This window comes from Nicotiana attenuata, unplaced genomic scaffold, assembly GCF_001879085.1.
Source record: "Nicotiana attenuata strain UT unplaced genomic scaffold, NIATTr2, whole genome shotgun sequence".
NCBI lineage: Eukaryota > Viridiplantae > Streptophyta > Magnoliopsida > Solanales > Solanaceae > Nicotiana > Nicotiana attenuata.
Genome location: NW_017671134.1, coordinates 221,643 through 293,540, shown reverse-complemented (window position 1 = coordinate 293,540; position 71,898 = coordinate 221,643). Strand labels below are relative to the sequence as shown.

General features: G+C 38.2%; 4 protein-coding genes across 6 annotated transcripts; 3 read left to right on the top strand and 1 right to left on the bottom strand.

The window, feature by feature from the left end:
• The first annotated feature begins 20,491 nt into the window (after positions 1-20,491).
• Positions 20,492-24,052, top strand: LOC109206162 (cyclin-B1-2-like). Its single transcript, XM_019368954.1, has 4 exons — positions 20,492-20,737; positions 20,834-20,934; positions 22,319-22,416; positions 23,807-24,052. Exons 1-4 carry the CDS (start codon positions 20,612-20,614, stop codon positions 23,905-23,907), a joined length of 426 nt encoding a protein of 141 aa, XP_019224499.1. The 5' UTR covers positions 20,492-20,611; the 3' UTR covers positions 23,908-24,052.
• Positions 24,053-33,561: 9,509 nt separating this feature from the next.
• LOC109206161 (translation initiation factor eIF-2B subunit delta-like) lies at positions 33,562-39,158 on the top strand. 3 transcript variants are annotated; one of them, XM_019368951.1, is made up of 7 exons: positions 33,562-34,279; positions 34,385-34,507; positions 36,735-37,096; positions 37,476-38,220; positions 38,370-38,466; positions 38,560-38,614; positions 38,729-39,158. In XM_019368951.1, exons 1-7 carry the CDS (start codon positions 33,805-33,807, stop codon positions 38,789-38,791), a joined length of 1,920 nt encoding a protein of 639 aa, XP_019224496.1. In that variant the 5' UTR covers positions 33,562-33,804; the 3' UTR covers positions 38,792-39,158. The 3 variants fall into 3 exon arrangements, with proteins under 3 accessions (XP_019224496.1, XP_019224497.1, XP_019224498.1); XM_019368953.1 differs by lacking the exon at positions 33,562-34,279 and adding an exon at positions 36,040-36,191 and having other exon boundaries at positions 34,421-34,507; XM_019368952.1 differs by lacking the exon at positions 33,562-34,279 and having other exon boundaries at positions 34,420-34,507; positions 36,691-37,096.
• Positions 39,159-42,907: 3,749 nt separating this feature from the next.
• LOC109206160 (protein CROWDED NUCLEI 1-like) lies at positions 42,908-49,914 on the top strand. Its single transcript, XM_019368950.1, has 8 exons — positions 42,908-43,300; positions 44,310-44,519; positions 45,294-45,547; positions 45,698-45,968; positions 46,041-46,124; positions 46,513-48,551; positions 48,818-48,986; positions 49,308-49,914. The coding sequence occupies exons 1-8, from the start codon at positions 43,124-43,126 to the stop codon at positions 49,545-49,547; spliced, it is 3,444 nt and encodes a 1,147-aa protein (XP_019224495.1). The 5' UTR covers positions 42,908-43,123; the 3' UTR covers positions 49,548-49,914.
• A 442-nt stretch (positions 49,915-50,356) lies between these two features.
• Positions 50,357-63,260, bottom strand: LOC109206159 (probable histone acetyltransferase HAC-like 1). The gene is made up of 17 exons (XM_019368949.1): positions 63,165-63,260; positions 61,361-61,578; positions 61,139-61,238; positions 60,656-60,890; positions 60,363-60,581; positions 58,244-59,259; positions 57,172-57,459; positions 56,803-57,081; positions 56,502-56,630; positions 56,029-56,229; positions 55,778-55,920; positions 54,191-54,494; positions 53,090-53,229; positions 51,951-52,029; positions 51,450-51,692; positions 50,983-51,206; positions 50,357-50,900 (listed from the first exon to the last, which is right to left on the bottom strand). Exons 2-17 carry the CDS (start codon positions 61,555-61,557, stop codon positions 50,843-50,845), a joined length of 3,855 nt encoding a protein of 1,284 aa, XP_019224494.1. The 5' UTR covers positions 61,558-61,578; positions 63,165-63,260; the 3' UTR covers positions 50,357-50,842.
• Positions 63,261-71,898: the final 8,638 nt, after the last annotated feature.

The following is a 71,898-nucleotide window of genomic DNA, read 5'->3' as shown; positions in this document are numbered from 1 at the left end:
CGTCCCTTTTCTTGGACACACCCCCGGACTGTAAAGCCTTATTCGTAGCTTTCAAGGCTTCGAAATTTGTAACCATACCACTTTTAATACCTTCTTCAATTCTTTCACCTAATTTGATAATGTCGGAGAACTTGTGGTTCTCAATCATCATCAGCCGTTCATAGTACTGCGGGTCCTGAGCCCGGACATAGAACTTGTTTTTTTGCTCCTCTTCTAAGGTGGGTCTGACCTTAGCAGCTTCGGATCTCCAGCAAGTAGCATACTTACGAAACGTCTCCGTGGGCTTCGTCTTCAAATTCTGGATATAGAACACGTCTGGTGCGTTCTCTGTATTAAACATGAATCTGTCCATAAAGTCAAATGCCATGCCCACCCAGCTTGACCACTTCTTGGGATCTTGGCTGATGTACCAAGATAATGCATCTCCTTTCAAACTCCTCATGAACAGCTTCATGCGGATCCTTTCATCCTTCCTTACTCCAACCAGCTTTTCGTGATATGTCCTCAGATGGAGCCTTGGATCACTCGTACCATCAAACATTTCGAACTTAGGAGGTTTGTACCCCTCAGGTAGTTCGACATCAGGCTGTATGCAAAGGTCCTCATAGTTCAGCCCCTCTATTCCTTTTGCTTCCCTCAATGCCCTGAATCTGGCTGGTCAGTTTCTTAAGTTCCTCGGCCAAGTTCTTGATAAGCAGATCCTTTTCATCAGACTCGGGTGTGCATGAGATAGGTTGGGTGGAGTGTGGCATGGTCTCCACGTAGATAGGATTGTTATGGTGGCCTGGTGTATGGGTGTGGAAATGGTCGTTTGTGGAGTTTTGAGGTTCTGGGATGAGTAGTGGAGTGTTGTTTGGGGTATGGCAGGTGTTACATTGGTTCTTTAGTGGAGCAGCGTGATGATGAGGCACGGGATGATTCTGCTGTTTTGGGATATTTTGAGGAGGTGTAGGGTTTTGAGCGTTGGGGAAATTGATATCTTGGGTTTTGAGGGAAAATGACAGGTTTGCCAGATTTCAAACCTGATCGAGCTCTTCCTGGAATTTCAACAGGTTTGACAAGTTGTGACACATTCTCGTTAGGAACCCGAATACCCTGGCCATCATCTTCCATTTTATTCTTGCCTTTGTTCTTGGGCCCCTGGATCTTGTGAAATAAGATGATGATGCCAGAGTGCACGAACTAACCTTTGGGGAGGGGAATAATAAAAACAAAATAAAACAAAAGGTAATCAAGTCAGTGAGGATTATAAAAAGTATTGCAATATTTAAACACATAGTGTGGGAATGTAAAGCGTGTCCTAATTTGGGAACCTCTTTGTGCCTGAGGTAGGCCTAGCGACAAATAGACTTGGAGAACTTTTAATGCTAAATGCCTCATTTTATTGATAAAAATAGGCGAATCCCAAAACGACACTAAATAAGCAAGAAATAAAAGTCACTAATGGTCATTGGCCTTATTATATTCATAAAGCGAAAAGTAAATTCCTATCTATTTGGTCCCAGAAGGACATTCCCCAGATTCGACATCCTTGGCTCTGTCGAACAGCTTCCCCAATTCGCGAAGTCCCAGCAATAGGTATGCTTTGGCTAGATGTCCACCTTCGGTCCCTTCATCCTTTTGACAGTCTTCAACCCTTTTGAGAAATTTTCCCTCCAGTTCTACTATGTCTCGCTCCAAGTATCCTAGCCTTTTGTTGGCACTGATAGCCATGTCTTTCCATTCCTCAATCAGCTTCTTGTTGGATTCTTGTATCTTGTGATGTGCGCTCTCGCATTCACGGATCCTTTTGCGCAGATGGTTGTACTTGACTTGTGCCTCGGCCTTTTCATCTATAATTTTGTGACCTTGAACGAACCCTGGCTGGCCCAGACCATCCCAATTGTCTTCCAACCAACCAGAATAGAAAGGGGTGCAACCGGCATGATATCTGTCTGGCTCGATGGTGTCTTTCTCCATTACGATCTTGCAGTGCCACATGTGCTGGGCTTGGCACTTGTGGGGACTATCATCATTTTGGAAGTCAGCTCGAAGATGGCTCATCTTGTCGACCCTGGGTATGACTTGCTTCCTAACTGCTTGCCTCATAACTCGAAGAGGGACGTAAGGGTATGTTCCTCTTAGACCAATCAGTATCAGGAAAGGTGCATCTCTGGATCGGGCGATGAACTCCTCTGTCGGAAACCACTCGAACATCCATTGAACCTGCCCTTCAGTCAGATTATCAAAGAGCTCAACCCATTCTTTGGCATTCTCGAGCTGAGAAAACATGTCGGGGATGTAATTCATTCGCTTTGGATGGTGGAAAGCGATGTGGTCATCCCAGGCCCTTCGCTGAATTTCTTGTCGGTATTCGCCCTTTTGGAGATGTTCCATGAGCCAAAGCTGAAGTAGGAGATTGCAGCCTTCGAAGTGTCTCGCTCCTTGTTGGCACTTCTCTAAGGCTCAGTATATGTCTGCGATGATCATGGGTACAATGCTGAATGTCTGCCCACCAATCCCCTCCATTAGGGTCTTGGTTACCATAGCCAGCCTAGTATGGATTCTCCCTTTCTTCATTGGAAACACGATCAGACCCAGGAAGCAAAACATGAAGACGAATATCCTACGATGGATATATCCCAAGGATGTGATGGCAAACTCATCATGGTAGGTACGGTATGATTTGTTGTGACCGTACCTTTCATACAGGTAGTCAAAAGGGATGTACGATTCCTTTAGGCATACCAATTCTGCATTCTTCTTCAAACCCATCATTTTAAGAAACCCTTGCCTGTGCGGTTCTCAGGCATTAGCAAACCTGAGGTTTCCCATGCTAGACCGGCCAATCCTCCTATCTCCTCTAGCAAAGGTGTCATTTTGATGTCCCCAAAGCGGAACACGGCCCTTTCACAATCCCAAAATAAGGTAGCAGCTTCTATTATCATGTTGTTAGGTTGGATCTCCAGGAGGGATGGTAGATTACCCAGATATTTTCTGACGAGGGTTTTGTCACTAGAATATAAATCTTCCTACCAACTTAACAATCTTGGGTGGATATTGGTGACCATGCCGAATCTGGGGACTTCGTGCCTCATATTTCTGCAAGGCAAACAAGGTTAGGCCTTTACCCCCACCAGACTCGACTATTTAACATCAACAATTAGCATGAAGCATTTAGTTCTCCAAATAAATGCACAGAACGTGATGATGTCCGTTTGGGTTTAGGGAAACCCAGTGGACTTTTTGGACAAGGCTATCTTAAAGGATCATTACGTGGACAACATATCGGACCCGGCTAGGTTTGACCATGATGCATGCACAATTTAAACAGAGTAAGGTTTCTATGGGGTTTTAGACTGGTACCCTTGAGCGGACAACTCAAGGGGGAAGGCACGGAATCGTCGACTGCATCGCTGATCGACTAGTTTTACTGCAAATAAGCCTTTCCGAATTTAGGGGGGTAGCGATATAGGAAGGGCACAACCATTCATCAAACGTTGCTATAGTATTTTGTTTCGCACGAGTGGAGTATGATTTTGAGCATGATTATGCAATAATTAAAAGCATGTTGACATGTATTTGCACGTTAAGAAAGCGATAAATACAAGAGTTTTATAATTTAAAGCAGTTATAAAGGAAGGAAACAAGAAAGATATGTCAGTTTTGCTTTTGAAGAAGAAATTAAACACTTAAAGGAATTAAATAAATAATTGCACATAGGGGGGTACAAATTCAAAAAACGGTATGAAATGGTAAAAGCCTAAAGTCCCCAGCAGAGTCGCCATGCTGTCACGCCCTTTTTTTTCTCGCAAAATCGGGTTTCGACGTGACATGTTAGTTGGGACAACTCTTTCCTTTTGGGAAAGGGGGTTTGCATTTTTGAAGAGTCGCCACCTAACGATTTAAGGTGCGTTAGGGCACCTATGGGGTTCATTTATAACTACGTTTGGTAACCAGAGACAGGGTAAGGGCTTGAAATTATCCTAAGGGGAAGGTGTTAGACACCCCTTAGTATCCACTAGTGTGGTTCCCGGCCAAATAGTTTTTTGTGGATTTGTACAATTAGCAAATAAACAAGCATGGCTCAAATAGTAGCGGATTTAAGTTTAAATACACAGGTGTTTGAAAACAATTAATGGAAAGCAAGGTTTTGAAAAGAATTACAATCTAAGCATATTTGGGAATGTAAGGGGGGTATCCTAGGTTTGTTTATAATATAGATCACATCAATGCAATATCCGGTATGACACTCCTCAAAGAGGGGCTACACGTGGTATTAACGCACCGGTCATCATATCCATATCTACCCTTTCCCGCCCTGTGAAGATAATTAAAGCGAGGGTTGGTCTCAACCCCTATTGCATGTTGTTACCCGTCCCTTCCTATTAGTCCCGGAGGAATTTAGGGCTCCTATCCTATAAAAGGGGGGTTCTAGGCAGACCCTCAAGTTTAAAGGTAAAATACTAAAGCGACACATAATAAATAGATAGGACTTCAATTAAAGGGGATCATGAAGACAAATAAAGGCTCAGATATACCTCCACACATAGTACACACAAACAGCATGACTCATACACAATTAAGGTCTAAACTCAGACCCTAAGCATGGTATCTAAGTGATAACAGCAGAGTAGATTTATTACATAACTCAGGGAGGAAGTCCTAATCACGCTTGCCTACTGATTTCAACATGCTGACAGTTAAACACTACTCACAAAGACGGTTCTAGTTTTATTGTTAAAGTTGATTACCTAAGGCTTGCATAGGCGTAAAACAATATGCAGCAGTTACCAGAATTATTTAAAAAAAAGTTTAGAAGTTATTTTACCTAAAGCATGTTGTTCTAAATGTTGCAAAGACATACAGGGATTGTGACCAGTTTCACTTAAACAGGATAATCAAACATGAGACTGTTTTATGTCCTTTTTTTCATGCATCAGAGTTTTAACTAGGTGTGACTGAGCGAGTGTGAACGAGATCCTAAAACAGGATATCTAATATGCACATATGAAAAATGCAGAATGATTTCAGGATATGCAGAATTCCTAAAACATGATTTCTAAATGCCCAAAAAAGTTACAGCATGATTTCAAGATGTGCAGGAGCAACATTCTTATGTTTAATGTCGTTTATCCTAGAAAAAGGATTTCTAAGTGATAATAGAGATGTCAAAATGAAACGCTGAAAGCAGTAAACATGGAACCTAGGAGCATGGTTTCTAATACATGATATGCTTTGCATGTATTGGTCGTAAACTTGAGTTCTAAAGCAGATACATCAGAATATAAACCTAAAGCATGTCTTCTACCCATTAATATTGATAACATGTATAGCTACCCTCCCATTTTCACTATCCAACCCCATATTCGTTTACAAATTATTACAGACCAATATTGAAATGAATTACATAAGGGGAAAAGAAAAATAAGAAGTTACACTATAGAGAGCCTGAAAACAGGCCCAAATTTCCAGAACCTCAAATGCCAAGATTGTTTCATAACCTTTCTCATATCCGGGTGTGTCAGAGTTCCCTAAGGACCTCAAGGGATCCCGGGCAGTGCTCACACCCAGATTTCATAGCCAAGACAGAGTAAGTGCAGTGTGGAAAGGCCAGCTTTCGTGTGTCCAAGTTCAGAGGGAGCTCAAGGGTCCCAAGGCAAGGCTCACACAAAAGGGGCAGAACTTAGTGGTCTAAGAGTAGAGTGAGAATGCTTTGACATAGTTTTGAAAAGATTTAAGCAGGAGAACAGTTTGAAAAAGAGACTTGTTTGAAATAGTTTTGTAAAACAACAGGGGGAGTTGTTCAAATAGGACAGTTTTGAAAAGAGAGTAAAGTAACAAGCAATAGTCCAAACACAGCACCCAAAATAGGTTCACACATAACCAAGGAACATAGGACCAAGGCGGGTTCAACAACCACAAACAGGGGTAGTGGGGTTTGGGGACACATAGGTCATTACAGGAGCATAGCAGTCCTTGTGGGGGTTTATAGGATAAGGGAATAGCTGGTGATATTAACACAGTATGGATTTCAGAAACCATCATACAATCAGACATCTAAAGTGACAAATCAATTTGCAAAGTAAGTGCATATCATAACTGGACAACAAGTAGACAAGTATTCAAAGCAAGATAGAGTCATATTGAAACAGGCTACCAGGGGGGTAGAACTAGCATGCTAGATGAAGCCATTACATGAACATGTCAATTACACATTGAACATCAGCACCCTAGATAAAAACAAGTCAGAGACATGACAAGCTGAAGTAGCAAATGAAACATATTGGCTTTGGAACTTGAATTGAAATCAGGACATAGCGGTAGAGAGACAATAAACACAAAGTGAAGAATAGGAGAGCACGATAGTTAGCTTTGGCTTGTTGTCGGCTAACTTAGAACAATAGCAAGTAATCACAGAAAGAGAGTAGAAAGTTTGAGTATGAGAGAGATTTTGAACCGATGTGTTCGTGTGTTGTGTGTGTTAATGAGAGAGCATATATATAGTTTGAAACTAGGTTGAATAATAAGGTAAGAATCAAAGTCAAGAAGTAATTATGGAACTAGGTATCAATTAGTATAAACTTAGTAGAAGTACTCCCTTAATTAAGGGAGTTTACTTCAAATGGTAAAGACAAATAAGGAAGGAGATCATATGAGACTGGAATACAACATATAAGGAAATAAGCATAGTACAGAGCATGTAATAGAGGCTAGGTTCGACAAATTCTAATTAAGGAAAATGTATAAGAATCAATTTGACAGCATAATCAACCACAAAATAAGGCAAGAAATATTTCAGAGGTTGAAAATCAGTAAGGAAATCATCACAGAGATGAGTGAAAGGTATCAATTACAGGAAATTAGAGATTCAAATAGGAGTAGTAAAGATTAAGGGAATTAACACAAGTTGCTAGAAAATAAACGAAATAATCACAGCATAGGCAAGAAGGAATAAAATCAGAAACCATAGTAAAGTAAAAATCACATAAAGTCAGGAATTCAACTAGAAAGAATAGTACTAATTAGAGGAATTAATACAAATTTATGTTTATAAACAGAATAAACATAGTATAGGCGGAAGAAGCAAAATCAGAGACACTGATGAACAAAATAGGGTATAACCACAGAGAATCATAAGGCTCATGAGAAACAACAACATATACAGATTAAGCGAACATATTATCACAAAACAGACTCAGAATCCAGGATTAAAACCAAAAATTTAGGGTTTTAACATGATAACTCGGATAGGAGGTGAAAACTAAAATAAACGTTTAAACATGGTAAAAAATCATAGAAAAATGCTAAAATCAGAAGGAAAAGCCGTTTTTAAGAGGGGTTAAGAAACCCTAGTTTGAAGACGAAGAGTCTTTTAGAAGAAATCGGAGAAATCCTTAAGAAAACGGTAAATATAACTCAAATAGACTCAGATCTTGTTACAGATCTTAGAAATCAAGAGTCAAAATCAGGGTTTCAGAGAGAGAACCTAGAGATGGAGAGATTCCGGCCTAGAAACCACAGGTTCTAGCCGGAGATGGTAGAATCTTACTCGGATGGTCATGGACGGCCTGAGAATGACATAACCATGGGAGGTGAGTTGAACCGCCTCTGGTTCCTTTGAGGACCTCAAGGCAGCAGTAACCCGGTGTAGGAAGGAGCCATGGGGGTTGGGATGGTGGTGAGACCACCATAGTTACCGGTAAGTCGACGGCCGGTGAGAGCTTTAGGTTTTAGCAGAGAGAATTTGAGAGGTGAGGGGAGAGTGTAACGGCGGAGAGTGATGAGAGAAATGAGGGTTTGGGGGGGTAGTCTTTAGGTCAATTATGGTATGGGGGGATCTGGACCGTTGATTAGAATTGATCAACGGTCCAGATTGGACCAAGGATTGGGTTGGGTAGGATTTAGGTTTGGGCCTGGGTATTGGGCTGATCTAATTGGGGTTTTGGGGTTGGTTTAATTGGGTTATAATTGAAATAAAATGGGGCTATTCGTTAAATACCCAACTAAATTGAATAAAATAATTTATAAATTGGCTAATAATTATACAAAATGAATCTTATGCATAGAAAATAGTTAAAAATGATTAACGATTACTTAGTATTTAAAAATACAAATGCTTAATTTCCGGTAAAAAATATTATAAAATCATATGATTGGGCTATAATTGCAAAGTTATTGCAATTATAGCCAAAAGATGCCAATTTGGCTAATTATGAAATAATTTGGTTTAAATAGGACCATAAATAATAAATTAAATCAAGAGATGCTTTTGGAATCATTTGTAATGCAATTTTGTAATTATTTATTGGGAATAAAAATGCTAGAAAATTATAGAAAAATACCAATTGCTATTAATGCATAATTTTGAAGGTATATATGCAATTTTGAAAATATTTTGGGCAAAAATTGGGTATCAACAGCGAGTATCTATACGTCGGTGTCAAGCATGCCCTTGAGTCTTGTATTGTAATTGTTATGACTCCATTTTGGTTTATTCGTGCTTCATATGAGGATTATCATTATTGTTCCCTTGTCGGGATGCTATTGTTATATTATTGTTCCCTTGCCGGGATGTTATTGTTATATAATTGTTCCCTTGTCGGGATATTGTTGTTATATAATTGTTCCCTTGCCGGGATGTTGTTGTTATATTATTGTTCCCTTGCCGGGATGTTGTTGTTATATTATTGTTCCCTTGCCGGGATTCTTTTATGATTTGTGTTGATATATGAAATGGGAGCGGGTTGCACGCCTGCAACGGTAATCTGTAAAATGGGAGCGGGTTGCACTCCTGCAACGGTAATATATGAAATGGGAGCGGGTTGCACGCCTGCAACGGTACTATATGAGATGAGAGCGGGTTGCACGCCTGCTATGGTACTATATGAAATGGGAGCGGGTTGCACACCTGCAACGGTATTATATGAAATGGGATCGGGTTGCACGCCTGCAACGGTATTACATGTGTACTTGTTCTTCTTATTTCCTTATCTTTTATTGGTAATTGATTTATGGCGTTCCTACATTTTTCTACTGTTAATCTGTTGTTATCTGCTTCTATTTCCGCTGTATATGATTTAACTGCACAGGTTTATTTGGTAGTATGGTCCTAGCCTCGTCACTACTTCGCCGAGGTTAGGCTAGGCACTTACCAGCACATGGGGTCGGTTGTGCTGATACTACACTCTGCACTGTGTGCAGGTACTGATACCGGAGCGTTTGGACCGCAGTGAGGGTGCTGTCTTCAGTCCATTTAGGCGACCCGAGGTAGTTCTGCAAACGTCCGCAGGCCTTGGCATCTCCTCCTATCATTCCCCTTTCTGTTTTTATTTATTCAGAGACAGATTTGTGTATTTCTATTCAGACCTTATTTGTAGTATTGTTAGATAGTCCGTTACTTGTGACACCAAATTCTGGGTAGTATTGTACTTCAGATTATGTAGTAGTGTTTGGTTGAATTATTAAGTTTTTCTCAATAGTAATTCAACCTAGTACGAGAGGAACCGTTGATTCGCACAATTGGTCATCGCGCTTGGTTGAAAAGCCAGTGGCGCGAAGCTACCGTGCGCTGGATTATGACTGAACGCCTCTAAGTCAGAATCCGGGCTAGAAGCGACGCATGCGCCCGCCGTCCGCTTGCCGACCCGCAGTAGGGGCCTCTGGCCCCCAAGGGCACGTGTCGTTGGCTAAGTCATCGCGGCGGAAGAGCCGCGGTGGCCGCCTTGAAGTACAATTTCCATCGAGCGGCGGGTAGAATCCTTTGCAGACGACTTAAATACGCGACGGGGTATTGTAAGTGGCAGAGTGGCCTTGCTGCCACGATCCACTGAGATTCAGCCCTTTGTCGCTCCGATTCGTCCCTCCCCTTCCAAACCAAACAATTTCTAACTTTTCCGAAAAGAGGTTTGCTCCTCCCTTGATGCTATATGATACTAAGTGTTGGAAAATCGAACAACTACTGAAGAACTTGGAACGTATACTATTTGTGTATTGAGCGGCAAGNTGGTTGAATTATTAAGTTTTTCGTCTTCCGCATTTCTGGTTATTTAATTTATTCCGCTGCTTAATCACTTATTATTTTAAATTGTTGAACATGTTTAATAAAAAGGAAGGTAATGATTTTATAATATTTGGCTTGCCTAGCTTCCACGAATAGGCGACATCACGACTCCCGAGGGTGGGAAATTCGGGTCGTGACAAGTTGGTATCAGAGCTTTAGGTTACATAGGTCTCACAATTCATGGACAAGCTTAGTAGAGTCTGAGGGATCGGTATGGAGACGTCTGTATTTATCCCCCAAAGGCTACAGAGTTAGGAAAAACTTCACATCTATTCTTTCCTATCATGCGATTTTGTTCTCTCGCTGCTAAATTGAAACCTCTACTCTTGTTCTTTCGGGAATGGCAAGGTCACGTATCGCTTCTTCAGCCGAGCAGCCGCACAGACCGGTGATGGATAAGCTACGTCTTCGGAGGCTTTGTGGAGGTTGGATAGGTTTCACCAAGCTCTTCACTACTACTCTTGGTGGTACATCTTCTGAGGATCCCTAGGATTATTTAGACAGCTGTAATGAGGTTCTCAGGACCATGGGGATAGTGGAGACCAATGGGGTCGACTTTGCTACTTTTCGCTTATCTGGATCCGCCAAGACTTGGTGGAGGGATTATTGTTTGGCGAGACCAGTTGGGTCACCAACTTTTACATGGGAGCAGTTTTCTCAGCTGTTTTTGGAGAAGTTTCTTCCTATCATTGAGAGAGAGAGAGTTAGGAGGTTTATTGAGGGACTCAATCAGCCTATTCGACTTCAGATGGCTAAGGAGACGGGGAGTGAGATTTCCTTTCAGGATGCGACCAATGTGGCCAGGAGGGTTGAGATGCTTCTATCACAGGGAGGTGGTCAGGGGTCTGACAAGAGGCCTCGTCATTCAGGCAGATTCAGTGGTGCCTCGTCTGAAGGCAGGGATTCTTTTGATAGAGGCTATCCTCCTAGGCCTTTCCAGTCAGCACTTCAGGTTTCTCACGGTGCTTCAGGTGGTCGTGGTTCTCACATGCAGTATTCTGATCAGCAGTCTTACAGTGCATCACCAGCTCCTATCAGTGCACCTCCGCTTCAGAGTTTTTAGGGTCGTCAGCCCCAGCAGCCGAGGGCTTGTTTTACTTGTGGCGACACGAGGCATATTGCTAGATATTGCCCTCGAGCACCGAGCAGTTCTCAGCACCAGGGTTCCCGTGCCATGGTTCATGCACCGAGTGTTCCACCGCCCGCTCAGCCAGCTAGAGGTGGAGGTAGAGGTGCTAGAGGTGGAGGTAGAGGTGCTAGAGGTGGAGGTAGAGGTAGTAGAGGTGGAGATCAGGCCGCTAGAGGTGGAGGTCAGCCAGCAGCAGGCCGTCCCAAAGATGTAGTTCAGAGTGGTGGGGCCCAGCCCCGATGTTATGCTCTTCCAGCCAGGCCCGAGGCTGAGGCTTCCGATGCAGTTATCACAGGTACTATTCTGGTTTGTAGTAGGGATGCTTCAGTGCTATTTTATCCAGGGTCTACATACTCTTATGTGTCATCGTATTTTGCGTCGTATCTGGTCATGCCTAGCGATTCTTTGAGTGCTCATGTTTATGTGTCTACACCGGTGGGTGATTCTATTGTAGTAGATCGTGTTCATCGCTCTTGTGTAGTTGTGATTGGGGGTCTTGAGACCCGAGTAGACTTGTTACTGCTGGACATGGTTGATTTCGATGTCATATTGGGGATGGACTGGTTATCACCTTACCACGCTATCTTGGATTGGCATGCCAAGACTGTGACCTTAGCCTTACCGGGTCTACCTCGTCTTGAGTGGAGAGGGACTCCTGGTCATTCTACCCGTAGCGTTATCTCATATATGAAGGCTCGGCGTATGGTCGAGAAGGGGTGTTTGGCTTATTTAGTATATGTTTGTGATTCTAGTACTGAGGTCCCTTCTATTAATTCTATGCTTGTAATTCGTGAGTTCTCTGAGGTATTTCGTTCAGACCTACCGGGTATGCCACCCGACAGGGATATTGACTTTTGTATTAATCTAGCCCCGGGCACTCAGCCCATTTCTATTCCGCCGTATCGTATGGCCCCGCCTGAGTTGAAAGAGTTGAAGGAGCAGTTGCAAGACTTGCTTGATAAGGGCTTCATTAGGCCCAGTGTCTCGCCTTGGGGTGCGCCGATGTTGTTTGTCAAGAAGAAGGACGGATCGATGAGAATGTGTATAGATACCGGCAATTGAACAAGGTCACAATCAAGAATAAGTATCCACTACCGAGGATTGATGATTTGTTCGACCAGCTTCAGGGTGCCCAAGTGTTTTCAAAGATCGACTTGAGATCTGGTTACCATCAGTTGAGGATTAGGGCATCCGATGTCCCTAAGACAGCTTTTTGCACTCGGTATCGGCATTATGAGTTCTTGGTGATGTCATTCGGATTGACAAATTCCCCAGCAGCTTTCATGGATTTGATGAACCGAGTGTTCAGGCCTTACTTCGATTCATTCGTGATAGTCTTAATTGATGATATTTTTATTTATTCCCGCAGCCAGGAGGAGCATGAGCAGCATCTGAGAGTGGTTCTTCAGACTCTGAGGGATAGTCAGTTGTATGCTAAGTTCTCGAAGTGTGAGTTCTGGTTGAGTTCAGTTGCTTTCTTGGGTCATGTGGTTTCAGCGGAGGGTATTCAGGTAGATCCGAAGAAGATAAAGGTAGTCAAGAACTGGCCTCGACCCACATCAGCGACAGAGATTCGGAGTTTCTTCGGGTTGGCAGGCTATTATCGTCGGTTTGTGGAGGGATTTTTATCTATCGCAGCCCCGATGACCAGGTTGACCCAGAAAGATGCTCAGTTTAGGTGGTCGGACGAGTGTGAGGTGAGCTTTCATAAGCTCAAGACAGCTTTGACTACGGCGCCAGTGTTAGTTTAGATCGCACCCACTCTTAAAAAATAAAATATAAATACTTAAATAACAAAGAAAAATTAAATTAATAAAATAATATAATTTATGCTAGATATTAAAAATTAGCTTACTTGGGTTTCTTATACGTCCCCGAATCAACAAATTGCTCAAAAGCCCAACGCAAAGCAAGATCAGGTTCAACCCCGATGTCAACGGTAAAAGAATGCTTAAGGTTAAAATATTGCTTACGCACTAGTGCTGCAGAACTGCAATCTCCTGAATCAAGTGGCATATATGGAGACTTCTCATATTTTCCAATACGTCCTACTCTTGTGGATTGTTTTGGCACTGGGTCATTTGCCACCTCAACAGCTTTTTGAACAGCAGTTTGTTCAACTATAGCAATCTGAGACTCGCTTGGAATCGGATGATCACCACCATCAAACGTAGGAAAATCTTTCTGACATTCAGCTACACTCTCCAACCGGTCTAGTTAAAAAATTCATAAAAGATATTAAAATAAGTTTACTTGTTGATTGTATAAACATGTGTAATAATTAAGAAAATAAAACATGACTCCAAATATACCATGAAGAACATTGGTATCTCCCTGATTGACTTGGCTTATTATATTCATTTGGGTAGTCTCATGCACATGAATAACATCATTAGTACCGTGGTCATGATTGTTATTAGGAGAACTGATGTCTGCATTATCTTGCTCGTCAACCATTCCATCACTCTGTTACACATTTAGTGAATATAATGATTTCATTAATTATATACATAACAATATGAATGGTTGAAATTTTAAATTTTGAAATAAAATTGTTCTTTTCTAGATTAGAATACCTTTGCATCACTCTTCTCAGAGAATCAGTTATGAAGATTGTTGTTTTCATCAAATAATTTAGCAAAAGAATCCATCACATACTCCTTGAATAAACAAAAATCCTTGCTAAGCTGAACACAAATAGCACAAAAAATAATAAAAGGGTCTTTTTATAAGAAAAAAAGAAAGAAAGAAGATTCACAAAATAATAAATATAAAGAATTCTTACCTTTTCAAAATCATTCTCAACATTCTCATCGGACCTTTGATCGTAATCATGTGCGGGTATATTACCATTAAACACTTTCTCGAATGACTCCATAACAAACGTTTTGAAAGACTCATATTCCCTTCTCAGCTTAACAAAGTTCAAAAGTAAAAAATTTTATTGCTAAAATATTCACTGTATTTCAACAAATATAATTTGAAAACAAACATACCTTTTCAAAGTCAGTTATACTATATTTTCCTCCAAAAAGCTTTGATCATTTGGGGCATTACTATTTATATTTCGTTGTTGCTGCTTGTTGCTCCTTTTCAAAGGTGGCGTTATGTAACCAGATTCATTGACACTAAATTGACAAACATCCTCAGAAATAACACCTTTTCGTGCAGCATATTCAACATTTATGGGCAAATATTATGCACCTAAAAACAAAAAGATAACAATTTATGATGCTAAGTACATGTATATCAAGCATCATAAGTAGAATATTATTATGCATAGAAATGTGAATCATTCTATTTTAGTGGAACTATAAAAATATAACAATTACTTTAGCATAACAGAATACTTTAAAGTACTTAATAATTTAACAATGTTACCTTGTTCCTTGATTCTCCCAACATGTCGTTGCATAATTTGTCAAAGCTAGGCCTTTCTGTAATATTCCAATTTAGTATCCGTGGCAATCGGCTTGCAACATGGGTGGCAATATTAGGGTCTACTTCAGAACAACACTCATAAATCCAAATCTGCAATGCAAGTGGTAAACCCCCAAACCTATGAAACTTATTTACAAATTTAAACTTATTTCGCACAGAACCAATCAAAGCTTCAAATACAATTTTCCCCCATGGAAACTGCTCGTATTCCCCACTCTCTATCAAAAAAAATCTCGATTACTTACAAAGGATCTTTTACTAATTGTGGAAAATAAGAAGGTGTATATGAAGTACAATAACGAAATCTTTAGAGCATCATTATCTGACTGCCATCTTTTTTCTATAAAACAATCAATAAGGTCATCCTTTGATACTCTATCACGATCGGAAAAGTAGGCTTCCTTGAGCCTATTTGATCCACTATAAGTTCCCTCATTATTGACTTCACCAACACACCTTAGACCAGATATAATTGCAAATTCTCTAATCCCAAAACATAGGGTACTATGATTGATCTTGACGTAAAACTCATCCTCACTATCTTGAACCAACTCCCTTGACATTAAGAACCGTATAACTTGATTCTGTACAACAACAGGAGGCAAATCAAGGAAATAGCCAAAACAAGTTCTCCTAAACATTTAAATCTGCTCATCCGTCAATTTCAACTTTAACTCATCAACAACCCCAACATTGGTATGTGAGCTCCAATGAGAACAGGATAATTTTGTATCCAATGTGACATAGAAATCCCATTTCTACATTAAAAAAATATTAATTATACTAAGCCATATATGCAGACAGTGAATATCATTAAATTGTCCTCAACTACACATCTTCAGAAGAATAGTTCTATACATTTTCATCAATCTCACAGCTGATGCATGTTAAAAGAATTAAATATAAAAGAAAATATACTAATACTAAATAAAAAAAAGTTCAAATCAGATAAAATACGGGATCCTAAAGATTGGAAATCATCAAATTTGTGTCTGCACTGAGTCAGAATTTATTTGTTAGTAATCAGACTACTTTTTTTTTTACAAATAATTATTTATTTACTTATTTATTTCGTGTTACCACACCAGTCTATTGTCTCGGTTCCCAAATAGAAGCTACTTTTAACAATGCTCTATAACTACTATGTCACAACACTAGCTCCTCCCAGATTTCTCCCTGTGAAGCTGACATAACAGCATAGTCGAAGAATGAGTAGCATTCTTTTACCACATATATTTAGCATAGAAGCAGTGAGTTGGAGACGATAAATATTTAGCTCAAAGCCATTACCACTTTTACATAGCATCAAGTACAAATAATGAATGCTTATAGCTAGTGTAAATTATAAATCGGATAAAATACATTAAATCAATTGAGATTAAAAATACCTTCACAGGAAGTTTATCACATTGAACTTCCTCCGTGGTAACACGCTTTCTCTTTTTGGGTTTAATAGCAATATTTTGCTGCATAGCAGACGCATTTTTGATTTGCATGTGGTGATTTGCACCCCTTTAACACCGTTTCTTCAAAATCAGATTCATAATCAACATGAAGAGATGAAGATTGGACCACATTTGCTTTAGATTTTGATTTCTTACCAGTTAAATTTTTACCCATCTGTCAACTTGGCAAGAATGTGAATATTATCTTCCAATTTCTACGAAAGGGACTTGATTTAAAAATACAGTTAAGAAAATATTAAGAAAGAGAGTATTAAGCGGATAAAAATGGAGAGATTTGGGGGATTTGAAAATTTTGAAATTTGGGAAAGATATAGAAGAAAAGCGTAAAAGAAGGAGAAAGGGGAGGAGAGAGGGAAAAGCGCTGAAGTTATTTCTGATTTTGAATAACCATAAAGTTGGCTATGCTATACCAATTAAAACACATAAAAATTTAAAGTAGGACTATAGGGTGCCAATATCTAAAACTTGGGCTTTTTTATGCCAATTTTCTCAAGGAATTTTTACATTCCTATGCCATATAGAAAATTATATTACCCTCAATGTTTAAGGTTTGATATAATTACATTTAGTATACCTAATTATTAATTATATACCATTAGTGGTTTTTAAGGATATTAATTACACTCCTAATTTAATGGTACCGTATATTCCTTCTAATACCACTCCCCCCACGTTTCTCTCTCCAATTCCTACACCTTCACCCACGTTTCCCTCCCACACCCACGATTTCTGTATCAAAATCCCATTATTTCTTCCATAGCCAAGGCTTTGAATTCGAATTTGGGTTTTCAAAAGACATTGTTTGTTTTGATTGGATGTTGTTGCAAAGAATTGAGAATTCTCTCTACGTCTCTCTCTATCTCGCAATCCCAAATTTCAGTAATATAAGAGGAAAGGAAAAGAGAACAGCAATTCCACCATTGACAACCATTAAAAAGCTTTGAAGCTTTGAATTCTAATTTGGGTTTTCAAAAATTATTATTTGTTTGGATTGGGTGTTGTTGTAAATAATTGGGAATATGGTTTGGAGTTTATATCTCAATTTTGAGAGGTTTTGGTGAAGATTAGACTTGGTTTTGGCTGAATTTCAGATTGAAACTCGAAGAAGAAGAAGAAGAAGATATGACATACATTATATTGCAGAAATTGTAGATAAATTGTAGAAAAATTGTAGACTGTTGTTTATTTATTTCTGAGCTTTGTGTTTTTGTGTTAAAAGTTTTGATGGGAGCTTGTTATTCCACTTCGTCTGTTTTGGAGCTAACTTGTGCAGAGGAGAAGATGTTTTTTAAGTTATATATATTGCTATACCTTTAAATTCAAGAAAGTATGATTGTATTGTATTTAAAGAGGCGTGAATTTGTAGAATAGGTTGAATGTGAGGAATGAGTCAAATAAGACTCACAATGGCTTGTTTTCTACATTTAATCTACAACAAAACTACATATTATTTGAAAAATTAATATAAAAATACAGAATTTCAATGTTTCTACAAATTATCTACAAAATTTCTTAGGAAGATCTATCCGTTCATCATGTTTTTTGGATTCCATATTTAGCATAGCAGTTTCGTAAATAGTAACAAGAGCATATAGGAGAATCACAGAAATTGTAGCATAATCAGGATTTTCGACATAATACAAATAATCTACAATTTATCGACAAAATATCTACAAACTGGGTGTACATTGAATTTTAATATCCCAATTCCCATTCAATTGTAGCATAATTGGGATTTTCGACATAATTGCATATTTTGCAGAAGATTTGTAGAAGTTTAGTCGTTTTTGATTTGTGAAAACAGAAAATAAAGCATCTACAATCAGAATACAAATAATCTACAATTTATCTACAAAATATCTACAAACTGGGTACATTAAATTTTAATATCCCAATTCCCATTCAATTGTAGCATAATTGAAATTTTTGACATAATTGCGTTTTTTCAGAAGATTTGTAGAAGTTTTAGTCGTTTTTTATTTGTGAAAATAGAAAATAAAGCATCTACAATCAGAATCCAAATAATCTATAATTCATCTACAAAATATCTACAAACTGGGTACATATTTGGACTCGACATGCTTCCCCTGAAATGTATGTTCCACATTTTTGATACATATTTTTGTTCAAAACAGTACTAAATCATCCACTTAAATACAATTTTTATACAATGTTGTTCAACTTTCATACAATAGATAAATGAATAAAAGAAAAATAAAGGCGAAATACATAAATGGCCCCTTCAAGTTGTCCACAACGGTCATTTGAACACCTCAACAGACCTATTTATCAAGTAGACACCTCAAATTATTTTTCAGTGTATCACTTAAACCCTTCAGAGTGACATGGCAAAATGTGTGTTCTACACTCGCCTTGCAGCAAGTGAAGCCTTTCAAAATTATGTTTATTTCTTTTTCTTTTTTTAATTTAACTGGTGGAGCCCACATTTCCTCACTCTTTCTTCTCCAAATCATCCGACCTTCTGCCCAAACAAACCCATCTGCAATTCTGAATTAGATGGTCCAATTCCTCTTGAATTAGGGAACTTGAAATTGTTGAACACACTTTTTCTGCATATTAATCTTCTCTCAGGTCAAATTCCTAAAGAATTAGGCAACCTCACTGCCTTAGTCAATCTTGATCTTTCAGCCAATGCACTTACAGGAGAAATCTCATTTGAGCTCATTAATCTTCAGCAGCTAAGGCTTTTCAACCTTTTCATGAATAAATTACATGGTTCTATACCGGATTTCATCGCTGATTTTTCCGAGCTGAAGATTCTTGGTCTTTGGATGAACAACTTCATCGGTATAATCCCCGAGAAGCTAGGCCAAAATGGGATGCTCCAAGAGCTGGATTTGTCATCAAACAAGCTCACTGGTACAATTCCTAAAGACTTGTGTGCCTCAAAACAACTTAGAATCTTGATTTTACTCAAGAATTTCCTCTTTGGTCCAATTCTGCCCAAACAAACCCGCCGGTGGACATCTCCAGTTCTTTCAAACTGTACCACCGGCCCCACCCAATATTCGACGGCTCCGTAGAACCAGAGATCGCCGACGATGCATCGCCGATGATACTATTTGTTTTCTAAAATCAGATTATAAAATTGTGATATCAAACTTAAATTTCTATTGTAGAGGTAAAAATATCAAACTTAATATCAAACTTACATTTCTTAAAAATATTTCCGGCGATCTCCATTCTTTTCGGCAAACCAAACTAGGGTAGGTTTTGGGAAGACGGGAGGTCGATGAGAGAGGAGAAAAAAAGAAAGAGAAATAAATTAGAAAAAGAAAGAACTGATCTTTAAATTTATTTTGTTTTTTTTGGTTAATTTGTGTTAAGTTTTAATTACAAATTACATGTGTAATTCATTGATTGGCTCATTTGGCAAGTGTAACTCACGTATCTGGTATGCTGTACCGGGGTGTCTATTTGATTTACTTAATATACACTTGAGGTGTCTACTTGATAAATAGGTCTATTGAGGTGTTCAAATGACCGTTGTGGACAACTTGGATGGGCCATTTATGTATTTCGCCAAAATAAATAAACAACAATCTATAATTTTTCTACAATTTTTGCAATATAATGTATGTCACGTCTTCTTCTTCTTCTTCTTCTTCTTCTTCTTCTTCTTCTTCTTCTTCTTCGAGTTTCAATCTGAAATTCAGTCAAAACCAAGTCTAATCTTCACCAAAATCCCTCGAAATTGAGATATAAACTCCAAACCATATTCCCAATTATTTTCAACAACACCCAATCCAAACAAATAATGATTTTTGAAAATCCAAATTTGAATTCAAAGCTTTTTAATGGCTGTCAATGGTGGAATTGTTGCTCTCTTCTGCAAAAAATGCAATTATGAATGTGCTTGATTATGTCGAAATGCGCAAATCTTCTGCAAATTCGCATAAAACAGATTGTATACAAATCTTCTCTGTTATTCAACAAATTCGCATAAAACAGAGTGTATCACGCAGATTCGCATACAGAGTGTATCGCAAAAACGGAGTATGGAAAATTTGAAACGAAGCCGACGATAATTATGAATGTGCGTGATTTGCGTTGTGGAAGATTTGGAAGAATATTTAATTCCCCAATTTTAGTGCGCCTAAATGAGGAATCCTACAGCTACAATGATTCCTTATTGAATGCATTGTCTTTATTTTATAAAAATACTATTAGCACGAAGGGTAATATGCAAATTATGAACATATTTGATAATATAATTTCCTATATGGTATAGGAATGAAAATTTCCCTTTTCTCAATAGGTTGTTATACCATAGCCATTTTCCCAAATCCTTAACATTATTGAAACAAGGCCTTAAAAGTCCCCAAAATCCAGGGGCCCATTTACACTTTGGAGTTCATGTGAGGCCCCATCTACACCATAGGTCCATAACAAGAAGAGGCCCGGCTACAAAATTCATAAACCCAGTTCTGCCCCTTCTTTTCTTGTTCAGAAAGATTTGTTTCCTTTGAAATACTTTTACAGAGCCAGAAGAAGAAAAAGAAGAAGAGAGCAATGGAAGCTTCAAAGACAATAGCACACGAAATCGGGGGAGTGAGAAATGATGCGTTCCGATTCGGTCTTCAGGGTGTTAAAAGCGACATCGTCGGATCTCATCCTCTTGAGTCTGCCTATCACTCTGTATTATCCTTTCTCCGCACTATTCGATTCTTTTGCCTTTACATATGTTTCCTCTGTTTGATAGTCTGATTATTTAATTTCCTTTTTTGGGAGCAGACGAAGGTTAGGCAGGAGGAGATGAAGAGGAAGGTACTTGCTAACACTTACGGGTCGGCTTTACCTATGAAGTTAGAGCTCGATCGCCAAATTCTTTCCAGGTCGGCGTTTCTTACTTGTTTAATTTTTTAATGGATTATTAGACTCTAGCTGTAGTATTGTTTTTGTGTAAATCCTCTGGTAAATGAAGGCTTATGAGTTGCAGAAGCACCCTTTTTTTGTGCTCGCTAGGGTTTTATTCTTATTTTCGGTTTTAATATTATAGAAGTCGAAATGGACTTGAATAGATGCTAATTTATTTCGGATATAGGTGTAGTTGATTGATTGATTTTCTAATAAAGTTCTCGACTTTTTGTTTAATCAACAACTACTATGCCTCAATCACAACTTTTTTGTTTAGATTGGGTAAATTTAATGGGCTTTTCTTGCTCATGGCTTGTGACTCATTTTTCCTTTTCTTCTTTAGATTTCAGGTCTTCGTCCAACTAAACTGAAACCCCTTGTTAATTTGATTTAAGTTATACTTAGTTAGGAGCCCTCTCCCTTTGTATAGGTAGGGAAGGCTGTCTGAGTTGAGTGAGAGTGAGCTGGGTGCGCTCCTACAAGCGTTAGTTTTCCATTCATACTTCTAGCTGATATCATATTCCTTATGTTTCTGATGCTTATATCAGCTTCAAGCCCTCCCCAAGATGAATATAAGAGGCATGCCTTGTTTATTTTATCCACATTTTGTAGAGGTGTAGTGCATCCATTATTGTGAATATGCACTAAAGTTTTATCACTTTTATGTTGGTAAAATTAAAATGTCAAGTACCGTACATAACTATTATCAAGCGCACACACCCCCCCCCCCCTCCCCCGAGTTACTCTAGTATCCCCACTTTGCGCCCCTGGCCTGCAATCCTCTCCTTCACACAATCATGTCTAGCGTCCTTGTCAATCTTAAGACCTTTCACAACTTCCAAAAAGATATAGGATTGATCTTGATTGAGAATGCGAGAATTTGGTCAAATTGTATTCAGCATTCACACAGTGTGAGAGGGAGGTTCGTATTCTCAAATTAAAGGGTATGTCGATTAGTAGCCAAACTGGAAGAGGGTAAGTAGTTCAACCAAAACAAATCCCATTAGTTTTGATTAACGGGAATGTTGACAAAATGATGGTAAAATCAAGGGCTAAAAGTGGGAACATCCCCTGTTAGAATTGCAATTGAAAACTTACATCATTTCGAAGGCTTTGACAAAGGCCTTCAATTTCATCTTGCAAGTACCATTTCTGAGAATAAGATTTCTTTTAGATTAGATAAAGAATGCTCACCAGCAGGGTTTCTATGTAAAATTCCTATATTTTTTGTGCCAACTGTTCAAACTTACTCGCTTTCTGGGTTTCAGAACATTTATACTCATGCAGGGGGGAATCTGTTTGACAGCAGGAGTTTTAGGTCTTTCTTTATTCTGAATCTCTTTTCCCTTCTAAAATTTGCAGATTTCAGAGGCCACCGGGTGCAATACCATCTTCAATGGTGGGGTTAGAAGCCCTAACAGGAGGTTTGGAAGATTTTGCTTTTGAGGACTACCTGAATGGTATCAAAATCTAATGCTACGCTTTCTGGTTATGGTTTTGCTGCTTTTTATTAAATAAAAAAGTAAAATCACTGCTTGTTGACTGTTCTTTTCATTGGGAGATGCCTTTAGTTGATATGCCTTTCATCTGGTTGCCGCTGACCTATAACACTGGAGTCGTTAAAAAATAAATTCATAAGACACTGGAGCAAAATTGCTTATTGATACAACTCTAAGGTCTAGTAAAAATGTTTCAGCTTATTTGGGCAAGTTTAAGAAACCGGCATTAGATGATGGATATACTCCCTTTGCTTCATTTTATATGACAGTTTTTTTTTTTTTTTTGATTTGCATCGGGTGTCCGGGTCTCTAAGAGCCCCGACTAATCCCCGGGGTGCACAGGCCCTCGGCTAGGAGTTTCCCGCAAGTGCACCACGGTTAATTCAGGTTTTACCCAGTCCGATGGCCCTCAGAAATTGTTTGCACCCACTGGGTTTCGAACTTGAAACCTTGAAAGGGAGCAAACCCCAAGGCTCAAGTCTATTGCCACCAGGCCAACCCCTGAGGGTTAATTTTATATGACAGTTTTTGAATATATTTTAGTAAAGAAAAACCTTTGGCACGTGAGTAAATACATATAACATTCTGAAATTACCTTCAAATAATGTGGTCTTTAACATGCAGTATCATTTCCATAAGAGTATGTCATTAGGAGCAACATTAGAGTGTTAAGGAGTTAGAAAGGTGTCAATCTTCTCAAATCGGACCAAAAAGGAAAGAGAGTCATGTAAAATTGAATAGATGGAGTAGTAATTCTCTTTGTAATTGTCTTTGGAACATATGTAGAAATTTGTTGTCATTATTCTTGGAATTAATCCAAGGTAAGACTTGCTTCTCTGGTACTTTTCCATCCGAATTTTTGGTGAAGTAGAAACTAGACAATCTGCTCAGCCTGATTAGACCCTGATCTGCTGCTTAAGTCATATTACGTGTTTCAGATTGGATGAAAGTTGATTTCATTGTACATAATGTGTGAACTTGTGTCAAATATTCCATCCCACTTGCTGGAACTTGTTGATGCTAAACGTACAGGAGATTATTTCCATTGGTTTAATTTAGTTCGTCAGTGCATAAGACTACCAGTTTCCTCTAGCCGTCTAAGGCCTTAGCTTTAGTTCTGGGTTGTTATTTTCCTTATGTTTCTTGTGCCAATTGAGTACCGGCAGTAAGGTTCTGCTTCTATTTAGCTTTGTGTGGAATTCATGGAGATACTTCGAGATGTTGGTGAGGGAAGGGTGCTGTTGGATACCATCAGTTGGTCTCGACTTTGAGTGTGTTTTAAGTAAAAGTCTGTATGAATAGATATACTTGAGATATTAACTTAATACGTGTTTCTTAATGCTTCTTACAGATCCCAAGGATTCTGAAAGTTTTCGTCCAGTTGATACGCATCATGGCATGGAAGTGCGCCTTGGGCTTTCTAGGGGACCTGTGTGTCCCAGCTTCATTTGAATCATTCGCAATTAATTGAGAATCTGTAATTGATAATGCTGCTGCTGTGTACTTCTCATCTTCCTTAAAACATTGTGTCATTGGGTATTTTAATATAGTTGGATTTTGGAAACAAACAATTGCTGATTCTTTTTTTGTTTCCCTATCGTTATTCTTCTTCCTTCTTTCTTCTTGCTTTTATTTCCTTCTCGTTATCTGTTTCAATGCGAACAAGATTTCACATTCGTATACATGAATTCTCATATGCTTGTCTTCTACTAACGGGGCAACCGGTACTAGCTTCAACTCCACCTCTTTCCTTTGTGATAGGAAAACTGAGGATTGATCCAATCTTCTCCCTGTAATCTAATAGTATTAAGCAGTTTAGGGATCAGGGTAGAATAGATCTGTTCTGCCTCCGGACCTTAAAAAATCAGTCCTCAAAAGTTTTTCAAACTCGGCTCTTCTTGCAGTCCAAATTATGACATGTCTAGTCTGATTTGATCTAACAGATCTCACGAATTTGTCCTGTTGTTATTTCACACCTAATTCAAAAGTGCACGTACTATATGAGCTTATGTTTTGTTTTATCTATCACTTTACTTTCTCCTTTTTTGAGGTGAGGTTTGCCTAATGTGTCATGTATATTCCTTTTGTCAGAAATTTCTCATCTTACAAAATTGTCAAGCCTACTCCTTGCCCCGTCCTCGTTAGCTCTTCCACAATCGTGGATGTGCAATTGTGCATTCAACTTGATTCTATTACAGTGGTGATGAAAATTTTCGGGGGCTAAGGTACAATTGGTCTAAGTTGTAGTTTAGGTTCTACTCCATTCGCAACATTCGTACCGGAGTACAATGGTGTGAATGTGGAAGTTAAATTCTGGTGTGAATGTGGAAGTTAAATTCTGCATTGTTATAATCAATCGGTTCTTCAATATAAAAATGCCTGAGAATCACAACCTATCTGAGAAGAAGTATGTCAATCCCTCTAAACCATGACATCATGTCAGAAGGTAAATACTTACATGCATCCGATGTTTATATCAACCCATCTAACACATATTTTAATATACCTATCAACACATATTTTAATATACGTGTTGCTACTAAACATGGCCGGCACTAATGTTATCACATGTAAGGCTTGTGCCTTTGGCCCCAAAATTTAGGGGCCCTGTTTTTAGAAATAATAGGTTTATAGGTATTTTGAAAAATTATATTTAGTACTTGTATAGGTCTAAATTTGGAGACTTCGCGGTAACGGATAAGTAAGACAAAAGACGGGGTCGACCATGATATAACGACTAAAAGTCGTTCTCACAAAGGCTGGTGTGAAAAGCGTGCAGCCAAGATGAGAGGATAACGGTAGTATACGTTCAGAAATGGACAGAAAGAATATTCTTTTGGATATTCTTTATGCTGTACTTTTTTAGGGTTTTTTGGGAATATCCCTTATAAATAGGAAGAGGCACAGAACAAAGGGGGATCTTCTGAACCCTGAGAAAGAAAAACATATTGTAAAGGTTGACAAAAGAGAATATCAAAAAGTTGGTTGACTATTGAAGCACATGTTGTTCTATCTTTATCCATAAATCCAAAGATTCCATATCCATATTAACTCCTCACTCTTCCATATCGCAGGCAGAGAAAAGGATCATCCCAATCATATAATAATTGAGTGAAAGATCCTTTCTCATTACATTTATTGTCGTTATTTATATTTATTCTATGTTTATGCCATCATATTTATTGTCAATCATAGTGTGTTAAATCCGTTATTTAATGCTCTTGAGCACCACTCATTTCGCAAGTGCTCTATTTCATTTGGTCTAGAATTTATTAAGTTCAACTGAGATTCACTCTTTAATTCATCATAAATTGGTTTAGCATTTATTAGCTCAAACAATTTGGCGCTGTTTGTGGGGAGGTTTTAGTTGAAATTTTAGTTCCTTCTAGATCATAAAAAAGACAGCCATCTCTTCCTCTCTTGCACAAACTAACGATGGCAGGAAAAGGAGAGGCAAGACAGAGAGCCATAGCAGGTGTCACTTCCAACATTTTGAACACCATCAACGAGGATGACAAGGAAAACAACGAGACTGTGACACCAGACGCTACGCTCAGGCGGAGTGACTCACCCCCTCCTCATGAAAGTGTAACCGCTTCACGCGAGAGAGGAGCGTCAACATCCACAGTCGAGGAAGCACCGCCAGCAGTGAGAAAATTATTGGAAGAATGGCTGACGAGTACCTTGAACAACATACTCGACAAGCCCATTCAAAGGGAGAATAGAAACACCGCGCAAGCAAATGTCACAACGTTCACTGGCGAACAGTCCACCCCTCAAACAGGTAACACTTACACCACTGTTGATGCAGGTAATGACGCACTGACAGCCATTTTAAAGAAAATGGAAGAAATAGAAAACGAAAATAAGGCACTTCGCGACCAGATCAGGGAGCATCAGAAAAGGGTCGACAAAATATCGGGCGCCCCAATCTACCAAAGAGAGACGTTGGCCGGTTCGTCGAACAACCGTACAGCGAGGAAGCAGCTCCACATGCCATTCCCAAAACCTTCAAAATGCCACCATACTTGAAGATATGCAATGGTGCTACAGACCCCGAAGATCACATCATCCATTACGTCACGGCGGTGAAGGGCAACGACCTTTCGAAGGAGCAAGTACCATCAGTGTTACTGAAAAAATTTAGCAAAACCCTAACGGGGGGAGCCTTAACTTGGTATTCACAACTGCTGGCACGGTCAGTAGCAACGTTTGAAGAAATGGACGACAAGTTCGTCACCGCCCATGCCGGGGCTAAAAAGGCGGAGGCCAGGGTGAATGATATATTCGTCGTCAAGAAATGGCGAGGGACTCAGGGACTTCCTCGCCCGGTTTAACAGGGTGAGAATGAGCCTACCGAATGTATTAGAAGGGATGACAGTAGCAGCTTTCCAGAACGGGCTGAACAGGAACGGGTCAAGAGCAACCAGAAAGTTACTAAGTAGACTCATGAAATACCCTCCCAGCACTTGGGAAGAAATCCACAATGCCTACTGCGCCGAGGTGAGAGCCGACGAAGACGGCCTTAACGGCCCGACGCAATGGTTGACATCAGTTCAAACGGAGTTGAGAAAGGATCGTCGTAACGACGGTCGAAGAGATCAGTCAGGCCCCCATCCCAACCGAGAAAGACATCAACCCTACATCAGAACATCCGTCTCACCGTCTCCTCGACATGCGGAAGGGTCGTCCATGCCACATACAGGGACTCAGCGAAACGAAAGAGGTATGCCTCCACTCTTATCTGCTCACAATTTTTGTGTTTCCCCCTAAGCAATAGTGTACGCACTAGAGAAGCGTGGCACGAAGGTAAAGTGGCCACAAAAGATGAAGTCCGACGCGAGTACCCGGAAGTCGAACGTCCTCTGTGAATTTCATTAGGAGCGAGGACATAATACCGAGGAATGCATAGCTCTACGGCAAGAGGTAGAAAACATGCTAAACCAAGGGCACCTGAGGGAGCTGATGAGCGACCGCGGACAAGCCAACTTTGGCCGCGGACGCGAACAACACCAGGGCCCTCCATAGCCACCATCCCCTGCCCGCACCATCCAAATAATCATCGGCGGAGGTGATGAAGTAGAGATCAACCATGTGAAGTTCACCACCACACACAAACTGAAGCGGTCGATCACCCACGAACGGTACGACGACCTCGGAGACAATATTATCTTCGATAAGTCAGATACCAACGGTTTGGCTTTCCCTCATTTCGATGCTCTTGTTATTACTTTACGTATTTCAAATACTGATGTGAAAAGAATAATGGTAGACGACGGAAGCGGCGCGTGTATTATCCACCCTCGAGTTCTCGCACAAATGAGACTCGAAGAAAAGATAGTACCGCGTTGCATAACACTAACAGGTTTTAACAATGCAGTTGAGCGAACCTCTGGGGAGATAACGCTACCCGTTCTGGCCGAAGGCGTCACCTTCGAAACAACGTTCCATGTCATGAACCAAGACACGGCTTACAATGCCATCATAGGGCGGCCCTGGATACACGCCATGAGGGCCATCCCATCAAGCTTGTATCAAGTAATCAAGTTCCCTACTCCATGGGGAATATTCAGCATCCGAGGCGAGCAACGCACCGCCCAAGAATGCTATCGTATCGCCCAGGATTGCACGTACACTCAACGGCTAAAGGGAACAGACCCAGAAGCATAGCAAATACCAAAGTCGGGGATGGAATTCGACACACCAACAGATGTTATCAGGGACCCCGACATCGTGGAAGCCGCTGGGTCGACGGTAGAGGACCTCGATCCCGTCCAATTGGATAGCACCGATAGCAACAAAAAGGCCTACATCGAACATAAACTTTCAGAACCAGGTAAATTTCATAAGTTTTTAATTGACAATGCCGATTTGTTCGCCTTCTCCCGTGCAGATATGCCAGGTATCCCGAAAGGCGTTGCCACACACAAGTTGAACGTCAACCCGCTCTACCCACCAGTGCGGCAAAAAAGGAGAAAATTCAACGTCGCGATCAACCAGGCCGTCAGTGATGAAATGGATAAGCTACTCGCCAACGGTTCCATCCGAGAATCAAAATATCCCCAATGGGTCGCCAATGTGGTCATGGTAAAAAAGAAAAACGGGAAATGGCGGATGTCCGTGGATTTCACAGACCTAAACAAGGCCTGCCCAAAGGACTCCTTCCCATTGCCTCATATCGACCAGCTCATCGACACAACCGCAGGACATGAATTGTTAAGTTTCTTGGATGCCTACTCAGGTTACAACCAAATCCTCATGGAGGAGGAGGACCAAGAAAAAACTACTTTCATCACCCATCAGGGGACGTACTGTTACAGAGTCATGCCATTGGGGTTAAAAAACGCAGGGGCAACGTATCAGAGGTTGGTCACCAGGATGTTCAAGGGTCAAATTCATAAAACAATAAAAGTTTACATCGACGACATGTTGGTCAAATCAAAAAGGAAAGAAGACCACATCGACCACTTGAAAGAAGCCTTCAGTATATTAAGACGGTACGGCATGAAATTGAACCCCGAAAAATGTGCCTTCGGTGTAACCTCGGGCAAATTTCTCGGTTTCTTAGAGTCACAAAGAGGCATCGAAGTCAACCCAAATCAAATCAAAGTCATCGAAGGGATACCTGAAGTGTTAACCAACAAGAAACAGGTGTAAAAATTGACTGGGTGGATAGCCGCCCTATCGAGGTTCATCTCACGGTCATCCGACAGGTGCCACAAATTCTTCAACATGTTGAAAAAAGATAACGGGCTCCAGTGGAATTCAGAATGCATCGAGGCCTTGAGAGAACTAAAGGCATACTTGTCTTCGCCCCCACTGCTCGCCAAAGAAGAACCGGGCGAACGCCTCCTAATATACTTGGCCGTCTCAAAAGTCGCAATGAGCGCAGTGTTGGTCCACGAAAACAAAGGTATGCAATCTCCAATTTATTACATTAGCAGAACCCTGGTCGACTCCGAAACGAGGTACCCCTACCTCGAGAAATTGGCCTTAGCATTGGTTATAGTTTCACGAAAGCTTAGACTCTTTTTCAATGCTATCCCATATCGGTGGTAACGACCTTCCCCCTGCGGAGCATCCTACATAAACTCGAATTGTCGGGAAGATTGGCCAAGTGGGCCATAGAATTAAGCAAGCATGATATAACATATCAGCCACGAACAGCTATAAAATCACATGCACTCGCCGATTTCATCGCCGAATTCAGTGCCAAAATAATGCCCGAGGTCAAGCAGGAGGCTTCTCGTACCTCTCTCAGGCAACCCGACCTATGGGTCCTATACACCGACGGCGCATCCAACGCGTCGGGATCTGGACTGGTACTCGTACTCGAGGTCCCGACAAGCAAAGTCATCTGCCAGTCCATACGGTGCCCCGATATGACTAACAATGAGGCCAAGTATGAGGCCATAATTGCAGGACTAAAGATGGCTCTCAAATATGGAGCACGACGAGTCGTTCTCATATGCGACTCACAGCTCGTCATCAACCAAGTCACAGGGACTTTCCAAATCAAGGAACAAAGGCTACAAAAGTACCAGGCAGAAATTCATAAACTACTACCAAATTCGATAAATGTCAACTCGACCAGATACCTCGAGCACAAAACACCAAGGCAGATGGCCTCGCCAAATTAGCAGCAGCCACCAAAAATATTGCTATGGAAAACGTGGTCACCCTCCTCCACTCGTCAATAGACCAACTTGAGGTACACTCTATAAATTTGACTTGGGACTGGTGCAACCGCATCATGACATACTTCCAGGAGGAAGTACTCCCACAAGACAAAAAGGAAGCTAAAAAGCTTCGAATGCAGACGACCAGGTACAACATTATAAATCACAACCTATACAAGAGAACGTTTGGGGGGCCCTTGGCGAAATGCTTAGGGTCGAATCAAACAAGGCGCGTGCTCGAAGAAGTACACGAAGGCCACTGCGGTGCCCATACAGGAAACCGAGCCCTCGTCAGATGCCTCATTCGGGCAGGTTATTATTGGCCCACTATGAAAAAGGAAGCCGCAGATTACGTCAAGAGGTGCGAACAGTGCCAAAAGTACGCACCTATGATACATCAAGCGGGCAAACACCTCCACTCTGTCACTTCGCCATGGCCGTTCATCAAATGGGGAATGGACATCGTCGGATCCCTCCTAGCGGAACGAGGTAAGATATGTTCTCTTTTGGTTTTAACTGACTACTTTTCCAAATGGGTGGAAGCAGGTGCATTCACCCAAATACGCAAACAGGAAGTCATCACATTCATAAGGAGGAACATCATATGCACCTTCGGCATCCCTAAAGAAATCAACTGTGACAATGGGCCCCAATTCACCGGAAAAAATACCATCGAGTTTTTTGAAAAATGGCACATCAAGCGAATACTCTCCACGCCATATCATCTCGCCAGTAACGGTCAGGCCGAATCCTCCAACAAAACAATATTGAACATCTTAAAGAAAAAGCTCGAGGACGCCAAAGGGCTATGGCCAGAATTGCTACCAGAGGTACTATGGGCCTACCACACCACGCCAAAAATGAGCACAGGCGAAATGCCGTCCTCAGGGCAATAACTTCCTCTTTTCGACACTAGTGGTGATGGTCTTCTCGAGTTCCATTCTTCGCCTCTTTCTCGATGGAGACTCCTCCCCATTAGACGACTCATCTACAAGATAATAGGTAGGTCGGGAAGAGATCTCATCCAGTACGGCAGCGTTCTGAGGAGAGTCCCTAGCTGACAGAGTTTGAGTATGGCCTCCACAGACGGACTCAGTCAAAGTAAATTGCATCCCTGCCGATGCAATAGCCTGGCGAAATGCCGGCACTGGAGCTTTCTTTTTTGAAGTCCGTCGACCTGCCACCATAAGGGGGTCGCATCAACGAACAATGGTAAAACAACAAAAAACTAAAACAAAAGTAACACTTACCAGACGAGACCTTCGGCACAAAACGTTTGTAGAAGATCGCCCAATCTCGAATACCCACCTTGTGAGGTAACACGCGAGCCACCCAGTCTTCAATGCCAACAACGAGAAAGGGCGCACGCCTCTCAGCTAAAAAAACACAAGAAACCACAAATGAATGAAAATGAAGGGACGGAAAGAAGACGACAAGCGTATGCAAACAACACCTACGATTATGGTTCCACTCCTCGAGAAATCAAGCAGGGTCCGATACTAAGTGTTCGGTTTTGATAAAGAAGTACTTGTGCCAAAACCTCTGATTCGTCCTATCGTCCATTCCAACTATCAGCCCTCTGGTCCCGCGATGTCGCAGATGTATCATGGTGCCTCTGTAAAAACTCGATGAAAACAAGTGTAATAGGTGGCGGATGTCGACCTCACAACCGGACAATTCTGCGTACTTTGTGAGCATTAGGAAAGCTTTATACAAATACGGGGATAGCTGTGCCGGGCAGACAGCCATTAAAAAGCTTTGAATTCGAATTTGGGTTTTCAAAACCAATATTTGTTTGGATTGGGTGTTGTTGCAAACAATTGGAAATATGGTTTGGAGTTTATATCTCAACTTTGCGGGTGTTTTGGTGAAGATTAGACTTGATTTTGGCTGATTTTTAGATTGAAACTCGAAGAAGAAGAAGAAGAAGAAGAAGAAGAAGAAGAAGACGACATGATATACATTATATTTACGAAATTGTAGTAAAATTATAAAAAAATTGTATTATGTTGTGTGTGTATATATATATATATATATATATATATATATATATATATTGTATGAAAGTTGAACAATATTGTATAAAAATTATATTTTAGTTGTATGATATTATAGTTGTATATAACTGAGTAGAAATAATGTATGAAAACTGTAGATAATTTGTAAATAAGTTGTAGATAAGTTGTATAATATATAATTAGTTGTATGAAATTTGTTTTTACTATGTATAAATCAGATACAAAATATACAAAAGAATATTGTATAAATTTTGTATAAAATTTGTATTGAAGTTGTATTCAACTAGGTAAAAATAATGTGCGAAAATTGTAGATAAATAGATAATATATATCCGTGCATTGGTAGCTTTATCTGATACTAATACTTTGCTGCTTGGAAGTCTTCTAATTAGAATATTATCTTTTGCGCAGAGTTGGTGGCCATGAGAACTTTTTTCACTGCAATAGATGTGGTGCGTATTACAATTTCCTATTATTTTAACTTGAGGCTCCATGGAAATTTTCTTCTCTGTTTCTCTTATATTTGTTATATTTTTCTTTGATTTTTCGTCATTTGCTAAAAGCACGAAGCTATATGTGATTCTCTAACTACGGGACTCCATTGGATCTTATCCTTTACGCTGTTCTTCCATTCATTCCTAATTATTGACTTGTCCTGTGGGAATGAGGAAAGAATTACTAGTGATTGGAATCATGGGGCAGTACACATACAAAGATCCTATTCACCATTGTCGCTCAAACAACCAACAACCCAAAAATCAAAATAAATTCAACCAAAAAAACAAAGAAAAACAGTTACATGCATTTGCCTTCAAAACACATCATCATCAAAAATAATGTGAGTATTTTATCAGTGAAATAGTTTAAAATAATGGAAGATCTGGAGAGAAAGAGGAGAGAGGAGAAAAAAAAAGGAAAATGGTGTAACTAAATCCCTTGATTGAAGGCACAAATAGTGGATTTGAGAGCCTTTTAAGGTGGATTGTATATATTTTGTAAACAAAACTTGTTTATGTCGGGTAATTAACTAAACATGAACATTAAATATAATAAAATTTCAAATAGTGTATAGGAATGAAAAAGTCCCTAATGTATATACAAGCAAGGTTTTATCGAATCAAACCACAGACAAAATAACACTTGGAAGATACTTACGTTTGGGTTGTCATACTTTGTTCAGCAACAAGTAATTATTACCCTTATAACAAGTAAATATAATTTCCTTATTACACGAACAAGCAATTTGAAGCCTAAGTAGATTTTAACATGTAATTAGGACATTGAAGTACTCCCAATAGTTTTACACCAAGTCATGATAATGGCGAGAAGTACATAGCGAGAAGTACAACGGGGCTAGAAACTAGAAAGAGGGACGTGTGAGTAGATATTGTAAAAATAGTTCGTGTCTACACAGCATCCACCATTAAAAATAAAAAAGGAAAAAGTTAACCAGTCGTAAAACTATAGCCGTTTTTTTACACTCCCAGCTGAAGCAGCACTGTAAAACTAACGCACCTGAAACCCCATCTCTGATTCTATCCCCTCAACTAAAACCCTAGATTTCTCCCTCCCATGGCCTTTGTTTAATCCTACCTCCTTCTTCTCCCATCCATTCCAATCAAATCCCAGTTTCCGTACCATTTCTATCTCCCATGGACTCTCGCCGAGTTCCTCGAACCGTAAGCGACCCTAAGGTTCGTCAAGTCGGGTTCTTCGCTCCACCCGACCGTTCCCAATCGGGTCCTAACATCCAATTTTCCTCTTCTCCTCCCGTTTCCGATCTATCCCCTTCTGGTAACTCTCTTTCCCCCGTTATGATCCCTCCTCCACGTCATCTCTCCGCCGACTTATCCCTACCCCGGCCCCCTCAGGCACCGTTATCCCCACTGCGTCGTGATTCTATCCCCGTCGGCAGCTACAATCCGTCTGAATTCTCTTCTCCTACTACCACGGACTTCCCCGCTGATGATTCATCCTCTCCTGGCTGGCATCGCAGGGGTAGTTCTGGAAAATTTGCTACTTCTCTTCCCTCCGCAGGATTTGAAATGCCTGCCGCCAAGCAGAACAGCTTTACGGTCTCTAGATTGACTACTGTCTCCAAGGCTAACGTGCCTTTAGGAGTAACAGGTGTTTCTCTCTCTTCCCTTTTCTATGTCAATATTAGTACTCTACCTTTTTGTCGATATTAGTACCTTTTTCATATTGATAAAATTATCTGTGTTTTGTATTTAGATAAGGATGGGGAAGTGCAGAAAGAACGAACTGCTAGTTCAAAACCATTGAAAGAGAAAACAACCAAGGCCGAGAGGCGTGCTCTTCAGGAAGCTCAAAGAGCTGCAAAAGCTGCTGCTAAAGGTTTATTTTTTATTTCGTGATTAGGTTTCATGGCATCTTTATTCTATATGTTTTTTTTCGTAACGAAATTAGCTATTAGTACAAGTTATGATACTATTATCTAATCAAAAGAAAGGTGGATTATGGTGTCGTTATTTGTCTTAGAACTGAATAAGGAATGGTTATATTTCGTGTGGAGGCTCATTGTTTGAGCTAGGGGATCATAGTCCTTTGTTAATATATTGTTTCTTTTGCATGCTAGCACATGTTAAAATTAGAGCTAATTGGTTTAAAGAAATATTGCTGCTTATATCCTTAGAGAGGATGCATTTGATTAACCTTTTGTTAATCAATTTTTTTTTCTTTCAATCGTATTTAATGTGAGTTATACTTTTGGAACATCTTAAGGTTTTGGAAAATCAAGAGCTCTGCTCATTTGGTGGCATTTGGCTGAGAAGTATTTAAAGCACATCTATAAGTCTTGCAGATTATAGACAAAGCCCTGCAAATCTTGATTTCTTCCTTATGTTATGTTTGTTTATGGGGGTAAAGGTAAGTTCTACAGAGTGGTGGTTAGATCAACTTGCTATATGGGCCGTAGTGTTGGCCAGTTAAAAATTTCCATGTCCATAAGATGAAAGTAGCGAATGAGAATGCTAAGATGGATGTGTGGACATCCAAAGAGATATAACCAGGAATGAAGATATTTAGGCCAAGGTAGAAATGTTATTTGTGGTGGACAAGATGTGGAAAGTTGGGCTAAGATGGTTCGGGCATGGTGGGTTTGAGGAGAGGTAGAGGTAGGCCGAAGAAGTATTGGGGAGAGGTGATTAGGCAAGGCATAGCTCATCTCCAACTTACCAAGGACATGACCTGTGATAGGAGAGTAAGGAGGTCAAGGATTAGGGTAGAAGGTTAGTAGGTGGTCGAGAGTCTTTCCTACCCATACCCGTAGTGTTATTACTATTCTTTCCTTTTTTCTTAGATTTCGAGTACTTCCTGATGTTACCTCTGCTTCGGTGTATTATTAGATTGCTGTTGTTTCTGCATGTTTCTCTTCTTTATTCTTGCATCTCTTGTTCTAAATTGCAGCCGAGGGTCTATCGGAAACATCCTCTCTACCTGCACAAGGTAGGATAAGGTCTGCGTACACAATACCCTCCCCAGACCCCACTTGTGAGATTACACTGGGTATGTTGTTGTTTGTTTGTTTGGGAGGGGGGGAGGAGGGGATTAAAATGGCTGTAACAACTAAATGTCATCCTGTTGCGTAGATATTGTCCATTCTCCACTTTGTCTCAACTTGCAGTTTAGTGCCAGCAAGCTGGCTTGTTTAGGTATCGTTTGTTGCTGGACGCTTGGAATGCCAGATATGTATACCTTAAAATGAATGTGAAGACAGTATCTATTTAGTAGGGCTTCCATCTTAATATTTTATGGATCCACAGTTTGAGGAATGTGTTCTTCCTATGTAGTTGCAGACATGTGAAACTTGTTTGCCTCATGTGATTCGTTGTTGTAATATTATCTGATATGTCATTTTTTTGTGGAAGAAACTCTTTTGGTGGAGTGTGGCAGTTACAGAGAGATGTCGGGGAGCTGACCTCCTTGCTGTGGATTCTGCATTGGTACTTTAGGAGTTGATGGGAGATTTCTCTGCTTAAATTGGACATATCATAGCTCATGCTTACTCAGCTTGCTTTGGGTAGGTAGTACGGTGGTTTCTGTGGTAGGGGAATGAATAGATCAACTTCTGAATGGATAAACAGAGACTTAAATGCATTAAAGAAAGAGAAAACAGAGACTTAAAGGCATTAAAGAAAAGGAAAAATCTAGTTTACATGTGGGTCTTCGATATTTTCTTTCCATGTAAGTAGAGAATCTTTGACTTCATGTTAGTGGTTGAGGGAGATCGTACCCGTACCAGTTTGTTGCAGTATGGCATTTCTATGCGCTGCTTTCCACAATTCAGATGTTCTATGACATCCAAACTCTCTTTTGGCATTTCTATGTCCTTTCCTCTGCCACACATCATCGCTTGTTAGGATTAATTTTACAGAATTTCTTATCTTATTTGGACTTGATTCTTTAAATTCAAAAGGCATTCTTTATTTGGAATGTGTTGTGCATAAAAAATATTACTGCAGGGCAAATGCTTTTGCTTTGTTCTTTGATTCAGATTATGTCTTGTATCCTTTCTACAGAATCGTAAAACTTATGTTGGGTTGTCCTGATGATTATATGCCAGCTGACGGAACTAAGACCGCCACTGCTGCTTCTGGAGAACTTAAATCATCATTAAACCCAGTAAAGATAGCCAAGGGCACTTCACAAAAGAAAGAAAGCCCTCCTATTGCAGCTACTGAAAAAAAGGGCAGTGATCGTGCAACAGATAAAGATAGGAAAAAAGATGTTCCTCATCCACGGATGCAATTTGATGATAAGAGTCGTGTGGAAAAGGCGAAGAAGCGCTCAGTAGTAAAGCAAACTGAAGCCAAAAACAGGGTTGAACTTTTTAGGCATTTGCCTCAATATGAACATGGAACAAGACTTCCCGAGCTTGAATCAAGATTCTTCCAACTAGATCCAGTTCATCCTGCTGTTTTTAAGGTATACCCTGACTGTGTTACCTTTCTTTTCCATTTCATTTTATTTTAGTTTTTCTATTTAGGGTTGAGGAAGGACATTTAACCACACTGCCACTGTAATGTTGCTTTCATTTAACCTGTAGAGGTTTCCAACCCCCCAAACTCACCACCCCCTTAAAAGAAGGGTATCAGGGTGAATTATGGCCGCTTTGACCATCTTTGTTAAATGTGGGAAATGTAATAAGAACTGTGTGGCATCACGACTCCTGAAGAATCAAGGAAAGCTGCAAATCCTTTTTTTTTTTTTTGCCACGCGGGTATATGATTGACTAGGAGCTAATATCCTGTTAATACTTTAAAACTTCTTGCATTGAAATCTTGGATTTTCTACTTGGTATTAGGTTGGGCTGAGATATTTGGCTGGAGATATATCTGGTGGGAATGCCCGCTGTATTGCTATGCTTCAAGCTTTTCAAGAGTCCATCAAAGACTACTCAACACCCCCAGAGAAAGCTCTTATAAGAGACTTGACTGCAAAAGTTAATTGTTATGTTTCATTTTTGATCGAGTGCAGGCCCCTCTCAATCAGCATGGGGAATGCTATTAGGTTTCTTAAAACTAGGATTGCCAAACTGCCTTTGACTTTGTCAGAATCAGAAGCTAAAGCCACTCTTCTGACAGATATTGATCGTTTCATTAGTGAAAAGATAATACTTGCAGACAAGGTGATAGTCAAGCATGCAGTAACTAAAATAAGGGATGGTGATGTTCTTCTCACATATGGATCATCCTCTGCTGTTGAAATGATTTTGTTACATGCTCATGAGCTTGGCAAGGATTTCCGTGTCGTAGTAGTAGACGCACGTCCAAAGCTTGAAGGGCGATTACTGCTTCGTCGGTTGGTCGGGAAGGGTGTTAAGTGTACATACACTCATATAAATGCCATTTCTTATATCATGCATGAAGTTACTAGAGTACTTTTAGGTGCTTCATCAGTTTTGTCCAATGGAACTGTTTATTCAAGGGTTGGAACTGCAAGCGTTGCTATGGTTGCTAATTCATTCCGGGTACCTGTCTTGATATGTTGTGAAGCGTATAAATTTCATGAAAGGGTTCAACTTGACTCAATTTGCTCTAATGAACTTGGTATGTGTCACCCCTCAACCCCCCAGCAGACGGTGCACTAGAGGTTTTAATTGTTTTTATGCTGATTGCTTCCTTCAGGGGGTGGTCATACCTGAAGTAGTATCTGATGGTACCCTGTTTCTTACTAGCTCAGCCTTGTGTCTGTACAGGTGATCCAGAAGCTATAGCTAAGGTTCCTGGTAGAATGGAAATTAACCACTTGGATGGTTGGTCTAACAGTGATAATTTACAACTGCTGAATCTGATGTAAGTATGACTATATCAGATATATGATATTCGGGTTTTATTGGCTAATCAGTCAAGTTTCTGGAACTTACTTCTTATTTTCAACCCTTACAGTTACGATGCAACACCTTCAGACTATGTATCAATGATAATCACAGATTATGGCATGGTAAGTCATCAATACTCGTGTTTATATCATTTCCTCCCTGGAGATTTCCTGAGGTAAATTAGCTGAACAAGCATGATATTGAGTATAACTTCGAGTTCATCTCAACGTATGCAGATCCCTCCTACAAGTGTTCCTGTTATTGTTCGAGAGTATCGCAGAGAATATTTGTGGACATGAAAGGAGCACAACTGGGAGCTACAAATCTCATAGTTGCCTCGAGAAAAGCAAAGGGAGACCTATGCGCCAGTTTTGCACCCCCCTTGCTAGCCTGCATCTCAAAGATATTGATAGGGACATGGATTTGAGACCTCTACCTTCGCTTAACATCTGTTAATTTCTCCTTGGTTCATTTTTGGGATAAGGATTTTGAGTTATATGCCTCAGGTTTTGGGTTCTCTATTTTTAGCTGACCCTAAGAAGAGCGCGATTTCTCCGCCTCTCAGGGCAATTTTGGGAATGTAATCTCTCGACAGAAACAGATTTGCAAAATTGTGATCAGATTTTCATATGAATAACAGTTCATGAAGCCAGACACCTTCCTCCCCTCCTGGGCCCAGAATCATGTTTCTTTTTGGTGTATTTTAGTTTTTAATTTTCTTGTCAACGAAAAGCATGTCGGTGGTAAGGCGAGCTTACATGGCATGTGGGCACAACTTTTCTATTAGTCTATCAGGATGTTTAATACTCCATTTATTTTTCTGATAGAAAAGGAGGAACTAATTATACTTGTTCATTAATGGCTTTTTTATACACCTTCGTTATAGATATATGAACGCTTCTGAGAGCCAGTATCTCCATGAGAAGAAAAGATTGTTGCGACCGGATTGACCCAATTCAATCTTTGTTGAGGTTATGTTTTAGGAAATCAAGGGGCCAGAAACAATATCAGGGAGCGCTAGAAAATTTAGACGTGACCTTCAATACCAAAACTAGACATTTCGTGACATTAGTCTCAACGGCCGATAAAGATAATCAGCTGCATTATAGAAGATGAACGTTAGATTCGTCTCTTTGGAAGGTTACAGTCGGACAAACTGGTAGAACCACACAAAAAGAATAAAGGAAATATCTATCGAAATTAGTCTCTAGTAAATAGCAGCAACAACAACAACGATCCAGTAAGATCCCACAAGTGGGGTCTGGGGAGGGTAGTGTGTACGCAGACCTTACCTCTATCCCGAGGGGTAGAGAGGTTGTTTCCGATAGACCCTCGGCTCAAGAAGACGATTTCTCTAGTAAATAGGTGATCAAAATAAAGAAAAGTTAAGTAAGTAGGAGATCGAGGTATGGAATCAGTGATACTTTGTTCAATAAACATGAAAAAAAAACAAAATATATTTCTCCAACGAGCAGTTCATAACTTTATAGGTAAGCCAGTGCAATTTTAGTCTCTCTTCTACAATGCAGATGATCTTTTTTCGAATGATCAAGGTGGTCATGAAAGTCCCTAAAATTTCAGACGTTGCAATATGATAGTAACATTATAGCCACACAACACCAAATGATTTTCAGCTAAAATTGTATAAAGCGAATTACACAAGTGTGTCGATACTAATAAATCTAGAGACAAAAACGAACGCTTGTTTCTTTCTCTAATTGTCACAATGCCTCCATTATTTCTTTTTCTTTTCTTTCCTCATCCCCCAATGAGATTTCATTTACAAAATGTTGATCGTTCATTTTTTAAAGATTTTTCCCTTGATTCGTACGACGTTAAGAATCCAAAGTATTCCGTGAGAGCCTGTATGAATAAGACTAGGGGTGTACATGGATCGGGTTGGTTCGGTTTCTATCAAAACCAAACCAAACCAATTATATCGGTTTGGATTGGTTCGATTTTGTCGGGTTTTTTGGGTTTTTTTGTTATATGAATATTATTTCAATCTTACGTTATTAAAATTATAGATAAAGCTTTGATAAGTGAATATATGTTTAGTAAATATGAAAAAAATTGACAAACATATTATCTATTAAAATATTCTAATGGGAGAAATTTTTTAGTAACACGTGATAGTTATTTTCTTAGTCGTCTAACAATAATTTTTCGTTAATTTACGCTTTCAAGGTTAATACATGAGAGGATACCAAATATTTCTACATTTTCTAAAGAAAAATCACTACAAAGTCTTAAAAATATAAATAAAATTTATATATTTATATGTCGGTTTGGTTCGGATTTTTTTACTCAATACCAAACCAAGTCAAACCAAACCTAGTCGGGTTTTTTAATCGATTTGGTTTGGTTTTCGGTTTAGTACGATTTTCCGGTTCGGTTTTAACACCCCTAAACAAGACTACAAGAGTGCAAATATCTTATTCACTTGGCTCAAGGCTAAGCAAGTTAGCATCATCAGGAAATTAATCATCCCAAGGAGACGCATTAAATAATCTGCCGTAATTTCTAAGCAAGATAATTAATTTTATGGTCGACACGGTCTCCTAGGAACAAAATTGTTGGCAGGAATATGCTTTTATATTCTGAGCAGATAAAATTGAATAAGGATGAAGTAAGCACAAATATTGGCAGTTAGCTGCCAAAGTATCAGTAATTTTCTTGACTTTTAATATTCGAAGTTATACCAACAATTATTTTCATTACTTATAACTGTAGTGATTGTTTTTATAAATAATAAAAAAACTTTTCATCCCTTACCTCCATTGTTGAATGATTTTCCCCCTATACTTTTTGTTATTAGGGTCATTTAGTTCACGAACTAGCAGTAATGATTATAAGTTTATACATGGAGTCTTACGCGTGATAATGTGTGGGAATTGGTATTAACGTGGACAGTAGAGTTATAATGTACGAAATATAATAACATATTAATTAATTGTTACACATAAATTGACTACTTTAAAGACATTTTCGTCATTGAATACTCAATAATCTTATCCAGGTATTGGCGATACACCAACTTTTAGTGCACATCTACACTCGTAAAATGATACATAAGTTTAGAGTTTATTACTGAACTAACTGAAGCAGGGTTTAGTGTTGGTACTAATTATTACTAATGTTAATAACTAATACTATTAGTTATGAGAATTTTAAGCAAGAATTATTTTTTAATGCAGCTAAGGCCTATGAGCGAAGAGAAAGAGTTAACTATTTGGGTTTTGAGTCGTCAACAATTTCCAAAATTTGACCATAAATGGATAATGCCTCGACACCGTGGCATTCCAAAGCAGCATATTCGCCCTTAGACGCCAAGTTCTTCTTCAGTTGTCAAAAAGCCCCTGGATAGCTCTATTTACTCCTTCACCTCCTCTAAGCCAACTCCTCACAAAAGTAGGGGTGTTCACGGTTCGGTTTGGTCGGTTTTTTATTAAAACTAAAACCAAACTAATTTAATCGGTTTTTAAAATTTTAAAACCAAAATCAAACCAAATTAAATACAAACCATCGGTTTGATTGTTGTTGGTTTGGTTCGGTTTGGTTCGGTTTTTCAGTTCTTAGTAAACTAATGATAAGTCGATAATATTAAAACAATGCTAGACAACAATCTGAAAATAATTTGCCAAATTTATGATTTTTATATATTTCTTTGAGAACTGAAAGTTTATTTACATGTTTATATGAAAAGAATGAACAAAAAACAAACTATAAGGTTGCTTTTTAAAGCTTTAGCCATTGTTGTCTTGCAATTTGAATGTGCTTTCTTTACTCTTGTGGTGGCTTTTTTTTTACCTCTTCTATTAGGCAAAAGTATGTGCGGGGGTTAGAGAATTAGAGTCTATTAATGAAAAGAAAATTGGTCGAATCCTATTGTTTTGGGCTTAGGCAATCTTTTAAGATATAGTAGGATAAACCAAAATTCAAAATAACAATTAAAATTATTAACAAAAAGATATTATATTGTATATAAATAATTATTAAATTTTGTATATAATTAATCGGTTTGGTTCGGTTTATTTTTCGGTTTTTTAAAATAGAACCAAAACCAAACCAAATATTATCGATTTTTAAAATTTAAAACCAAAACCAATCCAAATCAAAAAAAAATATTGGTTTATTTAATCGGTTTGGTTCGGTTTTCGGTTTGGATCGGTTTCCGTCAAACCGTGAACACCCCTACCTCACAGCGCTCTTAACTGCCATTTGAGGGTAATACCGTCACTACACAAAACGCAAAACTCATTTTCGAAACTCATTTTAAGGGCTTCAAATTCCATAAAAGCCCCCGCTAACCATAATAAATACCGGAGAACCAAGGTTATAATTGTAAAAGAACGTAGCTAAATCACTGTCGGGCCTGGTACATATATATATTGAAAAAACAAAAATTAGGAGGTAAATTATGAAAAAGCGAGGGGGCCGGAGGAGCCCGTTGTAAGTTGGGAATTTTCCGGCGAGGGTTACAAATTCCGATATCAAATTGACGGTTATAATCAATCGTTAAAGCCACTACTCTTTTTTTTTTCTAATCATTCTTGTTGCAGCTTAAGTTATAAATCTGCGATCTGTAAATTATTGAGTTCTGGGGTGGTCTTTTTCGTAGAATCTTCTAGATGTCTACACCGAAGAAATTTTGGACCGGCTGGTCGCTGTCACCGAGGAGCGAACCGGCTGACAAGGGCAAAGGCGTTGCCTTCGCGGGTACTGCTCAGAAAAGTTTGACGAGCCAAGATTATGGAAACATGGATCAGGAAGCACAAATTGGAGAGGTCTCCAAGCTTGAAAATGAGGTTAGCCAACTTAACCCCTCGTGTATTCCATAGTCTTTTTAATGAACTGTGACTTTTGGCTGTAAAAAAGAACTGTGAATTTGGAAATTCTGCGACTTTTGGCCTGCTACTGGGATAGTACATTAGTATTAGTAGAGCTGAAAGGTTCACTGTAGAGCATCAGATCATCATATGGGAAGACTATAATCATCCATCATAATTGCATAGTGATGTCTCTCGCTGAATATGGGTGGTTTAGGGACACCATTATTACAAAACTAGCAAGTTTGCAGCTTTAGAGCTGGATGAAGAGGGTATATCTTCTTGGGTTTCAATGCCTGGTGCTATGTAATTGTTTCCCTTGGATAGAGAGGCTGCTTCACTTTGATAACAGAGAGATTGTTTCACTTGTATGTACACGTTACAAAATGGTACAATATCAATTGCCATGTATGTATGCAGATCAAAACCAACCTAACAATTATTCCGTCTAATGCTTTGTGGCCATCATCTGGTTGAGACTTGAGAATGCTGTTTAAGTGGTAAATTTTACTTTTAGTGGGAAGAGGATAGCAAAACAAATTCTAAAGAATCAGTTTGATAGAAATTATACAACAATATAGAAGCTGTGACAGTGTAAACTGTGTTTGCTTTAATCCAAATTCCGAGTGCAGAAACTTTTTGCTTAGGTTTAATTTAAAAGAATATAGATCAACTTTCTGAAGCTGGAAGCATCTTTTCTATTGATTGTTACCCTAACTTGCCTGCTCCCCTCAGCCCGCATAACCTGCCAAAATGAGAATAAAATTAGAAGCTGTGGTTGGGGCCATAGACAAAAGATAAAAACTGCAAATGCTCACAAAAGTATGCCAAATCCACTTGTAGGGTAGAAGGAAGAGTTATTGCTTCTTCTCTTTTGGATGTTTACGTTAGATTCTCATAATATATCAGCTGCACAGTATACCTACTGAGAATGTTCAATTACGTCTGCAAAGTTGTTTACTGCAATACTGCTGCATATCTTCTGCAGCTTTTTTCCTACCAATACAATATGGGCCTTCTACTGATCGAAAAGAAGGATTGGTCTTCTAAATTTGAAGAAATTAAGCAAGCCTTAGAAGAAGCAAATGATGCTTATAGAAGAGAACAAGCAGCTCATTCAATTGCTATATCTGAAGTGGAGAAACGGGAAGAGAATTTAAGGAAGGCACTGGGAGTCGAGAAGCAATGTGTGCTGGAGGTACAAGATCTACTTCTTTATTATTACTCAAAAAAGTTCTACTTCTTTATTAAGCATTCATAGGTTTTAACATTCATTGTTCTCTGAAGAAGTCAGCCATGTAAACTTGGTTCTTACTATGTTTGTTGCTCTGGGGTATTTCATCAGGTTTGCCTGAAAACCTAAGAACTAGTACCAGACTGACTCTCAACTTCTAAATTGTAAAAATAAATTTGGGGAAATGACTTTTTTTTCCTTTAGGCAAGGATGTATATTGCTCGTCATGCATTGCATCTCATGTGCTATGTACATCGCTAGTATTTCCGCTAAGGACAAAGTAATAGTGATTTAGTGGCATAGGTATTAAAAAATAATGATCTATAGCATGCATTATAATTTACGTTTTGGGATCCTTGTCAGAAGTAATAATAGTAATGATTGTAATTATGAGCTGACATATCCTGCACTTTGCTTAGAGCTAACAGGTGTTTATATGGGATGTTATCTCGCAATTTCTTACCTGTTATATCAACTTCTAAGCGGATGATCATGTGCATTTTAATCCTTGCTGGGACTTCTTTTGCGAGTTGGGGTAATCCCTGCAAGTAACAAAATATTTAACACTCCAGGTTGAATGCGTGTCAATGGCTTGTAGTGGTAGTGGCTGATTTTTTGATAACTCATGCACTTTGTATATTGAACTTGCGCAATTCTCCTATTTGAATGTGAAAAACTCTGGACTTCATTTTAGTAATGTTCTTTGGTGACTAACATCGTAATTGTTGGTGGGTGCAGCTCGAGAAGGAATTGCGTGAGATGCGCTCGGAGTTTGCAGAGACAAAATATATAGCTGATGCAAAATTGGCGGAGGCAAATGCATTGGCTGCTAGTGTTGAAGAGAAATCATTGGAGGTAGAAGCAAAGTTGCGTGCAGCGGATGCTAAGCTTGCTGAGGTGAACCAAAAGAGTTCTGCAGTAGAGAGGAAACTTAATGAAGTTGAGGCTCAAGAACATGCGCTTCGAAGAGAACGGTCATCTTTCAATGCAGAGTATGCTATTGGCTCCCAGTGATTCTTTCTTATCCCATATTTCTCTTCTAATTTGTTCCCATTCAAATTCACAGGCTGAATTGGTTAGAGTTATGACGACCGCATTTAATTCTTGCTTGATAGTGACATTGTTTACTCTTGTTGTCTCAGGCGTGAAGCTTTTGGGACTTATATATCCAGACAAAGAGAAGACTTGCAGGAATGGGAAAGAAAACTACAGGCTGGAGAGGAGAGATTGGCTGATGGCCAAAGATTGCTTAACCAAAGAGAGCAGCGAGCCAATGACACTGATAGAATTTTGATGCAAAAGCAGAATGACCTTGAAGATGACCAGAGGAAAATTGACGCAGCTAACTCAGTTTTGAGGAAGAAAGAAGATGATATGAGCAGCCGGATAGCAAACCTTACTCATAAGGAGAAGGTAAGTTTTCTTTGAGTTCTTCAATTCCCTAGCTGAGGTTATATTTACCATAAAGTTTTCCACTTGATACAGGAACTCGAGGATGTGAGAAAGAGCCTGGAGATAAAAGAGAGGGAGTTGCTCGATCTACAGGAAAAGTTGAACTTGAAAGAGAGAGTGAGTACCTGTTCTTTTTTCCCCTGGGTTTGTCTAGTGCAGATGATTGAAATTAATGACCTTATTGATGAAAGAGATGGCCTCTGTTGTCTTGAGTTCATTTTAGTTTGGAAATTATTTATGACCACGAAGCCATTAATCCAAGAAATTTCACCAGTCATTATCTTGTTTTTGTTGAAAACTTTCCATTGTGAACCCATTCCAATTCTTTGAGTTGCCCTTTAAAGCTTCCTTCTGCTTTACGTTTTCTGTGGTTCAGTTTTCTGTTTTCCCTCCCTCTTCTACCTTCAGAGTCTTTTGAGGAAGAGAGTAACTTGAAAAGAAAAATTATCTAAGTTACTATTAAGCTATGATATTTTCTTAGGCTTGCTCTTCTAATTGTAAACAGGAGGGAATTCAAAATCTAATGGATGAACATCGAAGTATCCTGCATTCTAAGGAAGAAGAGTTTGAGTTGGAATTGAGGCAAAGGCGGGCATCACATGATGAGGAACTAAAAGGTAAGGTGCTTGAACTGGAAACGAAGAAAGCTGAAGTTGATCACATGGAAGAAAAGATTAAGAAACGAGAACAAGCCGTTGAAAAGAAGCTGGAGAAAGTCAAGGAGAAGGAGAAGGATCATGAGTTGAAGTTAAAATCATTGAAGGAAAGGGAGAGGTCTTTGAAAACCGAGGAGAAAATTTTGGAAACTGAAAGGAAGCAGATAGTTTCTGAGAAGGAGAATTTGCTAGCTCTGAAGGCTGAGCTTGAGAATATAAGAGCTGACATAGAAAAGCAACAGGTCAAGATCAGTGAGGAAACAGAACAACTTAGAGTAACTGAAGATGAGAGAATGGAACATGCTCGCCTACAGTCAGAACTGAAGCAGGAGATAGACAAGTGTAGACTCCTCCAAGAAAATCTGTTGAAGGAAGCTGAGGATTTGAAGCAGGAAAAAGAAAGATTTGAGAAAGAATGGGAAGAACTGGATGAGAAAAGATCTGAGATCAAGATAGACTTGCAGGAACTTAATGAACAGAGAAAGAATTTCGAAAAACTGAAGCGCACTGAAGAGGAAATGATAAGCAAGGAGAAGCTGGAAAGAGAAAATTATGTTCAGAGGGAGTTGGAAGCCCTTAGACTGGCAAGAGAAACATTTGAAGCTACCATGGATCATGAGAAGTCAATATTAGCAGAGCAAACTCGAAGTGAAAAAAGCCAAATGCTTCATGCCTTTGAACGGCAAAAAAGAGAACTTGAAAGTGATATGCAGAGGAAGCAGGAGGAAAAGGAGTCTGCACTGCATGTACGGGAGAAACTCTTTGAGGAAGAGAGGCAGAGGGAGCTCAGCAATATTGAGTATTTGAAGGAAGTCGCCCATAGAGAAATGGAAGAGATGAAATTAGAAAGAGTCAGTCTGGAGAAAGAAAAACAGGAAATTTCTGCTAACAAGGGACTTCTTGAAGTACAACAGTTAGAGTTGAAGAAGGATATTGATGTGCTTGTTGGCTTAAGCAGGAAGTTGAAGGATCAGAGATTAGCTTTTATTAAGGAAAGGGACAAGTTTATTGCTTTTGTCAAGCAACAGAAAAGCTGCAGCTCATGCGGAGAAGGAATTCGTGTGATTGAGTTTTCTGACCTTCAAGCTCTCGCTGAAGCTGAGAGTTTTGAGGCCCCTCCTCTGCCAAGTGTCGTGCAGGGATATCTAAACGATGTTCAAAGAGGATCTTTGGAAAGGACTAGTGATGAGCTGTCCCCTGGTGCTCTTAATACAGGATCAATGGTTTCTGGTGGAACCATGTCCTGGCTTCGAAAATGCACATCTAAGATTCTCAAATTCTCACCTAGCAAAAAGATTGAAAATGCCTCTTCTCATTGTCTGGTTGATGGATCTTCTGCATCAGAGAAGTGTGCGGACATATCACCAAATAAACTGTCAAACGAAGGAAATCACACGGATCTGGCTGTTTCCATGAATGTTCTTGATGATGAGAGGCTTCAACAAGGTGATGGCATTAGAGAGGTGGAAGTTGACCAAGGCACTGTAGAAGACTCTCATCATGCCAGCGTGAAAATTGGTCAGCGCAGACCTGTGAAGAAAGGACGTGGTAGAAGTAGTAAAACAGCAAAAGCTACAGATACAAGAACAGTTCTTGAAAAAGTTCCTAAAGAGGGTGAGAATATGCACGCCAATGGAAGTTTGGAGACCTCAGTTAATATGAACGAGGAGAGCCAAAGAGAATCAGGTATCTCGGGTGGAGCACAGAGAAATTCCAGAAAGCGTAGTCACATGCAGACATCACAAGAAATGGCTAGTGAGATCGATGGCAATAATAGTGAAGGACAGTCGAATAGTGTAGCCAGCAGTCGCAGGAAGAGGAGACAACAGGTTGCCCCTGGTGTGCAGGCTCATGCTGAAAGAAGATACAATCTCCGCCGACCTAGGAGGTAAGTTGTTGGAGTGCCTTTTTAATTGCTGAACTGGATAGACTAGTTCTACTGCATAGCTAAAATGAGTTGCAATGTAAATAGGGCCTTAAAACATTGTGGAACTTGTCTTAAGAATTACATGAAAATTGTTTTGCCCTCCATTCCCCCTAAAAATATATAGTATATGCTATCCAAGGACTAGGAGCCACTGCTTTCACATGCTCCAGAGACGATATTGTTTAGACAATTCGTGGTGGTTGACTTGCCCTTTCTTTTATTCACAGTGCTGCACCAGCAACAGTCAATGGATCTTTGTCAGACCCAATTTCAAAATCTCAGGAAGAGATTTGGAACTCTAACGCTTCCCGGGCGACTCTTCTGGTTGACAACGGTGAAGATCATGGAAAAGATAGAAATTTTGCTGCTGTTCATCCCACGGTAGCCGTGAGCCCTGTTAGTACTCTCCGTGCTCTCTCTTATCTGTGATGCACAATTTCTCACAATTGCGCACACATTCTCAAACTTCTTGGAAATGTTTCTGAAGTTCTTTATAATTACTCAAGTTGCTTTATGTGGTATGCACACATCATATTCTCTTTTATCCTTGGCACACCTACTTCCACTGGATTTACTACAATTTTATGTTTGAAATCACTATTGTCCCCAAATGCATAGGTGTAGCTGTTAGTAGACGGGTAGTTTCATCCGTGATATATTTGTGATATATGTTTTTCGTAACCAGCTGCTATTAACCTTCATTATATTTTTCTCCAGTTGAATGATACAGTAGACAATAAGGAAGGCAGTGCTAACATAGCAACTGAGCTGGTAGATGATACAGGTTTGAGCGAAGAGGTAAATGAAACACCAAAACAGCCTTCAGCTTATGATGTGAATGGAGATGGGGATGGGTGGGATGACAGTGACGGTGATGAGGTTGATGAGGAGGAAGAGATTGAACATGCCGGTGAAGTCTCTATAGGGAAGAAGCTTTGGACTTTCATCACGACATAGTGGAAATCCAAATGACTGTAGTTTGGTCGCACTTTTGAGGATAGCTTTCGTGGCATCTTGACTAGTATTTTGTTTCTTTTGCTACTTGTAGAGTAGTTTAATGCTTTCACGGTAATGTGCAGTGTTGTGTATCCTTCTCAAAATGTAGTCGGTAGGAATCAGTTTAGGGTTGGAATTTGATTGTTTAAATGATGGTCCAAGTCGGGGTGCATTCATATTGGTTTAACGATTTTTAGTATCCATATGCTGATATGCATGATGTCCCTAAGTTAACCATTACAGCTGTAACAATTGAGTGCGCTTCCCTGTATCTATACCATTGAAATTCAAATACTTACTAAATAAGTGGATAGTTTTCTTCTGTCTATTTGATTTGCAATCTCTTTGTTGTTTTATACATTGTAGTACCCAAGTATGCGTTACATTATAGTTCTTAGTTCTCACTTCTTTCCAAATGAGCGGGGGAAGCCTGCTTGCAGTGTCAAATATGTACGCCGAGTTGCCAACCTGCATCCTTTTTTTTTGTTGTTGAGAAATGGCGAAAGTGCGTCAATTTGATGCAGTGCATTTATGGGCAAATGATTCTGCATCTAGTGAAGCATCCGAATTACATGTAGAATTGTTCACTGATTTAAGAATATATGTAACTAATGAATTCCTGATGCACGTTGACTAATGCATGTAATACCAGCTTTTCTAAAAGTGGACCCAATAACTTGCTCTTTCAAGTGGGGATACACGATAGATAAACATTTTTTTTACCAAAATGGGGGTCAAAATAGAAGGGTAAAGAAGTCTTTCCCCAATGTCTGGCCAAGAGAGATACAATCTACTTAGGATCTGAATTATATTATCAACAGGAATTGTGCCACCAGAATGAAAGCTTGAACGACATCTAGTGACGCACCGATGTAACTACGCTTCAACTAAATTAACAACTTGTGCTGTGCTTATCTACAAAGACAACTACACTTAAGACTAACTTAACTCTTTGTACTATATTCATCTACAGAAATTTCTGTATCTCCCATATAAGGGGTTATCTTGTGAGGCAAACTAAGTCCTAAACCATGTTACTCAACTACAATGGCAATTCTATGTACATTTCATGCTAACATATGTACTAGGATCTTGAGAAGGATTTGTGGCAATCTTCACAAAACTTGGCCACGGCTGATGAGCTGGTGTCACTGTACATCAAGTCAACGTTGTCAATTACTGAGATGACTATACACTTGTGATCTTGTGATGAATATACACTAGGATGATCATGGCAATGTAATTTCATGTAGATGCTAATCCCTTCCACCTCTCTGAAGCGATGAATTCCTTGCTACGTGCTTTCTAATGTCCCTGCATTATATTTGATGAAAGCAGAGTTACATCTATTATGAAGCAAGAAATTTGAGGAGCAAAAATTCAGGACTTAACATACATGCAACGAGGAACTAGGCAACTGAAATCCTGACATGTCTGTGAATGCCAATGCAGTAGCGACCAGGTTTTTAAACAAAGTTCGCAACCCCCTGGAACTCTAAGATTGCACCGACTTGCATGTTGAAAAAGTTTTCTAATTTTGAGGCATCCAGAGTACGAGCAGGGATTACTTGGGGTTGCACGGCATTGTGATGCATGCACCAGTACGCCCATTAATTTGACCTGCAGCGCCAAATATCTTGTTAGATGAATTGAGCACAGCTGATCAGATTATTTCCATATTACAGCTAAAACTGTTGCATTTTATCCCAAAACTTAAGATTCAGAACATATAATTTAAGTAGACCTCCAAACATTTTAAGAGTAAGGTAAATAAGCAGACACTAGACACCTAAAATCACTTGATAACATGGTAGAACTAACTTGGCAGTTCTGTTTGTGATCACACAAATAAGCAATGCGCACCTGCAGCAGTTTTTGCCCCTCGAATTGCTCACCTCCAATGCCAGAGTCAGTTTCGGACAAGTGAATCTTCTTGTGGAGATGATACAATATCATCATCGATGAATGCTTAGCACGACGGAGTGTGTCAAACTGATAGTGATTTTGCTGGCAGAAGCTCAAAAAAGAATGCCTATTCTCGAAAAGATCATTATCTATAATGGTATCTCGGTCCTCCGTATTAGCAGGTATATCGTCCACCACAACCTAGAAACAGTAATTTTGGAGAAAGGTTTCATGGTCAGAATGGTAGTGAGGTCAAAGTTATTCAACATGCCATCCAATAAAATAAAGTGAACATGAGAAAAAAAGATTTATTGTTCCAAAAATTCGTGAATTTATTCTCCTATTCCCCAACTCTCGTTCTATTCTATTGTGTATTAGTCTTCTCTACTTTCCGGACATTTTTTTTCAGATCCATCCCACAAAGTGGTTGAAGAATTTTTAAGGAAAAAGAGAGTTCACCTCAGAAAGTAAATGCTTTTCTCCATTAATGGAAGTGTGTGTTTTCTGCTCACCAAAGTTTTCCTTCAAAGCAAGACACCTACAATATGAAGAACACAAAATTTAAATTACAAAATATATGCAATATTAGTATTATATTTCTCGCGGAAACAACCACCATTTCTACAACAAAGATACAAGTTCACCGTTATTACAAGTCTGTTTTACCGAGAGGGAGAAAGGTCAAGAGAGCAAATACGATAAGTTAAAGGTAGTGAATTAGACTACTTCGGATGTCATGAGAACCAAGAGCAGAGGGGATTGTACTGCTGACAGGAAAATTCCCTTGGTTTTAAGTAATACAAGGTTCATCTAAATTGTGATATAATTGCGCAACTTTGCAGCTAGTAGATTAGCCCATTGAAAAAAAGATAAAACTGGAGTGTCATAGAAACTGATAGTACATTGCATCTCATGAATGAAGATAACATATATTCCATATTTTCATTTTACAATAAAAACATGCTAAAAACATAGGTACAAAGACCTAATATCTCTTTCCATTTTCTTTTCAATGAAAAAAGATTAAACAATATGTACCAAGTCAATTATCAGTCAATATTTAGAGGAGAATTTCAATTAGCACATACAAAGAAAAGTTCATTCTACACAAGGATGACTTGCAAATCTGTAGTTATCACTAAATTTCAAACCCATAGCTCCACTAGGCACACTCAATCGATAGAAAAGATACATTTACCGTATGATATACTAATATCATGCAGGATGAATACACAAGGTAAGATACCCCAAAGAACTCTACTTCCAAAGACACCTATTATTGACTGGAGGAAGGGTGTAAAGAGCTGAAAGGCTCATATACCTTGTTTAAAAGGAGGTGTAGGGGGCGACGTGAAAGTGGAGAAATTTTTTTTGGACTTAAAATCAGATATTAACCTCCCTTTGTAAGAAAAGGAAGAAGTTTTATCTTCCTTTCTAGTTGTCCTAAGCAGCATAATATGAGTATTAACATACCCTTAGGATGATGTAAAATATCAATCAGCCCTCATCTTTCCCCGAACTAAACATAGTTTAAAAGAAACCTCTTCAAAGAATAAAGAGACAGTGATGGGGAGAAAGAAAAGAGGTGGAAGTATCACCTTTCGCATAGATGGAAGTTTCTGCACTGGTAACAAAACCATCGACTTCCGGATAATATTGCGTCATGGCAGTTTGTGCACACAACATGCAAGTTTACAATGATGAAATCTTCTTTCACAGGTAAGATAGTTTGTCCCAGCTGTCAATTCAAATAAATAGAAATATTCGAGTTAATGATATGTTCCGCTATTTGAAAGCACCTGGGGTTTTCAGCTGAATGCCAACACACGCAGAGAGATACAAACACACAGACACACCCGCTCACACATGTATATCACATTTATCTTAGCATGTCTCATCAATCACCTAGTGTGAAAGTTAAGACATTACGTATACCAGGCATAAGGATGTAAAATATAACTCTAATCTAAAGTCAAATTTTCAGTTTGTTGTCTACAAATCCAGACAATGAGATCGATTTTATTAACGCCACCAATCATTCTAGATATTAAAAGTTGTGTTTTCTGTAACTGCAAAATTGTAAGATGTTCATCAGATTCTGCAACCATCCCAGATGAAACTTAAGGTTTTTCCTAATGCTCCGTCCCATTTTATTTCGACTAGATACGAAATTTAAGATGTCAATTTGACTTGTCCATCAGATTTATAGCATTGGAAAAAAATATTAAAGTAATGATTAAAATGTTAGTTCGATAAAGAAATTAAGTAAACCTGAAAATTGTTAAAGTTATACAGAAAAATATTTTCATTTGAATGGGTCAACATTTTTAGCAGAACCTTTCAAACATTTTGGGATGTCCCAAATGGAAAGAGCACCATATAAATTGAGAATGGAGAGAGTAGTATATAAGTACTTTTAGAAAAAAAGATATTCTAAGAAAGAAGAAAGTTCATAAAACCTCCATGTGCTTTCTTCTTTCTTTGCATATTCTTGAATGTTCATCTCTTTTTTCTTTTTATACTTACTTTTTCCATCTTCTTCAGCCCGATGTTTTGTAGTCTTCAACAGTAATAAGAATTTCTTACCTACTGCAACCTATTTCTTTCTATTAAACTTACTTCGAACTAGTATCAAAAGAAGGGGAAAGTTCTTTCGGGTGAAGTATACAAACTGAGGACATAAATCAATGAAACTATACCTTTTGCATCACCAGAATGTCTTTAGTTGCATCAGCAGAAAGATTGTTATATCCAATTGCTTTTAGCGCCCTCTTTGTCATTAGCTTGTTCACTTTATTTGGTGAATCACCTCTGCTCTCTTTGTCAATATTCCTAATTAAATCTTCTGCAGCACCTGACCAATAGTCTCCGTCGAAATATGGCAAATGAGCCGCACTTATCCTGGCATTATTCCTTGCACTCGGAACAAAAAAGTGGTCATATAAATTAGTATAGTTCACCACGATATCCTCTTCAGATGCTTTCCTTAACATTGACCTATACCTGCAGCCCAAAAAACAGAATCCATTCAATTCCAATAAACATACTATACGGCTAAAGAGACTTTTTTTTAACCCCTCCCAAATTAGGATGATCTATAGTGTTTCCACACTTCCCCTCCAGCGTAACTCGAACCCAGGACCTAACGGTCATAGGTGGAGGTGCTTTTACCAACTGAGCAAGCCTCACTTGTCCTTGAAACCTCTTTGGTGAGTATTGAAAGCTTGGAGCTAATATTCTCTTAGTAAGTGGAAAAAGATTGATCAGATTAGAAGGAAATTTAAGCAAAAGATGAAGAAAGAGAACAACTTTTACTCGAATGGGAAAAGGTGACTCCCAGTAGAAGTGGGGCTAGGCGCAAGAGAACGCGACGGTGCCAATAAAGCAGTAAAGCACTATCTTGGAAGGGATTGTGGAGTTGGAAGAAAATCATAGTAGACAAACTAGTCGAAAGGAGAGGTGGTTTACTCAACAGGTCACAACTTTCTAAGAAGCCACTTTCTAGAGAGACATCAGGATTAAATGGATTTAAGGGCATATTTGATTCTGCATGATATTGGGACAAACTCGAAGAAAAGAGAGTAAGTGGCAAAGCTTCAAAATTATGCCTTCATGCCCCGATATGAAAAGTTTGGAGGTAGTGAAACAAAAGAGCTTTGAAGGAATGAAGAGAACCTGCTTCCCTATTTAGAGAGAGTTGTTAGATTTTGTACATTTTTGGAGTTGACAGGACATTCCCACTAATATGGATATGCTATGAGCTTCCGGATTAGAAGGGTATCTTCATAAGTCTTACGACAAAATTGACTGGCAGGTTAAATGGCACGGAGAAGAGAATTCAATAGCTTGTTATTTAGTACGAATCAGTGAAATGACAGAATCCATAAAGATCATTCAACAGGCTTTGGAACGAATTCCAGGAGGACCTAACTAGAATCTAGAAATCCAACGTTTTGACATATTAGAAGTTCATGAATGGAATGATTTTGTATATCGTTTTATTAGTTAAAAATTTTCTCGAACTTCTGAATTGTTGAGGCAAAACTTTGTGTGCTAGTAGACGAACTTCAAAGCTGGATTTACTTTTTAAAGCCTTGAAATCAGGAAATTGATATACGTAAGAACTTGTTCCTTTTTGCTTTCAAAATTACAAAGAACAGTGCCCATATGTTCATGCCATATCGAACTAAACCAAAGCATGAGAATGTCGATAAATGCAACAAAAAGGGGGGCCAGGAATGATGAGGAAACAGAATTGGAGAGGAGCGACAGAGAGACACGCATACCACCGCCGAAGTTGGTCTGGTTTTGGTATTTTCTGAGATTCTGGATGGCAATACAAGATGTAGTCTTCACTTTTTACAGGTGGGCAAGCCCATATATAGCATGTTGTAAAACCTCGCTTTTTGCAGTAATCCAGGTATCCAATCTGATGTGATAACCAAGAGAAAGCAAATATCTAATTACTCCAGTGATTCAACCGATAAAATTAAGAATCTATATTAACTATAAAAGAAGGGTTCAATTTTGCACTTGCCAGTATTTCATGGTATACAAACGTACGTAGAGCTTCCCCTTTCACAGTTTCTTTCTCAGGTCTAAAGTACTTGATAGAATCAAGATATGATATATAGACACAGCGTTTATTCGGAGGAGCACATTCTGATCCAAACTCCTGGACATACATCCCGAAGAGGCAAACATCTGCTCCTTCGATATTCTGAAACAGTAGAATCACCTATTTGGGCATTATGTCAGATTCACCTCCAAAAAATTATACAGTAATTTCTACAAGTATGCAGGACAAAAGAAAATGGTGTGGACCACAAAAAGTGTCAAGGGGTTTCATACTCCACAAATTCATAAACCAGGAAGTGTTATTGCAAATATCAAGCTAACATAAAACTTTAGAGTACAATCAGACCAAACGATTTGAATGGAGTTTATAGCTTCGAGAGGGGAAACCTTACATTCATATCAAGAAAGAATGCTGAAGTTCACTTTTCTCACCTTTGATTTGTACTGGAACTCCATTGGATAATTTTCATTGTGAAAGAGATCCAAAAATTGCTGCTTCACTTTCAACTTTTTGTTAGTAGACAATACCACTCTGACAACTAGATCTGTTGCACCAAGTACCTGACAATAGGTAAGTAAATATTAGAAAAGTGCTAGTTTTGTATGTTTTCCGCTTCACTTAAGATGGTTAATAATTGAAGTAGCTCGTAAGGATAAAATAACACCTTAATGAATCGTTGGACTTGTAAGTTTGTTGGAAACAAACTACATCCAGCCTATTTAAGTGGCTTACCTCATCTGCATCTTGTCCTGACAATTTTGCTCTCTCATCCCTCTCTAGCTTGAGGCGCCTGAACAATCTGTGCTCAATGTGATCACTGAGCATAGTCCTTGGAAGATCTTGGGCTCCAAGAGTCGCACGTAAAGGCACACGCACACGCTCTCCTGCTTCTATCTCCTCTAAGCAGCAAAATGGACATATGTACTTTGCTTGTCCTTCCAGATCTTTTTTAGCATTGTAGAGAGCACATATTTGATGCTGCCAGCACTCGCATTTATCACATTGTACCCACTACAAATGAACCAATGAGATAAAATTAAACAAAAATAGAAAATCAAGTACTAACACTTGAAACAGAAAGATGTACTAAACTAAACTAACCGATTCTTCATTTTGCTCACTATTTTTTGCCTTTTGAAACTTCTGTTTGCTAATTGATAGTCCTCGGGATGAGACATTATCGCCACGAGACTTCCTAAAGCATCTTGTACAAAAGCAATGTCGTGCACCGGCTTTGTCCACAGTCCAATAATATACCAAGTTGCGCTTGATACGAGCACAACAAGATGAGCAATATATAGGTACGGGGACAAAAACAAACCTATCTGTGCCACATAACTGGCATATATTTTCACAGACAGAATGTAGTTTCATATTCCCAGTTGATCCCTACACAAAAATGTAAGAGAAAACTGGTTATCAAGCTAATTACAAGCCAATCCTAAGTACAAGAAGTGCCTTCACCGAAACACTCGCATATACCTTGATCCTAATGCATGAACCAGTAAGTTTCAAAAGAACTAATTATGTTTCTGCAAGCTCCAAAAAGTGTGTAATCTTTTAAATCCCCTTCCCCCAAACTGACCAAAATAGTAGCAGTATCCCTATTTCTAAATCTTTTCTTTCTTCAAAGATATTTGTCTCGCTAAGGAAGACTTCTCCATTAATTTAATAGTATATAACCAAAACCAGAACAAATTTTCATTGTATGATTTGCATTTAATAAGAAATGCCTTTGGGTTATGCTCCTTTCACTTAGCTAACTCTGCAGTATGTGCTAGTGCAAGTTTGGAAAATTACAGTCCGAGGAAGTTCGTGAAATCACTTAAGTATAAACGTGAGACCCTGCTATCTAACCTTCTTGACATATCTCTATCAATCTGCTTTACCATTTAACAAAAAAAACAATAGTAATAGGTACTCCTAATTCATTACTGATACCTTATAACAGGCACAATAAGAGCAACAGGTATGAAAGAGAACAGGCCATTATACATAAATTCTACCATTAAGTATCAAATCAAATTAACAAGCAGAAGAAAATTCTAAAATTTTCTACCCAACAGTCAGACCAGCTCAAACTATAACCTAGGATTTTATTGCTCAAAGCGTTCCTTCATTTGATCTAGAGAAAAACACTGAACAAATATGGAGGTCAGTTTATATTTCATACCTGATTATACTGACTGAGGCTGTAGATATGATTGTTCAACTGCTCAACCGTGAAAAAGTCCGTCAATGAAACACTCAGCCTCTTGGAGTCTTCTGTACTTGACCTCATTCCCATCTGGCAATTAACTTTCGGTTCAATCAAATCGCTTCGTGTTGCTGAAGTGGTCTGGTTATACTTAGATGTTTGTTGTATCTCCTCTCGTTGATCATCAGAGGGCTGTACAGGAAGAAAATACGAGCCATCTAAGCTTATTTTGGGAGAATTGTCAATCTCACTATTTTCAGTTCCACTGGTGCATGTATGCTCTATCTTCTGCAGTTCAGAACCATTGCTGAGCTCTGTAGAGGAAAAATAATAACCATTGTCAACCCGCATCATGTCGACACTGGGAAGATTACAGGATCCACCAGCTATATTCAGATCCTTCACACAGCTTGCGATTTTGTTACTGATATTTGTCTTACTCCTTTTGCTGCAAGTAGGACCTTCAGAGTACTGTCCTAACGATAAATGTCCAGCAACAGGCGACTGCTGATTGCTAGAACCAGCATCAGCATTGAAAGGTCCAAAATGAAGCACAGGGAAATTTTCCACCCTCTTTCGCTTTGATGGAGGTAAAGTAGCTTCATTGATATAAGAGCTATAGTCATTACATTCCTCATCACAGCCAAATCCATTTGAAAAACCATTGTGAAGTTGATGAAAATCTTGTTGCTGAATACTAGGTAATTGCTCTGGGAAAAGCTGGAATAAATTGGGTAAACTTGACCTTTGTCTTGATACATTACTTATAGAAGCATCTTGCTCCACCAAGCACCCATGTGATCTCAGATTAGGCAGCTGATAAGATATTGCAGTTGGCAAAGTGTTGTCTTCAGAAAACGGCTTAATGTCCGGTTCTGAAGTCCAACGATTCAGACGAGACAAACTTTGTCCATGCGATGCAGGAACATTCTCATGATAAATATTCTGACTACTTTCCAAATATCCTCCATAATTTCTGAGATTGAATTCAACTGACCAAATCAAGCAAAAAAAGCAAGTGTTAATAAGTGACTATGCAAAAAAGGAAAAGAAAAAGTAAAAGTCATAGAGAATGTAAGATTAAATCTCTGAACTAGAGCACATCACTAAATTACATGGCGGATTCGACTCAGCATAGCGCACTCGCAAGCGACCTGATCTAACTAACTAGAATTTGATTCAGCTTGGTGTTTCCCTGGATCAAACTGAGCTTAAATCATGCTTGAGAAGAGAGTTCAAGATGCACCCAGCCCCAACAGTACTTCAGTTTTTCTTTCAAATTTATAATATTTACAAGTGCTATAACAATTAGTCAACACCTATGTTCTTATAGTACTAGATTCCCATTGTAAATGAAAACGTTGGCACCTGTATTTCGCCATTTTCTTGGTTTCTTGAGTATAAAGATTGGTAATGAAGGATAGAAAATTGTCATCTTGCAACCTCAAATTCTACTTGGCTTAAAGTTCTAGGTGTCATGGTTTGCAGGTAAAAGATGATAAGTACATGCAACTACCTCTAACAACCAATACCGTTCTAGGATTTCTCCCAAAAAATTACTCCCCCCGTCCCATTTTATGTGGCATCATTTGACCTGGCAGAGCTATTAAAGTGAGGGCTGACAATTTATTGGATTATAATTAAAGTAGGTCCAAAGTTGAAGATAAAGTTATAACTGATAAATGGTAGATTTTTTGATAAGTAATAGCTGATAAATATTAACTTTCAATGGTATAAAATGGTCTAATCTAAAGAATTTAACCTTTTAACAAAGACGAAGTTTTGATAGTATGAAAAGTGGGTTCTAAATACATCTTTTTCAGTGACGATATATCGAAAAATACTGAAGAGTGTAGAGATTGGAAAAGAGAACAGAGTTCTGGACATACTAAAGTGGAAAGCAGTAAAAAGTAAATGGAAAAGACGGCAGTAACACTAAGAGAATGAGAACAGCAACAAAAGGGTATAGACCTTTCAGAAAATGATAAATTCAAGAGGTTACCACCGCAACCATTTATCCATATTAGCAATTTCTAAAAGAAGATTTAGGAATTAATACATTCCAAGAGTTGATCATAAGAAATAGAAATCTTACCCCCATCAGAATACTGAGGCTTAATTGAACTTTTCGATATTGATTCAGAGATACTCAGCAAACTGCTATCAGAATACATTAGTCCATCTTCATAAGGCTCCTTATTGGCATTCCATTCTCCATCAGAGGATACAGTAACAGATGAGAACGGTTCAGGAGAATCAACAATCTCTTCGGGAACATGTGACACACTGACTGGGGACTTATTAGCTGAGGATCCTGTATTAAAAGTAATACTTTAGAATTTAAAGCTACTTGCAGTTTCAAAACCACAAAAGTTTGTAAAAAGTCACCTGTTTGGAGCATGCTGTAATTCATGCAAGAAGCCGCTGAGAGATCATGCTGTGCAGATTGCAAATTTGAGCTGCAAAGAAGAGGTGAATCACCCAGGTCTATTGAATGGGAAATGGGTGTCAAGTTGAACGAAAGAAAATCCTTTGCTTCATCCTGCCATGCTTGTTGATAATAAGCTTCTTGCTGGATTAGGTTTTGATATTCACGTGAAAGTATCTCCTTCCACACATGATCCTGCTGTTATAACTCAAAACAATGAGCTCATCTCTATAAAGAAGTTCTCAGACTAAAAATTAAACATCAGTCAACCAACCAAAGTGAACTCTTAGCTGCTGATGGAAAATTCATTCAGAAAGCATTGGAATATGAACAGATCCTCATTTAAATTGTTTTATTAAAAAATACCAACTTAAGAATCATGTGACAAGGGAATTTGACATTCTTCTCGGGCTAAAATATAAATAACGACCAAAGAAACAGACCTTACAAACAGCATCTACTGAAGGCTGATTTCTCAAGTCAGCCAAATTGTTGACCATCTGCTTGCCCATGTCCAAATTCTTTTTACACATAAAACTCTTGCTGCAAAAGAAAATTGTGTTCCAACGTCGGAAAATTAAGCAAGCATATCATTCAGATAAAATAGTACGTCCTAGTTTTGAGAAATCTATCCCTGGAAAGACATAAAAATATTCAGAACTTACATTCTATTTCCAATAAATCCATTCACAGGAGCCCTGCTTCGGTCATTGGTCCACGCGACCTGATCATCATCTTGCTTCTCACAGGAATGTTGTCGTGAATCAGTGTTACTAAGCGGCAGGATATCTGATGCTTCCTGGAACAAGTAGGTTCCTCCAGAATTAGATGGTATCCAAACGTTGACTCCGTTCAAATTCATCTCGCTTTCTACACATTCCTCCTGCAATGAAAATTGAAAAGCCAACAAAATTTAGGGGCTTCTACATGTACTAGCTGCCACAAATGTGTTTCTAGTTACTTGCAGAAGTGATACGGACGCTCATGTGAGTTAAAAATTTTTGGTTCAGATGCTGTGGCAACAGCAGATTCAAGAAAGAAAGAGATCTCCTCAACATTCTTTTTTGTAGAGCATTATTCCATAAAACTATTATATACATATAAATACATACACAGGGGCGTATTTACTTGGAAAATTATGATGCATGTGCACCCATTGTCTCTCCGCCAAACTAGGTATGCTATGTACATATTTTCTAGAATTGATCTAATATTATCTGCTGGTGGACGTGCTCCAAAGAGGTTGATTGGTGGACTTGGTTGAATGTTAAGTTATTTACCTAAAGGAACAAGGATCAATTCCCACTTAATACTTTTTTTCCTCCTTTCCTTAATGGTGCACCCATAGCAGGGGTGGAGCCAGGATTTCTAGCTTATGGGTTCGGGATTCTAATCGTTTTAAGTTACTGGGTTCTAAATTAATAATTTATATATATTCAATGGATTTTTTAAGACAAATACAGGGTTTGAACCAAAGCTATTGGGTACGGCCGAACCCGCTGGCGACACTCTAGCTGCGGATCCAAGATTTAAATCTTATGAGTTCAACTTTTAAAGTTTTTAGCATTGAACTCATTAGATTTTTCAAGTTATGGGTTCATATCTACTATTTTTGTAATTTTAATGAATTTTTCCGCTTCAGAAGTTATGGGTTCATTTGAACCCGATGATACTACACTACATCCTCCACTGCCCATAGCATATATATATATATTCACTCTTCTTCTTTTTCGTTTAGGGTTGGAGAAGGGGAAGGCAAGCTTGTTTTCATTGGCAAACATCCTATATATGGTTTTCACTGGAAGTACTCTCTCTTGTTTAAATAGTCATCCCCTCACCATCCTGAGAAAGGGGGTTGTGGCAATCACGCGAAATTCTCTTCGACAACTATGGTGAGATTGCCTTAAACAGTCTCCATAAAATAAAAGATTCATGGACTAACAAAGACTAATTGTTACAAAAAGAGATTAATTACAGGTAGAACTTCCCAACTTACAACTTCAATGTTATTTATCTACACAACTTGAGCAGTGCAAGTAATTAGTAGCATCCATTACATTATACAACTAATTGCCAAGATAAGTTATTCAAGCAAAGAAAGATTAAAGAGGCAGAAAACCGCCTTTCAAAAAATCACAAAATCTAATAATCAATCCTATTATGTGATTGCGCTGCTGATCAACGTTGCATGCCACTGCATAATCCAACAAAGGTTTTTGTAATTAATTGACTCTTACTAGTCACATGCAAATTATTCTACCATCAAAATTCAAGCTATTAACACATGTGAAGCAAATAAGAACGTAAATTGACATATAAAGTTACAGAAGAAACTATGATATCCAAACACAGCATTAGAATTTAATTCACAAAAATTAGTGCTTTACCATCATAATTGTTACAGATTGAATAAGGTTTTTGGTATTAATTAGAGAGAAGGAAAATATATAGAATGAAAGAGGAACTTACAATTTGATTCCTTCGTAGAAAAAAAGAAGGTTTGTTCGCGGTAGATAAAAGGGAGGGTAATAGCGCGGCAAGGAGTATTGGCAAAGAATTTGAGGCCGAAACGGATACGGATTCGAATTTGGGTAGTATTCGGATTTCAGTTATTTAGCTGATCAGATTACTCCTTCTGAGGCCACTATTTATTTTGTACCCTATTTTTAAAGTTTTGCAAATATAACACTTTTGCTTCACACGGAAGAATACAAAAAAAATTAACTCAAATAGCTGCCCACCTGACCACTTAAATTAAAAATAATTTATGAAAGTATAATATATGCATAATTTATATGTTATATGTGTACTACTATCTATGAACGTGCGTTGCATGTTAATAATGGCTTGTGGTGATTTAAACATTTATTTATATGAAGAAATAATACAATTTTCATGAGAGAAATTTTATGTATAATAATACAACAATCATCCAGATGCCGAAAAATATTATTACATTAGCATAATACATGAATTTAAAATAAAAGGGCATCATCAAAACTTACACAAATGATCAATTTTGTCATGTTAGTTAAATAATTATGTATTATAGTTTAAACGTAATTAATATGATGGTATCTTAACGAACACTTCTTTGTGGGTAATTTTATTTTGTGTATGTTTCCTCCTAATGCTTTGGTTACTCCGCATTAACCGAATCTCTTGTTGTCGATCTTGATATCCCTCTTGAATGTGCAACATACAGTTGTTCGTGCAAGAAAATATATTGCAATAAATATAGTCCAATATTTAGGGTCCTTGTGCTTTATTTATTATATTTGCAAAACATAAACATACTAAAAATTATTTTCACACAAATTTAAGATATTCTTTAGTTTCGGAAGACGAAAGTAGAATTCAGGGATAAGAATATACTTAGAAGCATATTGACCAGTATAATAATTTTTGCATGTATGATGTTATTCTCAAAACTTCTATATACCATTTGTGTGCTATTAATAAAGCTATTCGGCATATCTAAGTCTTTTAGTAGCATGACAAGCATATTTTTCTTCAAAGTCAACCTATATACAATGGAAGATCAATTTTAACTTAGTATATTATATATGCGGTGACACTAACATATGTAAGAAATAATAAACTTGACAACAAATATGTGTGGTAGAAGGCCATTCGGTATAAAAATTTGCAATCAACCTTTTATTTAGTTGATCAACATATTCATCTCTGCTAGCTAAGATCTCTTTTTAATTGTAGCATGCGATTTGCACAAATTACGTTTTAATCTAATGATAGAAATATTTCTCTTATTAAATGCACTATATTACCAGTGAGATTGATAACCAAGTGTTCAGGAAGAACCAAATCATCTTTTATTAGGTGCTCTTCTCATTTCCAATACAAAACAAGAAGACACTGAATACTGGATCTGTTCCTACTGTCACGACTCATTTCCACAATAGGTCATGATGGCGCCCAACACCATTTGCCGCGCAAGCCAACGCGGAAATATAAATAAGTTCTCATTTTACCTTTACCAACTAATTGCAGCAATTTCTTAAATTAAGGTAAAACAAGTAATAACCGGTAAGGTACCAAAATAATTATACAAATCTCAAAAGAATAGTCTACTAATCTGTGTGCCAAGACCTGGTGTCACAAGTTGTGGGCAACTAGTAGAATATATAAAAGAACAATCCTATCCTACTGTCCGAAATAGAATAGACAGCAAAAATAAATAAAGAAAAACTCCATCAAGCTGCTGAACGGCACAGGAAGGGAGCAGCTCACCATGGAAGTCTCGGAATAGTCTCAGAGATATGCACCAGACTGATAGCCAGATGTGCATGCCTCAGATCCTGTACAATTAAGTACAGAAGTGTAGTATGAGTACATAAACAATATGTACCCAGTGAGTATCCTGTCTAATCTCGAAGAAGTAGAGACGAGAAGTCGACTTGACACTTACTAGGGTCAAATAATATGAGATATGAGTTATATTGTGTATGGATAAAACAAACAAATAGCAATGTATAGCAAGAACTAACAGGTCCTCTCCTAGATAATGTCACAACTGGCAACTTCCATTTCAGGACAATTAATAAACTCAAATCATATAAGAATACTGGGTAAAGCAGGCGCAAGTAGTGCCAAGGTCGTACGGCCTGATCCAACATAAAGTAAATTGTGCACTGCCAAGGGTCGAACGGCACGAACATAGATGCATCTATTACCCCGCTCGCGTATCAACCATGCGACGCGGTCACATGTAATTAAACACATCAACAGGCAGACAAGAACATATAACTGGGAAGCAATTACTCATTGAATTATCATCTTCTATTTTAAAAGCCAAGAATGGTCATGTTCCTCTTAACTAATCTCATTTATCACAATCACAACGATTGAACAATCCAAATTAAACATAGAGTTGCAAGAACACCACATAAAGCATGCTTTTGGGTCTTAAACTACCCGGACTTAGCATAATAGTAGCTAAGCACTGACTCTCGTCACCTAGTGCGTACGTAGCCCCCGCATTTAATAGCAAATTATTGGATTACATCACCTATGGGGATAATTCCCTCTTACAAGGTTAGATAGGAGACTCACCTCGCTCCAAAGTGCACTTCCAATACCAAGAACGAGCCCGAACTCTCAATTTGGAGCCGAACGATCCAAAACTAGATAAACGAGGTAGGAACTAGTCAATACAAGCTTACAAGATCATATTCTAACTATTTAAGCAATTCCCCACCCTTAAACACAAGTTTCCTAAAATCCGACCCCGGGCCCATGTGCCCGGATTCCGAAAATTTTCAAGGGAAGTTGTTCTTCATAACCCAAGGATCAATAATATATGATTTCTAATTCATTTCATAACAAATTTCGTGGTCAAATCCAACTTTTGTCAAAACCCTAGGTTTTTGCTCTAACCCCATGATTTCACCTTAATACCAGTGTTTAATCTACCTAAGACACAAGTATTAAACTAGAAATAGGTAGAATAAACTTACCTCAAGATGCTAGGTGAAGGTCTTCTCTCAAAAGCTCTAAAATCGCCCAATGGAGGAGTGAAAAATGGCAAAATGAACTTAGAACCCGTAATAAATGAAGCTCACTGCTTCAGTGATTTCCACATCTGCGGTCAGGGAACCGCATCTGCGAGGAAGAGACCGCATCTACGGAAGTTGGCCAAACGGGATGGGAACGCTTCTGCGGTCTTGGAGCCGCTTCTGCGGGGCCGCTTCTGCAATTTTGGGCCTGGCCAGCCTTGGCCGCATCTGCTAGGGAACGACCGCTTCTGCAGTCTCGCACCTGCGGCCGACCAACCGCAGGTGCGGTTATGACAGAAGCAGCAGCTTCAGCACTTCCCCACTTTTTCAACTTCACTCCAGCCTCGTCCGTTTGACGCTCGGGGCTCCCAGGCCCTGTCCGAACACACCGACAAGTCCAAAATCATGAAACGGACCTGCTCGAACCTTTGGAACACTCAAAACAACACTAAATCTAAGAATCACCCCCTAAAACCAATTGAATCAAACTTATGAACTTCAAGTTCTTAATTCTCCTCTAACGAGCCGAAACACACTTAAACTACTCGGATTGACACCAACTTTTGCGGGCAAGTCTTAAAATATTATATTGGACCTGTACTTGGCTCCGGAACCAATCCACGAGCCCGATACCAACGTGATAAATCATTATTTAGTTTCTTTAAATCCTTGGAATTTCAGTTTAACAATTTCTAATTCATTACTCGGCCTAGGGACCTCGGAATTCGATTCCGAGCATACGTCCAGGTCCCATATTTTCCTACGGACCCTCCGGGACCGTCAAAACACGAATTCGGGCCCGTTTGCTAAAAATGTTGACCAAAGTCAAACTTAGCCTTTTTAAAAAATTCTTAAGGAATTAAATGAGCATATATCAACCAAAATTCTTCCAAATCCCGAACCAACCATCCCCGCAGGTCGTAAATTAGTTAAAGCAAGCACGGAAAGTTTTATTTGGGGGAACGGGGTTCTAAAAAGCAAAACGACCGGTCGGATCGTTACACTTACTTTATATTTCTTCCAACTTTTTTTCCCTTTCTGTCATATTTATATCCTTAAGTATATTCTTAGTTATTGTTAATAATTGGATATTTTTTAATATTACAAGAAAAATTAATTAAAAAATATTATTTGAGTAGGAAAATAGTTCAAATATAATATAAAAATATATTATTGTCGGGATATTTTTTTTCTCAATTTTAACTCTTTATGCAGTCCATTTAATGTTATTTTTATTGTTTCTTGGTATTAGACATTATGTAGTGACAATGTATTGCTAATACGGAGGATTCTTATGAAATTGATTGTATTAAATCTTCCTACATATTTTAAATAAGAATTTAATAGACAAAATTTTATTAATTTTGAAATATTAAATATTAAAATTTAGCATAGAAGATGTTGTAGTCCAAAAAATAAGTTATTGTAATTATGTCCTTTCCCTATGAGTTTTTCTATTTAATATTTTAGGGCTATTTTGGTATATTAATATTGTATTTATGTTTGTCTAATAATATAGCTCCTTTTTATAAATAATTTGGACAATATAATACATTATCAAATTAAATTAGTAATAGGACATTATAATACGTTTTCAAATTAAATTAGTAATAGGAATTTTTAAGAAGTATATCCTAAAAGCAATAGGATTACATGACTAAAGATATTTACTTGTTTAATTTTATATGAATTAGACAACCGAAAAGTAATCATACTAATCCTAATGTGTAGTATTATGTCCTAAAACTAATTATAAGGCTAATATCTAGAATTCCGGTTATGTCCTTTTATTATGAGTTATTATACTTAATATTATAAGGTTATTTTTGTAAAACGACATTGTATTCATGCTTTTATAATAGTACTACTTTTTATGAACGTGCATTGCACGTGAGTAATAACACGTGATGTTTTAGTCAATTGTTTATATAAAGGAACACCAAATTTAAGTAATGAGAGCAATACAAATAATACAAATGTCAGAAAGATGTTATTACATTAACATAATAACTGGATTCAAACAGATGGGACATCATCATATGAACCTGCAAAAATAATCAATTCAATCATCTTAGTTAAATAATATTATTATGTATTATAGTCTATAAATATGCAATGCTATTCTTTATGTATGTTCCCTTCTGACGCTTTGGGTGGTTTGTCATAATAAGAACTTTTATTATGGATATTAGTATTCCTCTTGAAAGTGCAACATATTTAAATACCGAATGCCCTTCCACCATATATGTTTATTGTCAAGTTTATGTTATTGTGGATATAACAAACACAAAAATTCTTTCATAGTTATTATGTCTAATTTGTAACGAGTTAGGTTCTAACTATCTAAATACTTAAAGAGTTCTCATTTAATTAGGAACTATTTGTTGGATTTTGGATGTGTTTAATTAATATATTAAATACTTAAAAGAGGGTGAATGGGAAATGGAGGAAAATAAAATTTTTGAGTGAAATTTTAAGTTCCCCCCTTGGCAAATGGGCATTGTCCCATATTGGAAGAGGAAGAGGTTTTTTATGGGTATATAAGCAATTGCTCTTCTTCTAGCTCTTAAAGAGTTGAGAAGAAGGCAAGCCTCGCGCCGTCACCGTCGTCGCTCGCTCGGCTCGGCTTCGGCTTCGGCTACGGCTTCGGCTTCGGCTTCGGCTTCGGATCCGGATTCGGATTCGGATTCGGATTCGGATTTGGTCAAATGATCGATTGATTGATTAACTTTTTGGACCAAATTTATTTGTTAATAGTAAAATATTAACAGAAATGTTATTAAATATTTATTTTAATAACAAAATATTAATATTAAATCCAATCCGTTTTTCTGTTTTGGTAACAGAAAAGTAACTACCCTCTTCAATTTTCCCTCTTTATTTTCCCTCTTTATTATTGAGTAAATGGCCATTTATGTAATGACATTTATGCTGTGGGCGTTTTGCATAAACAGCCATTCTGAAGAGTTGCACCTCTTCAGATTTCAGCCTAACTTTGGCTATAAATACAACACTATTCTGCTCAGAATTTCACTACGATTTTCTGAGTTTCTTCTCCTTCTTTTGCATACTTTTAGCATCAAACAAAGTAAAAGTAAGTGTGATTTGCTACCGAACTTTGTGTTCGCTGAAACACTGGGGTTTGAAGTACCACTACACCAGTGTGTAATTCGTTCTATCCTGGGAGGAAATAATCCATAACCTTGGGTACTAGGAGGGGATTAAATTCCTTAAGGAAACACTGTGAATTCAGTGGGCTCGAATTGGTTTTATGTCATTTCTGTTTATGTTCATTTCTATTTATAATCATTTATATTTCCAGAATTATTTTACAAATACAGTCTAGTAACACTATTGCAGATTTTAATTTATATAAATTTTACTATATGCCTTTTTCCTCTTTCACTCAACCATAATTCGTAAGTCTTTAAAATCCAACAGGTCAAAACACATACTTTAGTAAATTATTAATTCCTTTTGACAGCTAATTTCTTTTAGTTTTCTTTTACGTTATTTTGGTTTATTTTGAGGCTTCGTGATGCATTTTTTCTTCAAATTGCTAGCTGCTTTTAACCAGAGAGTTGAAAATATTCTTATTAATTTAAAATTAATCCTCCAACATAGGTTGGTCAATTTTGAAAAAGAAAATACTCCCATCATGTTATTGAGAAACTTAGATCCATCAAATGACTTATGTAATGGTATAAGGACGGTATATAGATGTTTTGACAATAACGTTATACATGCAAAAATCATGATGGGTCAATGTTCTTCCAAGCATGTGTTCTTCCCAAGAATTCAATTTTTGCCTCCTGAAAAATAAAGAGTATCCTTTTAAATTTATACAAAAATAATTTCCTGTACGCTTGTGTTTTACAATGATAATAAATAAAACACAACGGTAAATCATACTATATTATAAGTATGAACACTTTTAGGTGAAGTTAGTTTACTAAAATTTCCTTTAAAAACTGAATGACCAAATTACCCTCTAACCTACAAGAAAAATTAATTTTCAGTAAATGTCTAGAAAATTTAATATGGCTTACGATGTGTGAAGGTGTTCTTTGAGGATGTATCTATCAATATTTTGAAATCCACAACTATAGATTATGACTAATTAACGTGGCAATTAATAGTTTCATTTTTCAATGCAAGATATTACTCATAAAGGGGATAAAATGGGTAGAGGTTACGTTTGGGAAGAAAGGAAGAGGAAAAGCCAAAGGTTGTTTGGATAATTTTCATGGTTTTGTAGAGATCACTATCAATCCTATTAGTATTGCAATGACATCTTGAGATTCTTCTTTTGCTGGTTTAGATTTTGTTGCACTTGATTGTTTGATGTGCTCCAGAGTATCAAATAAACAATATGGGATTTTGAAAAATTAGTCATTTCATCGGCAAAATTCATGACGAGTACAAGTTCTTTTTTCCCATGAAATTTAGGAGTTTCATCTCACTATATTTTAGAGGGCTTATCAAATCATATCTTGGCCGTGTTAGTTATTTCAACATAACTATCTTCATCGTGTAATTCCCCGAAATCATTCTCATCATCTTCAATTAATCTAAACTATTGAGGTGATGCCTTTGAACTTTAAATCTTCTTGCAGGTTAATAAGTCTTCTCGAGGGATACTTTTAAATTCGAAGCTCTTAAGACTTTCTTTCTCAATATCGTCGAAGTAACTATCAAAGTTAAGGTTATTTTAACAGATTCTTAGAATATAGCTGGGTTCATCAATGAATTTATCTTCTAAGTGCAATGGAGCATTAATTTGTTGTGGTGAAGAAGATGTTCATAGCATATTTTTTATTCTTCTTGTTAGAACTTAAGTCCCATTAGTTTTCAACACAAAGAATCTTTGTATATCACTACTAATATTGTTTAACATTAACGTGAACATTCAAGCATATAATATTTCAATTTTCTCTTTCAAATATATACTGGATTGTTCTTCAATCAATTGTTTCTCTTTATTTAAGAAAATATCGACATACTGTTCATTTCTATTTGTGGGAAAGATATTTGTTATTTCTCAAATATTTAATTCCGTAGATAATTTGTACTTTCTATCACCAAAAAAAAAAAAATTAGCAAACAAGAAATGGTTAATTTCATAAGCAGTTTTCCATCAAGATATTTGAGAAGATAAACAATCTTCCTATCAATAATTTATTAGATAAAAGATTTAAAAAATGATTCAGTTTTTAACATAGTTAATCACAAAAGTGCAAGATTTTGAAAATAAAAGTTTAATTAAAAGGTGCAGCGTACCCTTTTCTTTAAGGCCAATTTGCAGTCCTCTTTCACTAAAATGATAAATTAGTATAACAAACTCAATTTTTTTCCAAGAATGCCAACAAAAATCTTCTCCAAAATTTGATAAATAAAGTATGACTTCTTAGTTTCAATTTGATTTTTATTAAGGTTGACATCTTTGGTTTCATGTACTTTTATGATGGGTATTGTTTGTCATGAAAAATTAAAATATTAATATATATTTTTGCGAGTATGTGATGACTATGCAAGTGAAAGATAAACCAATATCAACAAAATAAATTGCTTAAAAGGGGATTAAATCGTTATGAATTTGCTAATAAGACAATAAAAAAATAAAGAGATTAAGAAAGAAGAGAACTGACAATTACAAAGTTAATTGCTTAATTAACTTTTTGAAACTC

Bases quoted from the DNA above. Each gene is read 5' to 3' on its own strand.
- LOC109206162 (XM_019368954.1), top strand. From the start codon at position 20,612: ATGGAAGCTTCAAAGACAATAGCACACGAAATCGGGGGAGTGAGAAAT. The intron at 20,738-20,833 runs GTATTATCCTTT...TTTTGGGAGCAG, and splicing joins TTGAGTCTGCCTATCACTCT to ACGAAGGTTAGGCAGGAGGA. The intron at 22,417-23,806 runs GTATCAAAATCT...TGCTTCTTACAG, and splicing joins TTTTGAGGACTACCTGAATG to ATCCCAAGGATTCTGAAAGT.
- LOC109206159 (XM_019368949.1), bottom strand. From the start codon at position 61,557: ATGAATTTGAACGGAGTCAACGTTTGGATACCATCTAATTCTGGAGGA. The intron at 59,260-60,362 runs GTAAGATTTCTA...TGATTTGGTCAG, and splicing joins GCCTCAGTATTCTGATGGGG to TTGAATTCAATCTCAGAAAT. The intron at 57,460-58,243 runs GTATGAAATATA...ATTTTTGTGTAG, and splicing joins GCCTCAGTCAGTATAATCAG to GGATCAACTGGGAATATGAA.
- LOC109206161 (XM_019368951.1), top strand. From the start codon at position 33,805: ATGGACTCTCGCCGAGTTCCTCGAACCGTAAGCGACCCTAAGGTTCGT. The intron at 34,280-34,384 runs GTGTTTCTCTCT...TTTTGTATTTAG, and splicing joins CGTGCCTTTAGGAGTAACAG to ATAAGGATGGGGAAGTGCAG. The intron at 37,097-37,475 runs GTATACCCTGAC...ACTTGGTATTAG, and splicing joins TTCATCCTGCTGTTTTTAAG to GTTGGGCTGAGATATTTGGC.
- LOC109206160 (XM_019368950.1), top strand. From the start codon at position 43,124: ATGTCTACACCGAAGAAATTTTGGACCGGCTGGTCGCTGTCACCGAGG. The intron at 43,301-44,309 runs GTTAGCCAACTT...TATCTTCTGCAG, and splicing joins TCTCCAAGCTTGAAAATGAG to CTTTTTTCCTACCAATACAA. The intron at 46,125-46,512 runs GTGAGTACCTGT...AATTGTAAACAG, and splicing joins AGTTGAACTTGAAAGAGAGA to GAGGGAATTCAAAATCTAAT.